We start from the raw sequence: 61,609 nt of genomic DNA, 5'->3' as shown, positions 1-61,609 counted from the left end.
TCCCCCCCCTTTCCTGTGCACCCACCCCTTGCCTGCTCCCCCATCATGCAGTAGCTATTCTCCCTTCCTTTTACCTCCCCCTGTCCAGCAGCACCCATTCCGTTCTCCCTGTCCTGCAGTAGCCCTTTTCCTTTCCTTTTACCTTCCCCCCATCCAGCAGCACCCCTTCCCTGCTCCCCCTGTCCTGTAGTAGGCCAGCCATCAGTAGCGTATCTCATACCCCCCTCTTATCCCAAGTCTCACATGATGTCGGCAATGGATAAAATCAGCACTGCAGGCTCCTCTTACGCACTGCAGATCAAACTGCAAAATCCACAGACTCCACCACCGCGCATGTGCCACACATAGAACACGGCCACGGAAGCAGAAATCACGGGGGAGGGATCACGCCGTTCCAACTACGCATGTGCGGGTAAGGGTTTTATTATATTATATTATTATTATTTATACTTTTATATATATACTTAAACCAGTATATATAAGGAAAAGAGAGGTTTTACATATCAGAAAAAGGAAAAGTGAATTAACCAATCAGGCCAAATAACATTCAATATAATATTATCAATCTCTCGTAAAGCCCACATTCTGGGAGAGACAATTCACATTATCATGGGATCTGATATTAAAAGGAAAATAAAAGAATGTTAGTGCAGTGTTACATCTTCTACATTAATCATTAGGACCTTACTTCACTGTGGAGGCACTGGAAAGTATTACTCCCTTTGCCTCAAGAAAAAATCGTAACTGTGGGGGATCAAAACAAAAAAATATGAATGTTGATCCAAAAGGACCAAACATTTACAGGGATATCTAAGCTGAAATTTAGCCCCCAAAGAAAGTACATATTGTCTCACTTCTAGGAACCCTTTCCTTCTGGTTTAAGTTAGTTTAGAAACATCTGGAAACGTGGAGATCTTAGAATCTATAAAGGTTACTATATATATAATTTTTCAAGATTTCTGGTTTCTGATGTTCCTTTTCACATGCAAAGGTCAGCAAAAATAAGCAACCCAAAAGAGCCACTGACCTGAAGCCCAGCAAATAATTAACAAGAACTAGCTGACCAGCACTCTTTAACTAAGAAGATTTGGAATCAGTTCTCATTTTTCCCTAGCAAGCGACAGCCATGGATATGAGAGCAGTAAACTCTCTGAACTACGAGGAATTTATTGATCTTTTCGGTAATGTCGTAGAAAAATGTCCACAGATAGCTGCAACAGTTTGGTCTAAAAGGCCATTTATGACCACTGTTGATCTGGAAACCAGCATATTTGAATTAATTGATTCTCAGCCCCAGTCAGGTAAGATCCTTTACTTAAAGTTATTGGACAGCAGACACACAGCCACATTTTAATTATTTATCTATTTTAAAAGTTTCTATACCGCCAAAAATCTCAGCGGTTTCCAAGATTGCATGCAGAAAAAATACGCATACACTATGAGCTCGTTTTTACTAAGGTGCGCTAGCATTTTTAGCGCACGCAGGAAATTACCGCGTGCTATGCTTCTAGAACTAACGCCAGCTCAATGCTGGCGTTAAGGCCTGGTGCGCGTGGCAACATAGCACGCACTGTTCTGCGCATTGGAGCCCTAACGCAGCTTAGTAAAAGGAGCCCTAAAACATAACAATCCAAGATCACCACAGAAAGTGCCATTTGAATTACTTTTAAAGAATAATGATCTGCTTTAAATTAGAGAATAAGACAGCTTCAGAAAAATTATCAGGCCATATTAGAAGTAGGCGTCAACAAATAACTTTGTCTTAAGCAATTTTTTTTAAAAGTGGAGTATTCTGCACATAGGGCTCCTTTTATCAAGCCGTGCTAGTGGGGTTAGCGCGTCAGACATTTCATCACGCGCTAACCCCCGCGGCCAGCTAAAAAACTAACGCCTGCTGTGGCCAGCGTGGCAGGCGGTTTATCGCGTGGTATTACGCGCATTAAACCCCCTACCGCAGCTTGATAAAAGGACCCCATAGTCTTATTTATTATTTAGCATTCTTGTTGCTTGGTTTTCAGGAAAAAGCACGTTTTCAGTAAGGTTTAAAATGCCTCCAGGTACGAGCTTCCTTAAAAGTGCATTCTCCTGTGTCCTTGCTTACACTTACTACCCCTTCCCTTTGATGCTATTTCCTTTGCTATTAAATTCTGGACCGCTTCCTGTTTCGTTCAGACCCAGATACTACTTCAGGCGTATAAATGGAATTAATTTTACACTGTATTCAACTCAGAACTGGAGGGATGGGCCAGTGGTTAGAGCAGCAGGCTAAAAGCAGGGAGACTGGGATTCCAATCCTGCCTCTTGCAATGATGCTTCTTGCGACTATGATCACGCGATGCCACTTCACCCTCCATTGCCTCCTGGATAAACTTAAGCCCCAGTGTAAACTTGATGTACTTAAAAAAAAAAAATGTGTTAATGCAATGCACTTACCCGAGGAGATGAAAATCGACTGTGAGGTAAAATAGTACAGAAAATTAAAAGGTGTATTAAAAATGACAGGAACCACAAATGCTACATTTGATCATTATTGTTGTCCTTCCCTGTTTTTGGACATTCCTGGGTGGAATATTTAAAGGCAGCTTCACCCAGCACCATTTATCAGTGTGGGTCTGTCAAGGACAGAGAGGGAAAATACCTAAGAGCACCTGATTACTATTCAATGTATTGTAAACAGATTTGGGTAAATCTCTTCAAGAAAAGGCAGTTAGTAAATCTCAATAAATAAATATTGGAAGAATTTGGCTTAGAGGAGAAGGGAGGTGCTTTGCGAATGTTGATTGCCCTTGAACTGATGTTCACTGTAGAGACCAAACCAAACTAGAGTTGAGTGGGCATTGGTTTCAGGTGAAATAGGGTCACTAGATTTCCAGGAAAACCCAGACATGTCCTCTTTTTAGAGGACTGACCAGGTGCCCGGCCATTTTTGGTTTTTAAAATGGGGAAGTCTGTACGGGTTTAGCCGGCCCTCCCAATTCTCCCATCTACCTCCTCCCAGACACTGGGATCTGCTTAAAGCCCACCACAGAAGAAGAAAAATCAGCTGTCTTGTTTAAGATAGGCATAAGTTAGGCATATGTTAGGCTTAAGTTAGGCATAATTTAGGCTTAAGTTAGGCATACGTTAGGCTTAAGTTAGGCTTAAGTTAGGCATACTTTAGCTTAAGTTTGGCATAAGTTAGGCATACGTTAGGCTTAAGTTAAGCTTAAAAAACCACCTAGGGACGTCTATCTGGCATCTATATGAGGTTTTTGGGCCAATCACACCTTAAGGTTAGTGGGAATGGGCAGACCCGCTATGCCTAAGGCCTGATTGGTTAGCAGGGATGGGCCGGGAAGGGGCGGGCCTGCCTCATTTCGATGAGGCGGGCCTGCCGGCTGGATGGCTGGATGGCAGCAAGATGGAAATTCAGAGGTTAGTTGTTGGGAGTTGGGGGTCATCGGGGGGGTCGTTAGCATGGGGGGTCCGGAGGAGGTCCGGCTTTCCGGCAGGAGGGGTTGGGCACCCGCCTGCTGGTGATCAAGAGTTTCGGGGGGCGGGGGCAGCATTTTGTCAGGAGGGGTTGGGCACCCTCCTGCCGGCGATTGGGAGTTTGGGGGGAGGGCATTCCGGCAGGAGGGGTTGGGCACCCTCCTGCCGGCGATCGGGAATTTCAGGGGGAGGGCGTTCCAGCAGGAGGGGTTGGGCACCCTCCTGCTGATGATCGGACAGGCGGCTTCGGCCGCTATACTTATTGCGGCAGGGAGATCCCTTGCCGCGACAAGTATAGTGGCCGCGTCTACTTACATTGTAGGCCAGCATTTTGCTGGCCTACATTTTAAGCGTCTCTTCCTCTAATAGGGAGACGGGTAGGGCTGCCTATGTTCGCCTAAGGCCCTTAGGCGAGCTTAGGTATCTTGCGGGCCTCCCTAGGCTCCCGGAGGCGCCTTCAATTTAGGCGGCCTGCTTGGGGAGCATTTTTTTAAAAAACGTGCATCCCGATTGGCTGATTAGACAGCTATAGGATACCTACAACTGCCTAAAATCAGGACGCACTTTGCAGAATCAGGGCCTCAGTGCATTAGAGATGTCTATACGATGCCTAAACAGTGCCTAAATAACTCTAATTGCCACTTGCGCTACAAGGACGTCTATAGCACATCTAAAGTTAGGCGCACTTTACAGAATCTAGGCCTCAATGTCTTATTAAAGAAATGACAATTTTGCATGAGGTAAAACTCTTTATAGTTTATAAATCTTTCCTTTTAGCTAAGTCTTAATAATAATATTGTAATTTATAGCTAAAGAGACATGATCAAGAATCTGTTTTATTTTACTTTTGTGATTATGATAAATATACCGAGGGCCTCAAAATAGTACCTGGCGGGCTGCGAGTTTGAGACCGTTGTGTTAGAGGGAGGGCTGGAGAAACAGCAGTGAAGAAGGGAGGGAGAAACAGCATGGAGAGGGGTTAGAGAAACAGCATGGAAGGATGGAGGGCTGCAGAAGCAGCATGGTGGAAGGGAGGAGGGCTGGAGAAAGCATGGAGGGTGGGGACTGGAGAAGCATTATGGAAAGGAGAGAGTGCTGGAGAAAATGGCTTGGAGAAGGGTAATGCTGGATGGGAAGGCAGATACAGATACAGCAGGGGAGGAAGTTGGAAGGAGAGGGTGGGGAACCCACGGTTGGGGCGGGGGAGGGTTGGAAGGAGAGAGAGAGAGAAGCACCTGTGGAGGAGGAAGGTTGAGGGAAAGGGGATGGAGAGAGAGAAGCAATAAAAGGGTACAGAGGATGGGAAAGGGAACCATGAAAATGGGTGGAGTGTAGGCGGGGCTGTGTGGGTGGGATCATGTGTCCTCTTTTTTGTCTTCACAAATATGGTAACCCCAAGCTAAAGATGAATCAGTGGCTGAAAATCACCACTTGGTTTCGGCCAGAACTGAATTTTTCCTCCTCTCCACAGAAAAGAGGTCCTCCTGGGCCAACCGCCCTCCTGACCTCTCATAGGCCATCCCCTACCTTAAAAAGCCCTGGTGGTTTAGTGGCCTCTGCGCTGGATCCAATATCAAAACAGCTATGGCAGTCTCGTGAGGCAGCTGTGGGAAGTTGCAGCAGCCATTTTTACTACGCAACCGGCATAGGCAAGTGCTTATTTTTTCCAGTGTCCAAATTCAGGCACCATTTACAGAATCTAGTCCACTACTTACAGTATTCTGTGTGTTATTCATATAAGTGGGAGCTTTATCTTTGTCCCAACCATACTCTGTCCCTGTGTATGTCCCCCTTGCAAATATGCACTAAGTATGGAGATGGGTATTTCCAAAACAGTGGCATGCAAACATATATGCATCAATGTGCACACATATGTGCACATAGGCTAGCATTCTAAGCATATGTGCACATAATGCATATGCCAATGTGAGCATCTAGATTATAGAATTATCCCCCCGTGGGCCCATACATCCTGCTGGTGCACGCTCAAAGCAATATGGAACCTAAAAGGTACAGACCTTCTCTTCTGCTACTACTTATCATTTTTAAAGTCCTACCAGGTGTATGCAGGGCTAGACAGGCACATATTAAAGTTAAAGCCCCACTCTCATAAACGCAAAATCTAACCTGATTGAGCCACAATGTTTGACAGTGGTAGGCATGTAAATGGTGGTAGGTGCAGAGGAAAGATGACAGCTGATGATCCTGCGGCATCTAGGCCCAGCAATAGCACTAGTGAGGCGGAACGGAAAGGATGGTCTTCAGTTTCAAGAAGTTCACAACAGTGGCATAGCCAGACCCAGCATTTTGGATGGGTCCACACACCCCCTCCCAGTAGGGCTACCATATTGGTGAAGTCAAAAGAGAGGGTCCCACCCCCACTTCACCCTGACCCCACCCCTGACCCCAACCTCACCATGGCCCCACCTTCACCCCACCCCTACCTCACCAGTCTTTCCCCTCTCCTGCCCCAACACTGCGCCCATCTCCCAGCTTTCACCCTTTAGTCCCCCTTCCCATCCTCTGTACCCTTCTGGTGTTTATCTCTCTCTCTCTCCCTCCAATCCTCCACCAACAGATGCTTCTCTCTCTCTCTCTCTCTCTTTCCAACAAACCTTCTGTAAGTGCTCCTCTCTCGCTCTCTTTCTCTCTCTATACCCCTCCCTCCAACATCCCATGAATGCTTCTCTCTCTCACTCTCACTCACTCCACCCCCTCCTCGGGGTGCTTCTCTGTCTCGCCCTCCCTCCCTCCGACCCCCCTATGTAGGGTTACCAGATGTCTGGGAAAACCTCTTTCTGTTCAGGTGCCTGGGTGGACTTTCCAAGGCCTGGCAGTTTGGCTGGGTTTTAGAAAGCCCAGAAGAGCTCTGGCAGCATCTGGAGGGCATCCAAGCCTGAGTAGATGACATCACACACATCCGGTATGCTTCAGACATGGCTGGAGCTCATCAGGGAAGAAGAGAGGAGGCTTTGTGAGGGTGGGGCTGGAGGCAGGGCTGGGGCTGAACAGGGCAGGGCCATGTGTCTGGGGTTTTGCAGTCCAAAATCTGGTAACCCTACACTTCTGGGTACTTCTCTTTCTGACTCTCTCTCTCCCTCCCTCCCTCCAATCCCCTTCCCACAGATTCTTGTCTCTTTCTCTCTGACTCTCTCCCTCCAACCCCCAACCCCCTCCAGCAGGATCTGGGGCATGGGCTCTCTCTCTCTTTCCAGCCCCAGACCACCCCAAATTGAGAATTGATCTCACATATCCCTCACCTACCTCCTCCGCTAAAATTAAATCTTCAGGCCAGCCAGCAGCATCAATGAGGTGAGTCCGCTACCATTGACCTGCCCAAAAGCCATCACTGTCAACCACTTCCTGTTCCCACATGGGCGGAACAACAGCTGAATGAAGGCTTCTGATGCAGGCCAACAGCAGCAGATCCATAATGCTGCCGGCTGGCCCGAATATTTAATTTCAGCGGCAGAGGTAGGGGGGGACAGGAAACCCTGGACAAACTCCTCAAATTTTAGAAAGACATCCGGACATGTGGACAGTCTTCTAAAAAGAGGACATGTCTGGGTAAATCCAGAAGTCTGATAACCCTACCTCCCAAAGATATAAAAAAAAACCCAAAATACAGTTTTTTTTGCACCCATATTCAGGTCAGAAGTGTGCTCTTAGTTACATGTCTAACTGCCTACTACTACTATTTAACATTTCTATAGCACTGATAGATATACGCAGTGCTGTACATCAACACATTTAGGAGACTGTCCATGCTCAATAGAGCTTATAGTCTAAATTAACAGACAAATAGGGGCTTAGGGAAACTACAGAACTGCAGATGTACACAAGTATTCTGTAATGGCAGGTAGATTACTTTCCTTTCCTTGCTGAATTGCTGGTCCTGGGGTCATTACCAGTTGGGGCACAGAATGGGACTTTACCCCATGGGATGGGGTAATATCTGGAGAGATCCCTTGACAGATGAGGAGAGCAGGCCTGGTCTTGAGAAGTTCTTCCTAAGATATATTGTTTTATTTGTAAGGAAGGGAGGCACTGCTCTGGAGACAGGGATCTACCAGGAAGGGGTCATATAGGGAGAAGGTTTGCATTCAGAGAAGGATCTGGAGGGATGGGGGGAGAGAAGGGCCCACCCTAACCCGCTGCGAAGGAGTTTCACCAGCCTGCTTACTTGTTCATGATATCGCTGTTTCCAGTTGTTATCCACAAGTTCCCCAGTATATGATATTCTTTATGGACCCCTGAGGAAGGAGTGTTACTTTGAAACATGGGTTGGGGCAGGACAGGGGAAAGACTGGTGAGGTAGGGGTGGGGTGAAGGTGGGGCCATGGTGAGGTGAGAGTGAGGGGTAGAGCAAGGGTGGGGTCAGGGTGAAGTGGGGGTGGGATCATGTGTCCTCTCTTTTGACTTCACCAATATGGTAGCCCTTCTGGGTTCACCAACCTACTTGGATACAAATTGTTTTATGTTCATACCAATGTATGTTTATTAAAGACTTGGCGTCTTGTACACCATTCCTGCAGTTTTATGTTTTTGTTCCTTGTTCGACATATCACTGCAGTTCTGTTGGATTTTTTGTTTGTGTTTGCATGGAAAGTGCTAACATAATACAAAGTGTTCAAGAGGGAACTCGAGGAAAGAGATTTTTTTTATATACAGGGTCTGCAACCATAATAAACTGTATGTGGTTTTTATTCAAAAAATGTAAATATATAAGAAATGGTTACATAGGAAAAGACCACATTAGGAAGGTTCAGAGATCAGTGTACTGTATTCCCATTTTAAGCATATTACTGTAGCTTTTATTCTTGTTCATGTGGACACAAGGTGGCGCTCTAAGACTAGACTTTCTTTCACTGTGGGCAGTAGGTAGAATTCATGATGCAACAAAGAAACAGAGGAGACCCAGCTGCCATATTTATTTAGTCAGTTTTCTATACTGTTCTCCCAAGGGAGCTCATAATGGTTGACATGAATTTATTCAGGTACTCAAGCATTTTTCCCTGTCTATCCTGGTGGGCTCATAATCTATCTAATAAACCTGGGACAATGGGGGGATTAAGTGGCTTGCCCAAGGTCACAAGGAGCAGCATAGGTTTGAATCTGCAACTTCACGGGGCTGAGGCTGAAACTTTAACCACTGTGCCCTATCATGGGGCTGCTTTACACAGTTCACATTGCTAAAGTCAAAATAGATCTCATTTTGAAATTCTGTTAAAATAATTCCCAGATAACATAGCTTTTCATTTTAGTTCTAATTGATAAGCTGTCCACTTGAAAATTCCCCCAATACTTTAATATCTTATAAATTGTTTAGAGTTATGTTCCTCTGATGGAGTGGTTAGTGCACTGGATTTTGATTCAGGAGAGGGCGCTAAATCTCTGAGTGACTGTGTACGAATCAGTTAGGGGCCCATAAACCAATGAACAGGTTAAATAAGAGCAACCAGTTTTTAATTTATTTAGTTAATTCATTTTCTATCCCATTTTCCCCAAAGAGCTCCGAACAGGTTACGATTTGAACTGGATTTGCCTTAATTACACAGTATAAGTTTACGATACAAGTTTTTATCCTAACTTGACACATACTAATATACATAATATACAGTTTACAGGTTACAATTTGCCATAGTTATCCTTGCAGTGCAAATTTTTCAATACAAGTTTTATCTTAACTTGACACACAGAGACAGTTTACAGGTTTGATTTGCCTTAGTTACAATGCAAGATTTTTCAGTACAAGTTTTTTCCTAACGTGACACATACAATATACATTTCTTTCTAATCCATCGGTCTTCGGCAGGGGAGTTAGGTGAAAAGATGTATTTTTATTGCTTTCCTAAAGCTTAGGAGTCCTTCAAGGGATCTGATCTGCAAGGCCAGTCGGTATGAAGTGGGAGTAGGTGGTTTGCAGTTGAAGGGCACGACCAGGGGTCATTTGGAGGTGTATTTCATCCTGGGAGTGGAGGGACCTGTTCGGCACATATATGGGAAGCTTAGCTTTTGTGGCATTTACTTAATAAGGGCGCCATTTATCAAGCAGTGGTAGAGCCTTTTACCGCAGACTGGGGAGGTAAATGCTCCAACGCTCATAGGAATTGAATGAGTATCAAACCATTTGCCTTGCCGGCCCTTGGTAAAAGTTTTTTTACTGCCCTAAATGATTTGTAAAGGATCCATGGTCAAAAGACTACATTCAAGTGTTCATAGTATTTTGTATGCAGGTGGTTTTTTTTTTTTACATATGAACGTTCTCTGGTAAATGGCCTAAAATTAAAAGGCTGAAGTCCTACTGTGGTGTTTATTTATTTATTTAAAAAATTTGTTCATTGCCTAAGGGCTAGATTCACTATACTTACCTTAGCGATCCGATCCACGGCCGATCTGTAGCCGAGTATTCCCGGGCGACCGATTCACCAACCTTCCTCGTGCAAATAGAGGCAATCGGAGGCTCGCCCCACAGCGACTGCATGGATTGCTGCGGAGTGATCCAGACACATGCGCAGATCATCTTCTTTGCAAGTAGATGGTCTGCGCATGCGCTTCTTCTCCTGACTGCCCACTCACCTGCTCCAGGGACCGAGCCCCACTGCCGCCTTCCCTCTCTCCTTCCCCAGCTCCAGTGCAGAAGTCCCGCCCGTGACCACCTCTCCGGGTTCCCCAGCTCCAGCGAGGAAGTCCTGCCTGTGATTGCTTCTCCCGGTTCCTCTGCAGTTTCTGCAGGGAAGGGTTACTCGCGAGCCGGTGGTTTTAACCCGTGGGTTTAAAGCGAGGCTGCACTACGGCGTGTTCTGTTCTGTTCTGTTCCAGAGCATGCCGCAGTGCAGCCCCGCTTTAAACCCGCGGGTTAAAACCATGGGCTAGTGAGTAAAAGTCAAAAGTTAATCCATCAGGCAAGCTCTCACCCAGACCCTGCCAAAAAGCTGCAGACGTGTTCATGAAATCTGTAGTACACACTTGTTGAAAAGCTCAAGTAAGAACATAAGCATTGCCTCTGCTGAGTCAGACCAGAAGTCCATCATGCCCAGCAGTCCGCTTACGCAACGGCCCATCAGGTCCAGGACCTGTATAGTATTCCTCTATCTATACCCTTCTATCCCATTTTCCTTCAGGAAATTATCCAATCCCTTCTTGAACCCTGTCCTATCACACCCTCTGGAAGCGCATTCCAGGTGTCCACCACCCTTTGGGTGAAGAAGAACTTCCTAGCATTGGTTCTGAATCTGTCCCCTTTTAATTTTTCCAAATGCCCTCTCGTTCTTGTAGTTTTCGAAAGTTTGAAGAATCTGTCCCTCTCCACTTTCTCTATGCCTTTCATGATCTTGTAAGTCTCTATCATGTCCCCTCTAAGTCTCCGCTTTTCCAGGGAAAAGAGACCCAGTTTCTCTAATCTTTCAGCATATGAAAGGTTTTCCATACCTTTTATCAATCGCGTTGCTCTTTTCTGAACCCTCTCGAGTATCGCCATATCCTTCTTAAGGTACGGCGACCAATATTGGATGCAGTACTCCAGATGCAGGCGCACCATTGCCCGATACAACAGCAGGATAACTTCTTTTGTTCTGGTTGTAATACCTTTCTTGATAATACCTAGCATTCTGTTCGCCTTCTTATAGGCCGCTGCGCACTGTGCCGACGGCTTCATTGTTTTGTCGCATCAGTGCTAGGTCAAGTTCATTTTAGATTTCTGCTCCTGACACTGTGCATGGATAGTGGCAGAGAGGCAGGGCGGCAGAAGCAGCAGAGAAGCAGAGAGCAGGGTGCTTTTGATGGGTTTTTTATTTTGGATACTGGTATTTCAGGGCTGCAGGGCTGGGATTTCAGGGCGGCAGAGAGCAGGACAGTCGGCAAGGACGTGAGCGACTGGTACTCAGCAGTCGCTTCTGTTTGGATCAGCCAGCTCAATCGGTGTTCCTCATTGGTTTAGTGAATCGCTGCCTTCCTACTTATGCATGCATTTCCCCTCATTTGCATGTGCGGATCGAATCGGGTGCAAAAAGGATCGGCCAGAAGTGAATCGTGTCAGGGTCACAAACTGGTTGGAAGAGGAGGCGTCTTGGTCAATCAATGTTCTGGCGTTGCTAGTGTTCCAGACGTTGTTGACGGGCAAGTCTGTTCTGGTTCTCTCGGACAATGCCACAGTGGTGGCCTATGTCAATCGTCGGGGGGGGGGGGGGGGAACCAGGAGTCTGGTGGCGCAGGAGGCTTCTCTGCTCATGGCCTGGGCAGAGACTCATCTTCTGGACATCTCGGCATCCCACATAGCAGGAGTGGAGAATGTCCAGGTGGACTTCCTCGGTCATGTGCTAGATCCCGGAGAGTGGTGTTTTGGTCCCGCGGCTTTTGAGTTCATTGTGCAGACTTGGGGTCAGCTGCGGGTGTCAACGCCAAAGCACCTCTTTGCCACCTCTTTGTGAATCTAGCCCTAAGACCTAGGCAGTTTATATAAATACATACATAATCAATTAAAACAATCAAGTTTCAAGTTCCTTCAAGTTTCTTAGGATTTGATATACCGCCTATCAAGGTTATCTAAGCGGTTTTTTACAATCAGATACTCAAGCATTTTCCCTCTCTGTCCCGGTGGGCTCACAATCTATCTAACGTACCTGGGGCTATGGGGGATTAAGTGACTTGCCCAGGGTCAAATAGTAAACAAACACTTAAAACAAGCCTCCCCTTACGCCATCAAATTAATGGTATCAGACAAAACCTCTGAGGAGAGAATAAACCTGAGTTCAGTAAAACTCCTGAAAAAGAAATGTGTTTTTTTGTTTGTTTGTTTATTTTCCAATTCTTTATTCATTTTCAAGTTTACAATAAGTGTAACAATATATTCAAACAAATTAACAATAATTATATCACTTAATAATCATCAATGGTACAAATGATATGTTCTTAACTCCCACCCTTCCCACCCTTTCTTATCATATAATCAATACCTTATACAATATGTAACATAAATTTTTAACCATTTTCTAAACCTCAAAATGTCAACACAGAATCTGAAAAAGGCAGATTTTACTGTGTCAACATAATGAACTCCATCCCATATTCCCTCATCTAACAACATCTTTTGTTCTGATCTGAACGTACGTCTCGGCTGATATACACATAAAATGTCCTTAAAATATCTTGGCACTCTGTATATATATTTAGGGCTCCTTTTAGCAAGCCGCGTTAGCGGGGTTAGCGCTTGCGACTTTTAATCACCCCAAAAAACTACCGCCTGCTCAAGGCAGGCGTTAGCAGCTAGCACGGCCGGCGGTTTAACGCACGCTATTACGTGCATTAAACCGCTAGCGCGGCTTCATAAAAGGGGCCCTTAGTTTACTAAATTGGTATAATACTTGAAATCATTTACCATACACCAACCGGTTCACCGATCCAGATGTGCTTTTTTCAAATTCAAACTTTCAGATTCTCAACTGTAGTATCATAATTTACTATCACTATCTGATCTGATTTACTATTTGATCTGGCAATGTCAGGAAATACAAGAATTCTCTGTCTACAAAATAAAATGGTTTTGTTGGAAAAATATGCCTTTTTTGAGTTTCCATCTGAAATGAAACTAGTAATGTAGCTCATTTTTTTTTTTTCTTTCTTTCTCTCTCTCTCCTTAGCCTGTTTCTGTATTTCTTTCTTTCTGTCTTTCTTTTTCCTCGGCTGTCCACCACCACCCCTTGCCTGCTCCCCCTGTCCATTCTCCCTTCCTTTATCTTCCCCTGTGTCCACCACCACCCCTTCACTGGTCCCCTTATCCAGCAGCAGCCCTTCTCCCTTTGTTTTAACTCCCCCCTGTCAAGCAGCACCTCTTTCCTGCTCCCCCTGTCCAGCAGTAGGCCTCCCTTCCTTTTTTTTACCCCCACCGTCCATCAGCATCTCTTCCCATGTCCAGCAGCAACCCTTACCTCCACCGACATCTGCCTAAAGCCGCCACGGCCTGTTCCCCCCCCTTCCCCCGGGAAGCTTTGTTTACGGCTTCGGCAGCCTCCTGTCTACAGGTCGCCCACCCGCCCGTGTTTCACTTGAAAGCCGACGCCGCAGCTCCTCTCTCGATTCCCGCCTGGTGCGGTTCGAGAGAGGAGCCGCGGTGGGCGGGTGAGGAGGGTGAGAAGATCCTGGCAGGTGCGCCTGTGCCCCCCCTCCCCCTCCAAATCAGCGGCAAACTCTGGCGGTGAGTGACGGCGAGGGGGAGTGTCTCCGTGTTCTGGCCTGCCTCCAAGTTTGAAAATCGAATTCGGCACGGAGGCACACCTCACGCCACCAGGAATCACGCTCTTTGAAAAGCGCATGACCTATTGGGCACCCCTGTTGTAAATAATACATATTTCTCACAACATTATCATCTGAATACTCAAGCACATCTTTCATTTACATTAAAAAAAAAAAATTATTCAGGTGATAAAAAGTGGTTAACAGGAAAATTCAACATTCATAATTTACATGCTCTGGCCCTGTTCAGATTTTTCAAGTTGTAAATGAACTAATTAACTATCCTTGGAGCTCTCTGCAATAGTTGAATGACAATCGGACATCTGATTTTCCATCTTCTTGCATCTTTGCTCAGCAGCCAAAATCCTGGCTTCTTGCTCACTACATTTTTGTGATGCTTCCTCAACATATTTATTGAACATTTTCAAAATTATCTTGCAAATATTTCTCAATTCTATTACTAGCTTGCATTACATTATTTAAAGAAGCAATCTGTAGACTGAGAAACCAGAATCGAGGAAGCTTGCTACAGAACTGAAGATGAATCTTAAAAGTATCTGAAGACTTACCGCAGTCATTTGATGAATTGGGAGTTGGAGTGGGAGCTGGCAGAAGTCCAGTTTGACCTTCAACGCACACCTGATTGGATGCATTGGCTTTCTCCCCTAAACAAGAGGGATGTGGAGGAGGAGTAGGACCTCCCAAGGAAAGAGATACTTCAGAACTAGAGATGTGACATTAATCTGCCAAACACGTTGATCCATTGGTCGTTTTACTATGGCAGGTTCATAACTTTATTTTTGCCAGCCTTTCATTTTCCTATAAGGAACAAAGTACTGCCTGCGCCTTGTGGCTCCAAAGGGGCTTCTGCCCTTTGGTCACATCCCTTCTGACACATGCCAATGGGCATGCACCGTGGGCTGTAGCAGAAATGCCTTCTTATGGCCAGTGGTAGGGGCCTCACACCTGGAGGATCACCAAGGAGGTATCTCTCTCAATGCCTTCAGCCAGATCCAATCAGCAGATGGTCCTCATGTTCCATTTTCTTAGAGGCAATTTATTTTTCTTGTGCTATGCAACTCCCTCCCATTGATGATGTTTTGTTCATATGCTCGCGCACGTTGTGGTAATTTTTTGTTTCTGTTCATTCTACTACTCATTGTTGCTTTTCTGCACTGCAATAATGCTCTATGAATGGCAATATACCAAATGCTCAAAATAAATAAAATAAATAAATAGTCTCTGTAAATCAGTGGTCTCAAATTCAAACTCTTTGCAGGGCCACATTTTGGATTTGTAGGTACTAGGAGGGCCTCAGAAAAAATGTTAATGTCTTATTAAAGAAATGACAATTTTGCATGAGGCAAAACTCTTTATAGTTTATAAATCTTTCCTTTTGGCCAAATCTTAATAATAATATTGTAATTTATAGCTAAAGAGACATATGATCAAGAAACTGTTTTATTTTACTTTTGTGATTATGATAAACATACCGAGGGCCTCAAAATAGTACCTGGCGGGCCACATGTGACCCCCAGGCCATGAGATTGAGACCACTGCTGTAAATTAACAGGTTGAGTGCTATTTAAGCAAATTTCACCAGATGGCAGTATGTACAAGTGCAAGCCTGAGAGAGCCAAATCCTTTCTGTGTTTATATCAAACCAGGCATCAGAGGTCAATGTTTTTCTGCATTGCAAATTGACTAACTGTTTATATCTCACACTCATGTGGTTCCTTGTGGCTACGAGAATGTCTCTTAACCCTTAGATTGGGGACCCACTAGGGGCAGAGAAAGTACCTGTATATAACAATAAAAAAAATAAGTTGTAAAACTGCTTTGGTTGTACCAAAGAAAAGCAGTACATCAAATTCCTAGCCTTTACCTTTGACCGTGTGTCAATATCCTTTGGAAGTTTAATGCAGTGGAGGTTGAGGAACCTTAACTTCCACAATATAGCAGATTCTTAAAGACCTCCAATGCATAGTAATTAAAAACATAAGAGTCGATATTCAGCTTGTGAAGGTCAGAATTAGTCTCAGATATTCAATGCCAGGCCAGAATTGAATATCCAGGGCTAATTCTTAAGTTGCTAGCTGTCAGACGCTTATGTGAGTCTTGCCTGGACCTGCATAAGACACTTAGGTGCACCCCAGGACCCACATAAGAGATGCAGATGCTCTCTGCTCTCCAGATCCTCCCGCTGTCTCACCTCCCAGAAGCAGAGCAGTAGACTCTCCTTTCAACCCCGTCCTTCCACCCCTTGGAGGCAGAGAAGCAGGTCCCCTTTTGATCTCCTCCCCTCCCTTCCAACTTCATCGGAAGTACACCCATGCAAATGAAATTTAAAGCCAGTTCCTCTGACTTATTTTCCTGAAGGTTGTATATAAAAGTTCAATATGTCAGGCAACAGCCCTGACCCCTGGGACATCGTAAATCTCAAGTTCCAGAAAGAAGAAAAAAAATCACCTGCTTTTACCTGAAGACTTTGCAATGCAGAAGCATAGCAGTTGATATTCAAGAGTTTAGCCAAGCAAGAAAGGTTCCTGGGTAGTTCCCTAACTGGCTAAGTTAGGGGCAGTCTAGTGGCGGAGCTTGGGTGAAGCCAGAACTTAGCTGGTTACTGGGTCAGACCAATGGTCCATAAAGCCCAGTAGCCCATTATCACAGTGGCCAATCCAGGTCACTAGAACCTGGCAAAATCCCCAAAAGTAGCAACATTCCAAGCAGTGGTTTCCCTCATGTCTTTCTCAGGAAATTATCCAACTTTTCAGACTTCAATCACGTCTCCCCTCAGCCATCTCTTTTCCAAACTGAAGAGCTCTAATCTTTCTAGTCTTTCCTCATACGAGAAGAGTTTCATCCCCTTTATCATCTTGGTCGCTCTTCTTTGAACCTTTTCTAGTACCACTATATCTTTCTTGAGATAAGGAGACCAGAATTGAACCCAGTACTCCAGGTGAGGCCGCACCATGGAGCGATACAGAGGCATTATAACATTCTTAGTCTTGTTAACCATCCCTTTTAAAAATAATTCCTAGCATCTTGTTTGCTTATTTGGACGCCTCCACACATTGGGCAGAAGGTTTCATCGGATTGTCCACGATGACACCCAGATCCTTTTCTTGGACGCTAACCCCCAAGATGGATCTTAGTATCTGGTAACTGTGATTTGGGTTATTCTTCCCAATGGTCAGCGACACTATTCAGTCCACTAACCAGCTAAGTAAGTGCATAAAGTTAGGACAGCAAAAATACTGTCTTAACCTTCCATGTCAAGTTAACCAGGCACCTATCTAAATATCAGCCGGTAACCAATTAACTTCCAAATCAGCACACATGCCCAGATATTCAATGTCAGGAGCTGTGCATGCTCTTGCATTAAATACCTGGGGTTAGTTCAGTCCATGTCTAGAAATGGCTTGCAAATTGCTTATCACTGTGTCTGAATATTATTGTCATACTATGAAGTAACTAGGGATACCAGATGTCCAGGTTTCCCCCCGACATGTCCTCTTTTTGAGGGATCTGTCAGGCATCTGGGTGACTTTTTTATTTTTCTGCGTTTGTCTGGATTTTGGCGGCATAAAGAAATATTTCGAGGGGCCGCTCTGCTGGTGCACATACTGTGATTGTCAGATATGCCGGTCCTCTGTCCTGGAATATGAATTGACTTCAGAGGGGACAGCAAACTGACAAAGCCAACAGCAGAGCGGTCCTGCGTCGGAAGCAGAACAGGAGGGAAAAGAAGCCAAGGAGGTAACACAGGAAGGGGAAGAGGAAAGGGGGTGATAAGCACAACTGGATTGAAGAGTAGGGAGAACGTGGAGTCACTGGCTGGAAGGATAGTGAGAGAGAGAGAGAGAGAGAGGTGGTCATGCTAAACGAAAGGATAGGATAGGAAAAGGAGACCCTGGATGGAAAAGGGGTAGAGTGGGGATGCTGGATGGAAGGATGGGCATTGAAGAGAAATGCTGGATGAAAGGATGTGCTAAATGGAAAGGTGAGGAGAGAAAAAGGTGACATACTGGATAGAAATTGGGCAGAGAAGATACTGGATAGAAGGATAGTGAGAGAAGGGAGAAACTTGATGGAAAGATAGAGGAGGGGCATGCTAAATGGAAGGATAAGGAGAACAAAAGGTGATATGCTGGATGGAAAAGCCATAGAGAGATGCTAGATGGAAGGGTGGGGGAGACCTGAGATAGAGAGGGGCGACACACTGGATGGAAGTTGGAAGAAAGAGAGAATTATGCTTAATGGAGAAAAAGGAAAAATGTCAATGGAAGGGAGTAGAGGACAGAGTTATTCAGAGACTGGGGAATGAGAGGTGAGGTGTGAGAGAAAAGAGAGACATAAAAAGAGGGATGTTGAAGACTATATAGATCGAATGAATGAAGAGAGGGAGAAAAGGAGATTGAAGAATGCTGAGAGGGAAAAAAATAAGGTTAAAGATGACTATAGTAGTGAAGGAGATGAAGAAGACAGGAGGTGAGAGAAAAATGACAAATATACACAAAAAACTAGCATGAGCATTGAGAAGACAGAGGAAAGCAGAGATTAGACAGCTAGACAACTAAGGTAGAGAGAAGAATTGTATTTTTAATTCTGAATAAATTACAAAACTCAGAACTGAAAAGTCTGATATATCATGGGGGAGAGCAGCACAAGAAAGGAGGGGGGCATGGAGGGCAAGTCGCTCAGGGCACAATTATAGCTTCCTATGGTCCTGGCTGCATGCAGCCAGTAGGAAAGAGGTAGGGCTGGGGTGGGACCACGTGTCCTCTTTTTTTTATCGTCACAAACATGATACCCCTAATACTATATGATGGTAGGTGACTAGGGTTGTACCTGACACTGTGCAAGTTACTCCCTCAGTCTATGCTTTGTTTAGGCTCGTAGTTGCTACTCTGTGCTGCTTCCCGTAGGGAGGACCTTCAATCATTCACTGGTCAATACAGTATGCCAGTGGCCACTCATCTATCTGACACTTAATCACCTGTATCCTCTCCTCCCCCCTCCATCACTCTCCCTCCCCTCCTCCTACCCTCCTCTTCTCTTCTCCCACCTTTCCTCCTTCCTCACCCCCCTCTTTAAGTCGCCTTGAGCCTACCTAGGTATGAGTGACACAGAAACAGAAGATTAGATTAGATTAGATTAGCAAGAAAATATTCACGGTGATGACAAAAGCTAATGAGATACAAATTCAAAGTGCATAGAACTTGCATGCTAATCAGGGAAAACCAGTGCACAAGGATTCTGTGGTAAAGGCGGCTTCACTGCATGATTGTCTGGAGAAAATGAAATGGCCAGCACATCTGCATATAAATATATCAGCCTCGCAAAAACCTTTTGCGGGCAGAATTTTTGCAAGGCTAATATTTATGCAGAGAACAGCATGCACAGAGGTGTGCTGATTTTCTCCGGGCAAGCACATAATGAAGTCACTGTTACCTCCTTGCACAGCTGTTCCTTCGGTTTAGTCTTTTAAAAAGTTGCAGGCACCTGTCATTGTCACAGAAAAAGAAAAAAAACAACAACAACTGGCAATACATTCCAAAAAGTGGTCAAACATCTCTCGACTAATCCTTCTACACTGCCTTGGATCTGATGATGAATTTCCCACATTGTACACAAGTTAAAATCTCCTGTTCACACCTGTGCATTGAGGTGGTATATATAATGCCTCATTATTATCCATTTTAATTTATGTGTACTGAGCAAGTTAACTCCTGCGTTTCACCCCTTCCTTCATTCTGTGCAGTGACATCGCTATGGATGGGTCTGGGTGGGCCCAGGCCTACCCATTCTTGGTTTAGATCCACCAAGCAACAATACCACACTTCCCATTCCTCTTGTTAAATCTGTGGCCTCTCAGCATTTACTCTCCTATCTCTAAGCCCTGTCCCGCCCCGATGTACCTTACAGGCGTTCCCAGTGCCAGCAACGATTCATTTTTGCTGCCCGTGCTGGCTCCCCCAGGCTTCCCTCTTTTGCATATCATCCTCACTGATTTCACTTCCCATTTCTTGTCCAGCAGGGGGTGGCAGAGGGAATCCTGAAGCATCTTCACTAGCAGCAAAAATGAATCGCTGTAAGGTGCACCAGCCTGTAAGGTGCGCCAGCGAGGATCAGGGTTTATAGATAGGAGAGCAGATTTTGGGAAGCTGCGGAGACCCTGAGAGGAGGAGAGATGTAGGTGTAGGCATAAAAACCTGTATTTCTTTTTTTATATTTCCGTGCGGCGGCGGTGGGGAGGTGAAGGGCCCATCCAAGTTAACTGTGAGCCCATCCAAAATACATCACTGATTCTGCACCCATTTATATCTGTGTATACCTCATGGTCAGTGCAAAATTTCTGCACATGGTGGCTTTAGGAATCAGTCCCTCGGTCAAAACTGTGATGTCCACGATATCAAAGACCATGGGAAAAACTCCAGTAAAATCAGCACTGATTCAATTTCCCTGTCAAGACTTTTGTTGTAGGTCTTCCGCAAGAGTCAAAAGAGATGAGTCTGGGTTGACATGTTTATGGACAGTCAGTTGAAATATGTCCAGGAAATGCAGTTCTTTGAGAAGGGTGCTAAACTGTGAAGTGGAGTCCTCTTTATCTGCTTACTTAGAAATGTCAGATTAGATACCAGGTGGCTATACTCTACCTGAAAGGGATCTATGTGTGCTTTTGTCAAGAAAGACAGATCACAGTCACCTTTTCATCTTTCCAAGGAAGTACTAGAAGGCTCGGGAACATCTTCATGGCATGCCTTTGGGCCATGGGATGGAGAAAGAGGAGTAGATGTCGACAGAGGTGGGGGTGAAGTTTTTAAGGGGCCAAAAGTAAATTTTCCGCATTAATTGGATTATGTGGGGATATTAAAGGTTTCAGAAATACTAAAACTGTGAAGAACATGCTGACAAAATGAACTGTGAAAAAAGACGGCAGTGGATTTCATTGGATATATAAATAAAATAAAAATGTATGTTATCATATGTATTTTATATACTGCCATCATTGTACATTGCTTTGGCTTGCTTTGCAATCACAAATTTAATACAGGAAAGGAACTCCAAAATCATAATAGGAGAGCTATAAGTGACCAAGTGAGACACACAGTGTAATAAGAACAAATCTTCAACAGGTAGAGACATTGATCCCCAATGGCCTACTGGGTTTTCAGTGATTGGACTGGACAGTTAGAAACATAGAAAATGATGATAGATAAAGGCCAAAGGCTCTTCCTCTCTCTAAGAGATCCCACGTGCCTATCCCAGATTTTCTTGAATTTAGACACAGTCTCTGTCTCCACCAAAGTTCCATGTTACATTACCCATGATGCAATTCTCTATCAGCGGGTAACATGGAACTGGCAATTTGAAGGGGGAATTCCTTGAAACAGCCTGTGGTGAAACATAGTCCGCATTTAAAAAGATGAGTATCTTTTCAAAAGATAAAAGATATTGATTGAATAGAAAGCACTAATAAGCACTTTTTTTTGTAATTCTTTATTAATTTTGAAATAAACACAAAGTGCAATAGAATATACAAACAAATGGTACAATAAAACAGCACTTTTATCTCACAAAAATGATATATTTTCCCCACCCTCCCTAGATGTATGTGAACTTCCTTTTAGAAATTAAAGGCTTATTAGACTAGTGATCAGTTTTTACAAATGTCACCAATGGCCCCCAAGTCTCATTAAATTTTTTGTAATGACCCAGTTGTTCCGAATTCATTCGCTCAAATCTATAAAATTGACACAGGGATTCCCACCAGAAATTAAAATTCAGTCTATCCCAGTTTTTCCAATTTTTTGTAATTAACTGCATCGCAATCCCTGTCATAATTAGAAGTAATCTGTTCTGGCGTGCACTAATTGGACTCTTACGGCCTCTTTTACAAAGCTGCACTAGCGGCTGCTGCACGGCAACAGCCCCGAAGCCCTTTAAATCTTTCTGAGCTTTGGGGCCATTAAAGCAGCGCAGCCGCTAGCGCAGCTTTGTAAAAGAGGCCGTCAGTTTGCAACAAGGTCCCGAATAAAACAATGTCATATGACAATGGGATAGAAGTTTCCAGTATTCTATTAATTTCCCCCCAGATAGACTTCCAGAAGTTGGGTATCAAGGGACAATAGATGATAGCGCCAGCATCTATTAGATTTTGAACTGTCTAACTTTTGCAAACAAACAGGGTCCAAAAAATTTGATATAACAGAATAAAACCAGATTTGTCTCATAGATGCTGACGTTGTACATCTCATCCTCCAAGTCCAAATCTGTGGCTATTGAGTAGCAGAAATTTGGTCCAAAAAGCGGCAAATGAAAAATGGTCCAAAAAGTGGCAAATGAGCTTTAACATAGGGAAATGCAAAGTCATGCATATAGGGAAAAAGAACCCGATGTTCACTTACAAAATGGGGGGGATCACCGTTAGGGGTGAGCAACCTTGAAAGAGACCTGGGAGTGATGGTAGACACAACATTAAAGGCGTCGGCGCAGTGCGCCACAGCCTCAAGGAAAGCAAACAAAATGTTGGGTATCATTAAGAAGGGTATCACGACCAGGACGAAGGAAGTCATCCTGCCACTGTGTCGTGCAATGGTGCGCCCGCACCTGGAGTACTGTGTTCAGTACTGGTCGCCGTACCTCAAGAAGGACATGGCGGTACTTGAGAAAGTCCAGAGAAGAGCAACTAAGCTAATAAAGGGCATGGAGGACCTCTCATATACTGACAGACTAAAAAAGCTGGGGCTTTTCTCCCTGGAAAAGCGGAGACTTAGAGGAGACATGATAGAAACCTTCAAGATCATGAAGGGCATAGAAAAAGTAGACAGGGACAGATTTTTCAAATTAAGGGGAACCACAAGTACAAGGGGGCACTCAGAGAAATTGAAAGGGGAGAGGTTTAGAACAAACGCCAGGAAGTTCTTTTTCACACAGAGGGTAGTGGATACATGGAACGCACTGCCGGAGGATGTGATAAATAGGAGCACGCTACAGGGCTTCAAAGAAGCTTTGGATAGGTACTTGGAGGACAAAGGGATTGAGGGGTACAGATAAGAGTAGAGGTAGATTATAGGGATGGGATTAGAGGTAAATTATCAGGTATATAGTCAGGGACCACTGTTCAGGCACTAGGCCTGATGGGCCGCCGCGGGAGCGGACCGCTGAGCAGGATGGACCTCTGGTCTGACTCAGCGGGGCAACTTCTTATGTTCTTATGCTCCAAATGTCTTTTAAGCTTGTTTTTGGTTTTCTATTCAAATATTCAGATATTAATTTATACCACTTGGCGGCCTGATGCCCTAGCAAATCTGTCTGGAAACATGGGCCCGGCAAGATATACTGATTTTTTAAGTTACGTCATTCAGGGAACCCCTTCTGAATGGCCTGTTTCAACTGCAACCATTCATATGCTTGAGACCACTAATAAACACTTTAAAATAATATTTTAAATATTTAAAAAAATAGACTGATGAAGTTGGTGTTTTTGATCTGTGTGTGTAAAATGCTATTCTACACACAGTAGCACCGCTGAGGTCTGTGAGTGGAATATTTAAGGTATAATAGATAATCTACTTTTCAAGATATAGACCTTAAATTAAACACTTGGAAAGTTTGAAGCCTTTGTGTGCTCCCTTGATTGTTCCCCTCGACCATGAAGAAAATTTTTGTTTGAAACATGCATGTTGGAAGAAGTGGCATTGATGAAATTTGAGAGCTAACCTCAAAGCTAAGTAGCTAATCAAATGTGGTCAAACTAATGACTAAGAAATGCAATGATATGAAATATAATTAAAGTGAAAGATAAAGTATATGAAGTTTTAATGAACACCAGTATGAATCATTGAAGCTAAGGGCTGATTTTAGAGTTTTGGATAGAAATAAACAATAAAGTGGACTGACGAAGACGTGAGGTAGCTGGGTACAATATATAGTCCAGTTACTCTCTGAAGGTCCATACAAAAGAAAAAAGGAAAAACATGAAAAATATGATAAATAATATATATTTTTTTTAATTCTTTATTCATTTTTAAACTTATAAGTGTGATAATATATCCAAACAAATAACCACAAATATAACACTTAATCATCAACAATGATACATATGATATTCTCTTATCTCCACCCTCCCCACCCTTATCTATCATATAATCAATATTTATACAACATGTAACAATAAAAATTCCCTCCCTCCCCATAATTGAACTTGTAAATTTAAGGGAAACAAGATAAATAATAATTAAAAAAACGTACGTATAAAAAATTTTTGTAACTACATTTACAGAAATATTCTATCTCTATATATGATGCCGCAAAAGGTGAACGGACATTATATGGCTTTATAATAACATTGATATGAAAAGATTGTAGTAGATAGTTAGTGATATATATATGTTGAAGTCACTAACACTAACATTTTGGTAATACATTTGTGTATTTAACTTCTGGCATTAGGCACCATAAAGCACCTATGGAGGCAGTGGCATAGCGGAGGCGAGCAATGCCCCTCTCCTGCCTCCCTGCCGCGCCCGCCCCTCCCTGTACCTATTTTTCGGCGGGAGCTGCTTGCCTCAGCTTCAGCACTCGCTGATGCCACTTCCTAGGTGCGGGTCCCAGAAGTGACATCAGAGAGTGCCAAAACCAAAACAAGCAGCAACTTCATGGCTGCTTACACCGACGACGAAAAAGTACGAGGAAAGGGGCAGGCACGCATGTGGCAGGGGGAACTGAGAGCAGGAGGGGCGCCGTCGCCCCGAGGAAGACTGCGCCTGGGGCGGACCACACACCCCTTACTACATCACTGTATGGAGGCAAGATTCCAGCCCCGTTTTTATAGGCGCTGGTATGCTCCTTGAAAATCAGATTAAAACTCTGTTTAAACAGCATTTTTCACTTAACTTGGGTGCCTACCAGGACCTAAAAAACTGGCACCGTTTAGAGAATCTGGGCCTCTCCTACAAATGAGAGTGTATGTTTTTTTTTCATATAGATCTGCTATTTCTGTCCCATTTTCTGTTAGAATGCTTTTCTGCGACACAATTTCAGCACAAAAGTAGCACCTAATGTTCAGACCATATATAAAATTTCCCCCTTAACTCGGAGGCCATGCTGTTAGCACATGCTTCTGCCATATCAACAGCTGAATAGGCTCCTAACTATTTTAAAACAATCCTGTGATCATTTCATTTTATTTCACATTTTTATTGGTTTTAAAACAATTCTATCATGCCTTGCTCCCCTCCCAGCAAGGAAACTTCTTTGGAGGATCATCATGGGAACCTTAGCAGAACAGTAATTTATCCACCCAATTTTCCTTTAACCACCTAAGTAGAGAATGACACGGTGACAAAATTCATCACCATTCCCGTTCCCGTGGATAACCACGGGAAACTATCTTCATGTCATATGAAGTATGAATGACCACAACCACTGACCCTCAAGCTTTGCTTTGAAGAATGCTGGTGTAGAAGGATTGAAGTTGAGATAGAGAATGACAGTCTCTGTTATCCAGAGCAGATATTGTGATGTCATAATGCCTCATTCCACCAGTACCTAAGAGCCAATCACATCAGTGATGTCACAATGGCTTCATTATCCTTGGCCCACATACGAATCAGAGTACGAATGGCCACAACCACTGACCCTCAAGCTTTGCTTTGAAGAATGCTGGTGTAGAAGGACAGGTTGAAATAGACACTAAAAAATGACATGGGATTATTTCCCACGGTTATCCGCGGGGACGGGAACAGTGATGAATTTTGTCACCGTGTCATTCTCTATACCTAAGCAGAAGGATTCCCAGCACCAAGAAAGATTCATAGGGCTAGATTCACTAACCTGCCCGATCGTGTCCAATCCTGGCAGGTCCGATGGATTCAGAAAGCAGTAATATTCTAATGGGGGCGATTGGAGGAACGCCCCCCCCCCCCCATCCGCCGACATGGATCACTAGTGTGCGATCCTGACGCATGCACAGACCATCTGCTTTCCCTGTAGATGGTCTGGGCATGCGTTTCTGTTTGTTTTTGCTGTGTTTTTTTGGGGCGGGCCCCAACTCTCCTGTCTCTTCCGGACGATCCCCGGCGGCAGCAGCCTCGGCTAAAACTCCCCCCTCTTCAAACTCGGGCTCTCTGTTGATCAAAAAGTTTGCAACAGTTTGGGGATGAGAGTCAGGCACTCTCCATGCACAAGGAAGCTCAGCTAAAACTCACTAGCCCTGAATCTCCTGCTCTCTGCCGCCTTCCTTGCAGTGCGAGCCCGCGTGTTTGTTTGTTGTTTTTTTGTATTTGTTTATAAAATTTTACAATATTTCCAAGCATATATATCTTGTACAGTAAAGTGAGATCAAACAACATATTAAACTAAAATTCCATAATTAATATTACTACAAGGAAATACTAATCTAGCTGATCTCACACTAGTCCTCAATATTATTGGATCCATAATTAAAGAGTAGAACATATATAATTCAAATTAATTAAATAAGAAAAATCCTTATCTGACTAAAGTGCAGGGAACTAACTTTCCTATGTTGTTATTCCTTTTTCTAGACGTTTCATTGAGAGAAAACTAATCAGTTGAGATGGCTCTGTGAATATATACTTCAATGATGAATATCTAACTACACATTTACATGGATATCTCAAAAAGAAAATACCCCCTATTTGAGTCACTCCAGGTTTTAGAATTAAAAATTCTTTCCTTCTTTTCTGAGTCTCTCTAGAGACATCAGGAAAAATCTGAATATGTTGCCCCAGGAAGTCTTTGGATCTATTTTTAAAGAAAAGTTTTAATATCCAATCTTTATCTGGAGCCAAAGCAACAGACAACAAGAGAGTAGCTGGAACAGCCAGTTCTCTATCTGATTGTTCCAGTATTACCGAAATGTCCAATGACCTCTCCCGGAGTTCCTCAATTTTTTCTTCTTCTTTGGATTGGGGCTTAGCAGGTAAGTAATACACTCTTGTAAGAGGAGGCAAAGAGTTTTCAGGAATTTCCAAAATTTCCATGCCCGCGTGTTTAAAGCGGGGCTGCACTGCGTAGTGCAGCCCCGCTTTAAACATGCAGGCTCGCACTGCAGGGAAGGCAGCAGAGAGCGGGAAAGTCGGGGCAGCAGAGATCAGTCTGGGCGGCAGAGAGCATGGGCAGTTTGGGGCGGCAAGGCCGAAAGTCGGGGCTGAAAGGCAGGAGAAGGGCAGAGAGCGGGGCGGCAATGGAGAGTGGGAAAGGACGTTTGCGACTGGCTCCCAGCAGTCGCTTCGTCGGTTGATCTCCGGCACAGTTGGTTTGCGAAATTGGTGTCGTGAATCGCTTCCCTGCCTACTTTGCATGCTGTTCTCCTCATTTGCATGCGTGGATCGGAATCGGATTGGCAGAGAGGTAAGTTAATCGGGCTGGAGTAAAATCGGGTCGCAAACCGATCAGTACACGATCGGTTTGCTTTGTGAATCTAGCCCATACTGAAGGGGGGGAAGTTGTCAAGCTTCGCTAAGGCTCTAAGTCACATTATTTGCCCCCCATGCAACTGAAAGTACCATAATGGAGGGATAACTAAAGCACTGCGGGCTACATAGTAATGAGATTCAAAACTTAATTTGGGTGCCTACCAGCATGAACCAACAGGAATATTCTGCGAATGCGTTTAAATTGCTCTCCCAGCGATTGATTGGATGACATTAGGGCAAGCCTCTGCTCAAATCATTTGCATGTCAACTCGGATGTGCATCGATCGCTGGTCCACAGTCGTCCAACAATGATCCAGTCGGTATTAGCGATTATCTTTAGTGCAGCCAGGCCTTAGTCCAGTGATTTTCCACTTTTTTTGTTTCCTCAGAAAAATACGAAATGAAAAAAGTGGAAAATTGCTCGACTAAGTGTATAGCCCCCCCCCATGAGAGACTGCCCCAATTTTGTTGGTTGGGCTGAGATCTTTTCAGTGGACTCTCGTAATGTTTATTTCTTTATTCACCAAATAGGCCCATATTTGAGGAGAGATCCCAGATTCGTGTGTAAACTAATTAGTTAATTAAGTGTTAACAATCAATTAGTGGCGTTAACAAGCCCTTAATTGGAAATAATTAGGAGTTACATGCAGACCTGACCTACACCCTATTCTATAATGTGTGCAACTCCACTATGCAATACAATCTTACTGGGCGTTCTGAAGTACATGATCAGGCAGATTCTATTTATTTAGTTATTTAGTTTTCTATACCATTCTCCCAGGGGAGCTCAGAATGGTTTACATTAATTTATTCAGGTATTCAAGCATTTTTCCCTGTCTGTTCCGGCAGGCTCACAATCTATCTAATGTACCTGGGGCAATGAGGGGATTAAGTGACTTGCCCAGGGTCACAAGGAGCAACACGGATTTGAACCCACAACTCCAGGGTGCTGAGGCTGTAGCTTTAACTACTGCACCACAGAAATCAAAATGTAGAAAAAGTGAGCCAAGTACAGGACAATCAAGCCATTGTGACATCACTGATGAGGTTGGCTCTAAGAGCACTGGTGGAATGAGGCATTATGATGTCACAATACCAGCTCTGGTTATCAGAGACTGAAGCTTTTCACACTATTTATTCAATTTTCTATACTGTTCTCCCAGGGGAGCTCAGAACAGTTTTCATTAATTTATTCAGGTACTCAAGCATTTTTCCCTGTCTGTCTCGGTGGGCTCACAATCTATCTAATGTACCTGGGGCAATGGGGGGATTAAGTGACTTGCCCAGGATCACAAGGAGCAGCACAGGGTTTGAACCCACAACCCCAGGGAGCTGAGGCTGTAGCTTTAACCACTGCACCGCCGCCTTAACCTTTATTGCATGCTCATCTTTAGCGTGCACTAAATCGGTTAGCACACCTTAACAAAAGGACCCCAGAGCAACATAAAGGAGATAGCTGGCTAATCCCAATTAGGAACACAACATAAAACATGATACAGTTATTATGTGTGCATATAAGTAGGATTTAGTATGAACACAGTACACGATACTAGTATTATATGTGTATATATGTAGGATGATTGACTATGGTATAAATGTGTCTGTATTGAAAACGCTAATTCTGTATTATAACACCTTTACAGAAGCTCATGTAAACCACTCTGAATTGACTCCCCAGTCATTAGTAGTGGTATAGAGGCTTTCAATAAACAATAAAACAATAAATCATATGTGTCCAGCACTGGGCATGTGGAAGCAGATATGAAACAAACATGAAAGAAGCAAAGAGGACTCCGACTGCCAAAGAACAAACAGGCACAGAAAGCTGCCGGATCCAACTTGAAATATAGTGTTGAGCAAATACTACACCTTACAGACTCCAGGGGGGGGGGGGGCAGACTCCAGGAGGACCCTCCCCCCCTCTCCCCAGAATGGAAGCATAGGGTTAGCCTACAAGCTAATCTCTAGCAGAGCCTTGGGCAACCCAGTTTGAAGCCTTACCTTCTTATCATGTCTTTGCTCAGGGGGAGCCATAAATACCACAGCTCTGATCCAACGTTTTGTGTCACGCAATTAAAGGTTGCTAAGGGTTCTCTTCCCTCCCTAAAATGATCTAAAATAAATACGTTCTGTCCAAAGCTGACCTAGGGATGAAACACGCTGGAAAGCAGCTGGGTAAACGGAGTTCTTCTTTCGGAGACCTTTCCCCCATTGAGACTCGGATTTTTTTTTTTTTTTTAAGGCGATCGCTATCTGTGAGCTCATTAGACACACGCAAAAGCGGGAGAGGAAGTGCTCAGTGGAGAAGGCTTTGAATGGGGGGCTGTAAAAAGGGGATCGCTGCTATTATTGCCCACCTGTTAGGAAGTGGCAAATGAGGGGAGTGTTTGTAGAAAAGTTGGCATGCTGTTTGGGTCTGCATACCAAAATACAATAGCATTCGAGCCTCTGTTGTCTGGAGGATGATCCGGTATATAAACTGAAAGATTGGATTTATTTCTGCTGTCCTCTTGTTTTTTAACTTTCCTTTCATTGGAGTCAGTAGTAATGGATGGGTCATAATTCACATACTGTATTTATTTTATTTTCAGTATTTATATACCACTTATAGCCTACCTGGTGTACATTCAGGTACTCAAAGTATTTTTCCCTATCTGTCCTGACAGGCTCACACTCTATCTAATGGACCTGGGGCAATGGGGGATTAAGTGACTTGGCACACAATCTATACAAACCCAAAAAAACACTGTGGAAAGACGATGATCCTGATATGGACTTTAATGAAAGAGTCAAAGTTCCAAATATACACTGAAAAAACAATTTCCAAATTAGCACGTTTGATTTTCCACTTTTTCCACATATTCATCATCATCGGACTCTTTTGGACCCCTGAGGAAAACATCCTGTCAAAACGCAGACCGTGTTGGGTCCTGCTCCATTAGCGGACATTAGCGGACTTTCAATTTGTATGTGGATTTCCATTTTTGATGTGGATTATTTTGTTTATTTGGAAATTGGTTTTTCAATGTATATCTGGAACTTTGACTCTTTCATTAAAATCCATATCAGGATCATCGTCTTTCCAGTGTTTGTTTGTTTTTTTTTTTGTTTATCTTGGACTTTCTTCTCTGTGAATTTCTTAGGGTCAATTTTCTTTGGTTTGTACACAATCTATACAGACATTTCAAGAGAAAAAAAAACCTACACTTCCCCCTCCGAATCCACGGTTTCAGCATCTGCGGATTCGGTTATTTGCAGTTTTAAACCCAAAAACCCATTTTAATTTTTCAGGCTATTATAAGCCCTGTAAGCCCCCTCTTAAGCCTTATCTGGTGGTCTAGTGGGTTTTCGGGGCAGGAGAGATCTTCCCATGCTCCTGCCCCGTGCAGATCGCTCACAGGAAATGGTTCGAGAGACTACAGGAACTCAAGGCAGCCATTTCCTGTGAGCAATCTGCATAGGAAGATCGCTCCTACCCCGAAAATCTTCCAGTGGTTCCCAACCCTGTCCTGGAGGAACACCAGGCCAATTGGGTTTTCAGGCTAGCCCTAATGAATATGCATGAAGCAAATTTGCATGCCTATCACTTCCATCATATGCAAATCTCTGTCATGCATATTCATTAGGGCTAGCCTGAAAACCCGATTGGCCTGGTGTTCCTCCAGGACAGGGTTGGGAATCACTGACCACCAGGTAAGGCTTAAGTAGGCGGGGGCCTTACAGGGCTTAAAATAGCCAGGGGGAAGCGGGGCTTAGGGGTAGAACCGGCCCAAATATTATTTGCGGTTTTTAATATTCGCGGGCCGGCTCTGCCCCTAACCCCCATGGATACAGAGGAAGAAGTCTCTGATTACTAAAATACTGTCTCTTTTTATTCACTCTTCTTCTTGCAATGTAGTCCTAATGCAGGTGAAAAACTTTCTTTTACCAGAGCTAGCAATCTTCATCAGCTCAGGGCAAATAGAAGGGAAAAAATCCTCAGATCCCTGTTTACCGCCAGCTGTTAAACTTAGCCTGCAAACTTGAAAGGGAAAATCCTCATTGGTTAAAAAAATAACAACCCTCCAGCCTCCTAACTGCTGATTCAAATTTCTCTTATTTTTTTAAACTTTCCTTATCCTTTTGAGCCATTTGTGAGCAGGGAGAAGTAGCTGCCAATTAAATTTGTTTGATATTTGTCCAATGCCCTGACGCAGCAAAAGCGAAACATGGGTGAGCCTTTGTTGGCAATGGACAGTGGATTGCATTGAACATTCAGCATTTTCAGTACAAGCTAAATACTTTTGAAAAATTGTTGATAAATTGTTTAAATCAAATGACTGACATTTTTGATATGGAAAGTTAAAAATAAGAGAAATTTGAATCAGCAGATAGGAGGTTGGAGGGTTGTTTTTTTTTTAACCAATGAAGATTTTCCCTTTCAAGTTTGCAGGCTAAGTTTAACAGCTGGTGGCAAATGGGGATCTGAGATTTTTTTTTCCTCCTATTTGCCCTGAGCAGATGAAGATTGCTAGCTCTGGTAAAAGAAAGTGATCGCGTTTTTCACCTGCATTAAGACTACATTAAAAGCAAGAGGAGTGAATAAAGAGAGAGAGTATTTAATTGGATTAAGTGACTTGCCCAGGGTCACAAGGAACAGCATGGGATTTGAACCCACAACCTCAGGGTGCTGAGACTGTAGCTCTAACCACCGTGCCACACACTCCCCAAATATTGTTGTGATTCAAGATATCAAGGCTCATAGATATCACTGCACAAAGGGCAGGATTCACTAAAGTCCCGAAATCTATCCTATTCGTGTCCTATCCGTTTCCGAGTCACTGTAGCCGATTGATTCAGTATAGCTTGTCCATGCGAATGATCCAATCGTAAACACGCCGCTATTAGCGCTGAAACATCGATCGACGCCCGTGCGCACTGTATCCTTGTTGGTTTTGAAGCTCATAACGCATGCGCTAGCTCTTTAGGACATCACTGCTTAGAAATGGGGCGTGGTTTAATCGCGGACATCTTTAGCGGGCTCCGAATGCTTTGTTGTCGTAAAAAAGGCAATATAAGGAAGTCTTCTTGCCAACCGTTATTTTTCTGAAGTGCTGTTGCAAACGTAAAGTCAGATGAGGTTATCCTATTAAAGCATACATTTTAGCTTGCTGGTTCATATCTAAACTTCAATGGCTTTAACAGCGGTACCTGGAGTGACCCGCTTCTGTTAAACACGACACCCCCCTCCTCCCGTCCGGAGGACCAAACCGTTTAGGTCCTCCGAGCACGCCTCCTTTTATCCCCTCCCACCCACAATCCACCACGGCTGCGACAACCCGATAGAGGGGAAGCAGCGATCCCAAGACCATGGACCGCCCCCCCCCGCCCCCCCCCCCCCCCTCCTAGCTCTCTCTCTCTCATTTTCCTATCCCTGCCCCGGCTAGCCAGCCCGACGAGCGACTCAGCGGGCCACCCAGTCCCGCGTTAGGGTCGCCCGTCGAGACCAGCTCTCGGGCTTGCTTAATCCGTACTAAAGCCATTTCTGTGTTTGCCAGTTTTATTAAGGAACGGCACCACTAAGTATAACGTTCATTATGGAAAATTTTCGTGTCCTGATTAGTTCAGTGAATACAAATAAACTTTTCTGAAAGTGACCACAATGAGAGGGAACGGGATTGAGACTTGTATACCAGACTTTTTGTAGTTTTACAATCACACTCAAAGTGGTTGAAGCATTTTCCCTATCTGTCCTGGTGGGCACACACAGTCTTATCTAAAGTACCTGGGGCAGTGGAAGATTAAATGACTTGCCCAGGCTCACAGGGAGCAGAATGGGGTTTGAACCCATAACCTCAGGATGCTGAGGCTCTAGCTCCAACCACTAAGCCACACTTCTACAACATTCTGGGCCTGGTTTTCTAAGGCTTTTTTTTTTTAAATTATTTTCTCGCTGTTATGTGGAGAGGCATTTTAAAAAGGACAGTCCAATCAAACATTAGGGGCTCCTTCTATCAAGCCGCGCTAGCGGTTTAAAGCGCGTAATAGCGCGCGCTAAACCGCCGGCCACGCTAGCCGCTAACGCCTCCCTCGAGCAGGCGGTAGATTTTAGGCCAGCGCGGGGGTTAACGCGTGATGAAAAGTTACGCGCGTTAACCCCGCTAGCGTGGCTCGATAAAAGGAGCCCTAGAGGTCCACATCAGAACATTCAAAGTTCTAGTAGTATTTAAGAAGTCTTGTTCTGATCTACACAGCAAAATGGACATCTGTAGCCAGCTATGTGGAGCAGGAACAGCCATTTTAGGAAAAAAACCAACATGTCCACTATGTGGACGGGACACAAGCAGACACATAAACATCCATTTGACAGTACATGACTATGTATGTTGTGAAGTAGCAACAAAGGCATCCATGTTGTCCTAAACTGTCACAGATCCTGGTTTGACAGCTAGCACACAGATTTCTACTTTGAGCTAGCTCTCATGACTAATAATAGCGCTGCTGCACTGCCATGAGAAGGCAATAGGTGAAGTAGTAGCATAAGCAGTCTGTTAGCATGGCTCCTCCCAACCCAAACCCCATCCTGCAAAGTGCAAATCCTCATCCACCTATCCCTTCCAGGTCCAAATCCTCTTCCAATCCCCCATGAGTTCTGATCCTTCTGCATCCCCCCCCCCCCCCCCATTAATTCCATTAACTCTGACGGGTCTAAGACAATTGGTAGGATCTTCCTACCAAATGTCATCCTACCAATTGTTGTCTCCAATTGTCATACCCAACTGTCCTTACCAATTATCCTACTGCATAGGCCCCAACTTCCCCCTGATCCCCCAATCTCCCCAGGCCCCCTGAAATCCCCACACCCCACCTGAGATCCCCACACCCCTCCTGAAATCCAACATACCCTCTGACACCCCTCTGACATTCACACCCCCAACACGCCTCTGACATCCCCACACACACCCCTCCAGACATCCCACATACTCCCTGAAACCCCTCTGACATCAGCACGCACACACACATACACCCCGACACCACTCTGACATCCTTTACAATTGGTAAGAGCAATTGGATACAACAATTGGTAGGACGGCATTTGGTAGGAAGATCCTACCAATTGTCGGGATCCCATTTTAGCACAGGGTCCCATTTTATCCAATGAGACCTTGTGCTAAAATAAACCATCTTAACAGTAGCACACATTGATGAATCCCTCCTTAAGTGCCAGTGGGAAGGGGTAAAACGCGGACCTCATGAACCTTACGGACCTCGCGGATCTAAACCCGTACGGCCTTAAAAATCTGAGGTCCGTGTCGGTCCGTGTCCGTGGCGCTTGTAGTTTCTGTCGCTGACAGACCTTGATGAGATTTTAGCGCTGACGGATCCTAACACTTTTCCCTCCCTATGCTGAGACGGATCCGTCAGCGCTCTCTTCGAGGTCTGTCAGAGCCAGAGACTAGTGCTGGAGCGGCAGGGCAGAAGCAAGAGAGCGGGGACATAGGTTTCGAACGTGCGTTATGGAAAAGAAGTCTCCAAACTCCAGCACTAGTCTCTGGCTCTGACAGACCTCGAAGAGAGCGCTGACGGATCCGTCTCAGCATAGGGAGGGAAAAGTGTTAGGATCCGTCAGCGCTAAAATCTCATCAAGGTCTGTCAGCGACAGAAACTACAAGCGCCACGGACACGGACCAACACAGACCTCAGATTTTTAAGGCCGTACGGGTTTAGATCCGCGAGGTCCGTCCGTGTTTTACCCCTTCCCAGTGCCAGTTTGTGAATGTCTAAAATAAACACCTTAGTGAATCAGGCTTTTTGAAAAGATAACTAATGAAGATTTAATAAATGAATGGTGAAAGCAAAAATGTCTGTGTCCATCCTCTCTTCTAACTTCCATAGCCAGTGCCCAGTCAAAACTCTGCATATTGAATGGCTCCAGTGTATTATTTCTCAGCTATGTTACAAAATGTCTTGTCTCTGACAGGTAAGAAAGGGATCCTGAGGTGCATTCCTGACTTGGCTGGTAGGGAGCTGCAGAAAGGCACCCTCACAGCAGAATCCATGCAAGAGCAAAGCCAAGCTGGCCTTACCTCCCTCAGTCCTGAGGAGCGGGTAAACCTCCAGCACCTGAACTCTCTCTACAAGCTGAAGTTTGGCTTTCCTTTCGTGATCTGTGCCAGACTGAACGACAAAAGCAAAATCGCCCAGGAGTTGGCTGCTAGGATCCAGAATCAGCCAGAGCAAGAGCTGCACAATGCCATTGAAGAAGTTAAAAAGATCTGTCACCTTAGACTGCAAAACATCCATTTCGCATCTACAGTCAGGCCTTCAAACCAGTAATGGACAAACTCTGCAGGAAATCAGTACTCTGATGCTACAGGATGGTTAATTCTATTAAATGATGGTTATTTGTCATTAAAGACCCAGTTTATAAAACTGTTTCAAGCCGTTGAAAAGAAATATTCCCTAGACAGATAGTGCTATATAATAAATAATGAAAGCAATTTAAAGGTGTGATGTTTTTCCATTAAAGACCTACAGAATTTATCCTAGTTTGAAACAGGTCTCCTATTTAGGAGAAAAGGCCTATATATTTCCAGAGGTTTCCAAATGGACACAATCTCAGCGGAAAGAATTTCTAACATACCGCCAAAAAGTGATTTCTTTAGGGACGGTTTTCCAATTAAGAATTCCTTGTCAGTGTTTTGTTTCTTACCAAGGAAACAAATACATTTTTTTTAACCTGCCCAATTGGGTTTTTTTTCTAGAGAGTTAAGGGGGTAACTACTATGGACCAGACTGAACCAGTATAAATGTGGACTTGAAATAAATAGGAAGGATGTTTATTGCTTGTATTTGCTTTGATATTGTATTACCCTGTTTCCCCGATGATAAGGCAGGGCCATCAAATAAGACAGCCCCCCCTTTTTAGAAAAAAATGTAAAATAAGGCACCCCCCCGCAAATAAGCCACCCACCGATACCTGCGCTTACCCGAATCGGGTGGTACGGTGGGTGACTCCGTGTGGTCCCTCCGTCTACCGTATTTGCCTCCATGGCTGCGTGCCGCGCCTCGTCATGAAGTGAAGAGGAGGAAGTGACAGGACTGCAGCGCGCGCACGTGACTCCGCGCAAGGAAACACAGGCAGCTTCCCTCATCCCTCCCTAACGGAGACTGCAGGAGTTTGTTCACGGCCAGAACATCCAAAAGTGAGACACGCAGACAGGTTTCTTTTGCTGTGAGCAATACCACTTACTGTATATAAAGCCTGTTTAAAATGCATACGGTATATAAACAATGGTTTCACATTGTCAAGTCCCCTCTGATGCTGCACTACAGAATAATCTCTTTACTGTGTTTCCCTGATGGAGAACATTGGGGACATTAAATGGTACAATATATGGTATGATGGATAAAGCTGGCCATACACGGTACGATTTTTCAGCCGACCGATTCTTCAGCTGTCAAATAAGACAGCCCCCCCTTTTTAGAAAAAAATGTAAATAAGGCATCCCCCCGAAAATAAGCCCTAGAGCATATTTTGGCCTTCCAAAAAAAATAAGACAGTGTCTTACCATCGGGGAAACAGGGTAGTAGTATCCTCTTATTCCCCAAGGGGGGTTTCTTTTGGAAACTTTTCCTCCCCTTTAGGTGGACTATGTTAGATTACATTTTTCTTCTTTAAATTTTGTTCAAAATTGTATTGGACTGATTGACGTCTGTATTTCAGTATTTCCTTCACTGTGGTGTATGTTAAAATTGAAAAGATGAATTAAAAAAAAGAATTTCTCCTAATTTTCCAGATCAATGTATTTAAGCAGCTATAAAGGGCTCCTTTTATCACGCCGCACTAGCGGTTTAACGCGCGTAATAGCGCACGCTAAACCACCGGCCGCGCTAGCCGCTACCGCCTCCTCTTGAGCAGGCGGTAGTTTTTGGCCAGCGCAGGGGTTAACGCGTGATGAAGAGTCGCGCGCGTTAACCCCGCTAGCGCGGCTTGATAAAAAGGAGCCCAAAGTCATTTGAAGCTCAATTCTGTACGGATTGGAAAAGGGACATTCAAGTTGGGACATTCATTATTTGGAGATTGTTTTACAAAAGATTCCGTGGATAGGGAGTCTTTTGCAAAATATATATAAGGCTGCATGTAAAATGTATGTTTTTCATAGCACATACAGTAGGAACAGGCATTTCATACATAAAGAAAACATGTTTCTAATAAACAGCATCATAACTTGGAGTTCGGTACATATGATGTGTAGGGCAAAGAATGTTGTCTTGTTTCATTTCCATATTGTTTATGAGCAACCAAGATGGTCAAGGGAATGGAGCTCCTCTCGTATGAGGAAAGACTAAAGAAGTTGGGGTTCTTCAGCTTGGAAAAGAGATGGCTGATTGAAGTCTACAAAATCCGGAGTGGGGTAGAACGGGTACAAATGGATCGATTTTCACTCCGTCAAACATGACAAAGACTAGGGGGACACTCAACGAAGTTACAGGGAAATACTTTATAAAACCAATAGGAGAAACTATTTTTTCACTCAGAGAATAGTTAAGCTCTGGAACGCGTTGCCAGAGGATGTGGTAAGAGCGGTTAATAAAGCCGGTTTTAAAAAAGGTTTGGATAAGTTCCTGGAGGAAAAGCCCATAGTCTGCTGTTGAGACAGACATGGGAGAAGCCACTGCTTGCTACTATTTGGGTTTTTGCCAGGTACTTATGACATAGACGGGATACTGGGCTACAAGGACCATTGGTCTGACCCATTAAGGCTATTTTTTATGTTCTTAAATAGTGCTCACTAATGCAAAATAGTGCACTCTTTTGCTCAGCGCTTACGATTGCAAAGCATAGTGTTCATTATTGATGACATAGAAAAAATGTGGCTGTGCTTTTCCATTTCAGGCTAAAATCGACATGAAACGACATAGGAAATGCTGCTGGCATCTCCTATGTTCGTTCAAATGAATGCACATCCCTAGATTTCAGAACAGGTCCATCCACTTTGAGCACAGGCCCAACCAGCAGTAATGGGGATCCTCAAGTCCCACTGGCTGAAGACTCCCAGCATCACTCCCTCCACTCCCCTGCAGATGGCCCAGCATCTCCTCAATCTTCTCTCTGCTGGAGCCTTCTAACATGCCAAACTGTCACCTGCCATTGACACACAGTACTCTGCTAATTCAGACTATTCTTACATTGATAATGTTTTGTACCACCAGGACTTACCTCGTGGAGGATGCAGTTCTTCGACATACACAAATATTCTTCAGCTTAGGGAAGATCATTTCCAAAGCCATTTCACCTAGCAACACAGTGCATTACATTAGAAAATGAGCTTGTAGAACATTTGCTGGGGAATGTAAAAAAAAAAACCAAACAACAAAACCCAAGTAGTCCACAATCTCTGAAATACAGGGATTGTTTTTAACTTTCTCACATTTTTGCCATTTTAGTAACTTATTGTCACCCTTTGGAGACTTCTTTAGTCTTGCTTGAAGCACGTTATAGTGTTTAGCTCAAATCTAATCATTAGATTTGTATACTGGGTCATCTTCTAATTTAGTTATTTTATTATTTATATACCACTTATATCCTATGTGGTTTACATTCAGGTACTTTATCATGTCACCCTATCTGTCCTGGTGGGCTCAAACTCTATGTACCTGGGGCAATGAGGGGATTAAGTGACTTGCCCAGGGTCACAAGGAGCAGTGAGGGATTTGAACCCACAACCTCAGGGTGCTAAGGTGTAGCTCTAACCACTGCACCACACACTCCCACAGGTAACTTGGTTTACACAAAGAACTTGAAGGAGTAGAAGACAAAATCCAAAATTTAACTAAAACCTAACACTTCTTCCATACGTGAGAACAACTAATCCGCAATAAGAATAATTATTTAAAATGTAGAAAGTTGAATTTAATGAGTTTCAGAATGTAGAAAAAAAAAAGTGTTTTTAATAATTTTCTGAAGATTTGTTGGGGTAAATATTCAGCCTTCAACAGTCAGCATTTTTGTAACCATTGGCAGCATTAAGCCCGGATATTCAATGCTAGGCCATGCCCAGACACCAGCATTGAACAGCCAGGTATGTGAGAGCGGCTATCACTTAACCACATAAGCAAAACTGGATAAGGAAAGGACTGAGTCCAAAGTGGTCCGATTTATCTGGTTAATTTAGGTGATTAAGTGCTGAATTTTGGCACTTAACTACAAGTGCTGACTCTGTTATTATGTTTTGCTTTTTACCTGATTTTCAGGAAGAGATTCACCCAAGGCAGTTTACAAAGCATTAAATAGTGATCAGGTACTCAAGTATTTTTCCCTATCTGTCCTGAGCAGGCTCACAATCTTACTGTGATACCTGGAACAATGGAGAGCTAGGTGACCTGCCTAGGGTCACAGGGAAAAGACTGGAATTGAGCTCACAACCTCAGGCTGCTGAGACAGCAACTCTGACCACAAGGCCGCTCCTCCCCTGCCCCTCAGACCACCCACCAAACAGCTGGCTTTCACCTTAGCATTTATTGCTGATATTCAGTAATACTAGCTGCTTACATGTAACTAACTCTCAGCAGATAGCCCTGAAGCAACAATTAAATCAGCTGGGAGCATCTCCTGCCTGGTTAAACCGCTTTGAATATTGACCCCAATTAGTTCAGTGTCCATGGTCAATTTCATTGTATTAGTTTTCCTGCTATTCCTAGAAATGCATCCTCTTTGATTTTTGGAACCATGTACTGGTGTACTTAAGTGTTTCTAGTACCTATTTTTCCAGGTACAAGGAACAATCAAGTCCACTAGTAACTGGTTCCAAAAATCCAAACAGGAGGAGTGCATAGTGATTACTGATATATATTTACCGTATTTCCTTTTATTACATCTCCTCTCTTCTCATTATGAAAGCTACTTCACCTAATTTCCTATATTTTCAATGTATCTTTGTAAAACTTGGCTGAGTTTGTTAAAACTGTAATTTCTTGATTCTGCTTATTGGAATTAAAATGAATATAAAAGAAAACAGGGAAAAAATGCATACATTGTAACATCTGACAATAATTAAACAAATGAAAAGATTGGATTTACAGCACTTCATTGTTTATTTTTAAGGATAATAAGAAATAGGTTAGGATAGTGTGATAGCACCATGGATAGTTCCACGTTGTTTAAAATCTGCTGAAATACTGTGAGGCTGCCACTAGAGATCAGGGCAGCCATTTTGGAAAGGCAGCTGCTAGGGGCAGGAATGAATAATAGGCTTTGTTGTTACCCTACTGCCCCCGCAGGACTACCAGGGATTGCAGATACAAAAACTCTACCACTCTAGTACATAAAACTGTACTACTCGGACTCATCAGCCAGAGACTTCCCGCAATTTTCCAAGGAGTGTGTGGTGTAGTGGTTAGAGCTACAGCACCCTGAGGTTGTGGGTTCAAACCCTGTGACTCTGTGCAAGTCACTTAATCCTCCACTGCCTCAGGTACATTAGATAGATTGTGAGCCCACCGGGACAGATAGGGAAAATGCTTGAAGTACCTGTATATAAAACTGCTTTAAGTGAGATTATATAACTACAAAAAGGTGGTATACAAGTCCCAATCCCATTCAGAAAACATTGGGCCAAACATTAATCTCTTTGTTCTTGATCTTAAGATCACTACAAATCTGGGATATACCACAGGCCAAATTACTAAGATTTGATTTGCTCCAGATGAATCATTTATGGAGTTAGTTACGCAGAAGTTTATGTCTGCATAACAGCTTCTGCAATGTTGATTATATTACAAAATCACCAATTTCATAGAAACAGAGAAAAATGAAGGCAAATAAAGACAATGGGCCGGATTCTGTAAATGGTGCCTAAATTGGCCAGCACCTAGAAAAATAGTGCTGGCTGTGTGTCAATCACACTTGGATGCCATTTACAGAATCACATCTAATGGCACCGAACCCAAAAACTTGGGCACCGGTAATGTAGGTCAGAGTTTTATCGGCTTGCATTACAGGTGCCTAAGTTTATTGGAGTATCGTGCCTAGCGGCATCTGTCTGTCTCTGCCGCAAAACACGCCCATTTAGGCTTTAGGCGCCGCTAGGCACTTTGCAATAGGTTCTTAAAGCTCATATTTGAAGCTATTAAGGCCATTTTTACCAATTAAATTAGACACCAAAATTGTTGATTTAGGCGCCTATCTTTAGGTGCACCTTAGAGAATCTGACCCAATGTCTGCCTATCCATACCATCTACTATCCCTTCTTCTCGCTTAGACTCTTTGAGATCCAATGTACTTATCTAAAGCTTTCTTGAATTCAGGTACATTTTTCATTTGTACCACCTTCACCAGGAGGCCATTCCATGCATTCACCATGCTTAACATGAAAAAGTATTTTCTAGGGTTTCTATCCCCTTTCACCTTCATCCTATGCTCCCGCATTCCAGAGTTTCTTTTCATGTGCATTTATGCCACATAGATATTTAAACGTCAAGTTAGCTGCAGAAATTGTTTGCCCTCCTCTGTCACCAGGGGGGCAAGTCTCATGGTTTGAATTGAGCTGACACTATAGTTTCCTACTGGTTTGGATTAGAACCTCAATGGAAGAGGATGCAGACTGAAACTAGTGGGAAATTCAGGGGGAAAAGGAGAGTTCCTGCACATGCTGGGTGAAGAGAAGTGTGGTTTGATAGTTGAGGAGGGAAGGGGAAAGGTAAGATTCAGGAAGGGAAAGGGAAGGATCATGAGGAGGCAGGTTATGGGGAAGAGGATTTTGCAGGTGGAAAGAGGATCATGAAGAGAGAGACGGCTTAGTTGATGGAGGAGCAAAGCTAGAGGAGGAACAAAGAAGGAAGAAAAGAAGGGGGAAAGAAAAGAGTGTTGGGTAAAAAGGCCAGGAAAGAAAGGGAAAACCCCCAGAGGATGGCAGGGAGCATAAAGAAGAAAAAGATCTGTGAGAAAAAGCATAATGTAGGGATGTATAAAGCATACTATAGGGATGTATGAAGAGGTGAGAGATGGAAAGAAAAAAAATGGAAAAAGGGAATTAAATAGACTTCTCAAAAAGAAGGGTAAAGACATTATGGACCACAAATGACACACAACAAGTGAGGAAAGTTCTATTGTTTTAGTTTTCCAAAGTAAACATAATATTTCATTAAAATTTTAATGTTTGCCTATATGGAAAGCTACATTTCATCTAACTTTATGCTAATGTGCCTGTGTGCAGAATCTTAAAAACTACCATGGAAATGTCTAGCATCTGTCCCACAATCTGCAGAAGATGATGTGGGGGGGGGGGGGAGGGGGGGCCGGAGCTTTGCATGTAAGATGGAACCACTGCTATTATTTGGTAATTTCCCACCAAAACCTTTTTATGCTTATTCCTCTCCTTTATGTGAAAAATTCCAAACAGCCTTTCCAAGAGTGAGGCTCAAAACCTACAGGCTTTATACTGAGAGATCATGGGACAAGGTGTCAGCGGCAAGCCATTGCAACCAACAACCAGGTTGGGCAGACTACATGGACCATTCGGGTCTTTATCTGCTGTCATCTACTATGTTACTATGTCTGTGACCCAATAATATCACAGAGAGGGTAAATATTGAGCAGACTGGATAGACCATTCAGGTCTTTATCTGCCGTCATCTACTATGTCTGTGACCCAATAGTATCAAAGAGAGGGTAAATATTGGGCAGACTGGATGGACCATTCAGGTCTTTATCTGCCGTCATCTACTATGTCTGTGACCCAATAGTATCAAAGAGAGGGTAAATATTGGGCAGACTGGATGGACCATTCGGGTCTTTATCTGCCATCATCTACTATGTTACTATGTTAATCAGACTGCTGATATGCCATAAATGCATTCGAAATCAGATTCTGTCTTGTCCCCAGGCTGATAGCATCAGCTTTCATTTTGTTAAACTTTCATGAGTGTTCATTGCCAAGAAGGTTTCAGTGGAAAATTTTTAGCAAGCATTCCTGCAAAATACCAAATGCATTTCATTGTTACTAACTCTTTCTTTTACAAAGCTGCGCTAGCATTTTTAGCACCAGCCACCGCGGTAACAGCTCTGACGCTCACAGAATTCCTATGAGCGGCCAAGCTGTCACCGCCGCGGCTAGCGCGGCTTTGTAAAAGAGGGGGTAAATTTGTTAATCGATATGTATGCTGCACTTCTCCCTCCGTATTCACTGTGATAGGGGATTAACAGACCCGCGAATACAGAAAAACCGCAAATAACTTTTTCATATGTTATTGGTTGTTTTCTATTAAAAACCATCGTGAATATGGTGAAACCGCAAATAACATGGTGGGAGACCTGGCCTGTTCCTGAAGGAGAGGTAAAACACGGTGAAGTAAGTGCTGGGAATCAGCGATTTCTCTATGCAAGCTGATGTAATTTGGGGGGAGGAGCCAGCAAACTAAAAACCGCAAATAATCGAAACCGCGATTGCTGAAACCACGAATACGGAGGGAACAGTGTATAGACAAAAAAAAAATATGAATCTATAGTGAACTCAGATATTTATTTCTCCTGCTCACTAAAAATTATATGCAAATTAAAGTCTATGAACAAGCTGTAGGCAATATCTATATAACAAAGAAAGTTAGTTGGTATAGTCTAATGCAGTGGTCTCAAACTCGCGGCCCGGGGGGCCACATGCGGCCCACCAGGGACTATTTTGAAGCCCTCGGTATGTTTATCACAAAAGTAAAATAAAACAGTTTCTTGATCATATGTCTCTTTAGCTATAAATTACCATATTATTAATAAGACTTAGCCAAAAGCAAAAATTTATAAATTATAAAGAGTTTTACCTCATGCAAAATTGTCATTTCTTTAATAAGACATTAACTATTTTTTTCTGAGGCCCTCCAAGTACATACAAATCCAAAATGTGGCCCTGCAAAGGGTTTGAGTTTGAGACCACTGGTCTAATGATTAGAACAGTGGACTACTCACAAAGAACCAAAAAAAGGAGGGTCAAATCAATTAATTCTGCTATGCCTCGGGTACAAACTCTCCAGAGACAGAAAATTACCATGTACAATGTACTGTACCGTGTACATTCCTTGAGCTAAATCCCTTACACTCTGGCCCTCTTTTGCTAAGCCACAGTAGAGGTTTCTACCACAGCCTGGGGCACTCAATGCTCCGATCTACCCTGATGCTTAGAGCACTTAGCACTCTGGGCCACAGGGGAAACCTCTACCGTGGCTTAGTAAGAGGGAGTTTATCAGATACACCTACAGAAATTATACAAATGCGTCATATAGGCATATGTGGAATAGCAGGTAGAATATCCCTATTTTTTAAATGAGCAGAAAGTTTATAATGGGGGATGTGAGACCAGCGCCCCCTCTGGTCACTTACCCAAATATTCAATAACCAGAATTATCATAATAAGCAAACAATTATTTTGTATAAAATGGGTCACAGCTTCATGTATTGGCGAGGTAAATCAATAAACCTGAGCAAAATAAAGATATGGGACTCCTTTTACATAAGCCGCAGTAAAGGTTTTTACCAGGGCTGAATTTATATGCTTAAGGCCCCATAAATTGAAGCCTATTCATAGGATCTCTTTGAACACTCTTGCTTAGGTACGGGTACCCCCCTCCCTTGTGACAACAAACTATAAAAAATAGCAATAACATTCCCAAATTTGAACTTTGGGTGGGTTGGTAAATTGGACGCCTCCAAGGAGCAGGGAGGAAAATTCCTAACCTTGGAGTACAACATAAAATCCCCCACCTTGGCCCCTCCTAAAGCACTCAAAGGAAGATTCCATTGGAAGAGGCCTCCTCATTCAAAAATTTTCCCCACTCTTGTACAAACTGCTAGAGCCCTACACTAACACACGGGGAGCCCCCCTCTCAAAAAGCAAGGCCCCCATGAATCAGTACTACATGGCTGAGCACCTCAACAACCCCTCCCCCCAGTTAACAACAGCTCCGGATGAGCCTGTCATCCTATTAACTTAGAACAGGGCATCTTAATTAGTCTTTGCTTCCAAATGCTGTATTTGTCAATTTGTTTTCAGTGAAAACCTGTCAGCAGAAACAATGGACTACAGTACAGCAAGAATTAGCTGCAATGGCGGATCCATAATCCAGGGCCCATGAACCGTGATTTCGCTGGGCCTCAACCCCAAGCATCTCATCCAGGACAATAAACAGAATTCTTTCCCACTGATATATGTTGCTTATAGCTGCGCAATGAAAATCACCACTCGTTTTATGCCATTTTTAATTGCTGTTTAATTATTCTATTACTCTTAAACTAAGGGCTCCTTTTACTAAGCTACAATAGCGTTTTTAGCTCGCACTTAGCGCATGCTGATTTGCCCCATGCGCTAGACGCTAACGCCAGCATTGAGCTGGCGTTAATTCTAGCCACGTAGCGTGGGTTTAGCAAGCATGGCAATTCAGCACGCGCTAAAAACGCTATTGTAGCTTAGTAAAAGGAGCCCTAAGTGTTTTGATGGATGTGATTAGAAGGGCATACGGTTTCGTGTTGGGCACCGACACCGCAAAAGAAATCAAAAGCCACATAAAATTACAAAGCAGCCATTAAATAGTCAAAACAGCTGCAATAAATGTGACGCTATCAACTAATTTACTTCTCATTTGTCAAAATGTTGATTCAGAAACGTTCTTACTGGCAAATCACATTTACATGTACCAAACCTGTTTATACGCTATAGGCTGACCTCATTTTCCCTTTATTGTTGCATCAAATTCCCATGTTCAGATGAGATAAGCTACCCTGTAAACTGTATACGCAACTCTATTACAGATTCCAAGACTGGGCTTATCTATTCCCTGATATGCAAACCACTCAAAAGGTTAATATCCAGCTCAATACGGGACTGGTCACTCAAAAATCTAATATAGAGGAAAGAAACAGTGAGTTAATGTCCTTGACTGACTTATCCTGGAGGAAAAATGGATGCTAAATTTAATGCATTTAAATGACATCGTCACACCTACATTATTTATTCTTTTATTCTTTTTTTTTATTCTTTTATTCTTTATTAATTTTCAATTTAATTCAAGCTAACCACTTGTACAGAAAGCAATAGTCATAATAACAGATAATCATAAAGTAATTTAACATCCAATAAAGAAACATTATTTAACTATTTATGCTCAAGTCCTCTTACTGGATCCAAGTTTTAAATTTAGCGAAAAATTAGAAATAACAGAAATTTTTTAGCAAGATGCTAAAAGCAGAAGCACTGAAAATGAGGTCTCTTAATTATATTAGGGTTCAAGATATTCCTCCATCCAGACGAGACATTGCTACAAAAGTTGTCAATTGAGATGGTTCAAAGAATACATATTTAACAGAACGGTAACACACTATACATTTACATGGGTGTCTCAAATAAAAGGTGGCCCCCAGAGAAGTAACCCCAGGTTTCAAAAGGAGAAATTCACGGCGACGCTTCTGTGTCTCCCTTGTAAGATCAGGAAACATCTGTACTTTACAACCAAGAAAATATTCTTTTATTTAGCCCGCCTTCCCAAAGGAGCCCAGCCCCAGAACAGGTTACAGGAGTACATTCATAGTATGGGTAGGACTAACTTTAGTGAGAAATACAGACTTTACAGCATTTACAGTATAGACAAGGGGGTTTAGGTTTCATCAATTACAGTAAAGACATAACATACAGACTTAGTAGACATAGGGTGGATTAAATTGCAGCGTTTACAGTAATTTACATCTTTCATTTATATTATGTGAAAAGAATTACTTATCATCATCTTTCTTGCTTTTTACAGTTTAAGCATAAATTAGAATTCCAAGACACTAAATCAAAAAGGAAGCAGTAAATAGTGAAATATATGCTATGCTCATATTATCGTGACTATAATTGTATAAATGGCTATTAATCATGCGTCTTTTCCTGTTATAAAGGGACCAACAAAAGAGCAAAAAGTCATATTTATCACTGCCTTTGGAAATAACAATATCCACCTGAATGTACTGTACTTTAATTCTCCAGATATAAAAAGCGCATCCGGAAGCGGCCCTTTGCCCAAAGCCACCCAGGTAGGCAGGGGCCTTGTTAGCCTGCAGGTACCGCGGAGCCATCCATGGGTGCCCAATCCGGACAATCCTACAGATATGCTAAACTCTTGGGGTACACCAACAATGGTTCAGCCAGCTGAACAGTTTCAATGTTGTGGCTCTCCCCCCCCCCCCTTCCTCTCCCCCATCCGTTCTCTTCGGGATCTGCCCACTCAGAGGGGCCAGTAGAGATAGCTGGAGTAAGAGCATAGCCTTGAGCTTGTTGAGGTTTGTGCGACTCACAAATGGAAGATTAGATTATGTGCAGTCGAGAGAGTGGCTCCGAAGTCTGGGTCCTACAGTTAAATGTTGTGGTTTTCTGCTAGTTCGGATTTATTAACCGCCTTTTCATGATGAAGACATTCACCCAAAGTGGTTTACAATACATTGAATATGGTATATGGATTATGGCTATGGTTTATTAGTCATGTTATACTGCTCGTTCATTTTACTGGTCCAAGCGGTTTACATGATACAATCAAATAAAAAAAAAATAAAAAAAAAAAGAACTCCAATGGTAGATAGAATAGACCTAACTCACACAACAACAAACATACAGGAAAACATTCACTCCTAAATAAAGGGCTCCTTTTACAAAGCCGCGCTAGGGCCTTAACGCGCGGAACAGCACGCGCTAACTTGCCGCGCGCGCTAGCCACTACCGCCTCCTTTTGAGCAGGCGGTAGATTTCCGGCTAGCATGTGCTAATCCGGTGCGTGCGATAAAACCACTAGCGTGGCTTTGTAAAAGGAGGCAAAATGGCGTTTAGCCATTCGTTAACTACGAACCAGCTTTTATGAGATAAGTGCAATGTCTAAGTAAAAAATTTTTTGATACATATTTTTCATATACGTTTTAAATATTTATTACACGTTGCACTTTATAGGAGCTGTATAGTTGGTTGCAGTAATATGCACAAAAAAATATACAATATATACATACCGGCTCAATGAATGATACCTATCACCTGTCAAAGTGGTTTTAGAACACAGCTGTGTTTAACCTTCACAGGTCTCTGAGAGCGGTATTGCGATATGAGCAAGAACTCTGCTTTATATTAGTCTTCAGTTTTGACTGTTGTGCTTGTTTTTGTAAAAGGAGCCCAAAATAATATTTTCCCTAGCTGTCCAGGTGGGCTCACAATCTAACTTGATAGGCTAATACTTTTCCGTCATCTTCTGTTGGGCAAAATATACATTCCTAGGAGGTTCCACAGTTAGAATGTGAGCTTGTCGGACAAATAGGTAAAATACTTGAATACTTCAATGCATTTGTAAACTGCTTTGGATGAATCTTTGCATGAAAAGGCAGTTAATAATTCCAAATAGATATAAGTAAAAAAAAAAAAAAGAGCATAATATCTAGAAAATAATTAGGTAGAGTGTTTTAAAGAAATCCTTGGTAAGAATGTGTTTGCATTGGGGTTGTTGTTGTTTTTTGTTTTTTTTTAATTCAATCATCTTTATTAAAGTTTTTCAAACATACAAAAAGTCATTGAAGAAATGCAAATACAGATACATAACATAATGCAATTAAATGTGGTCACGAACTTACAGAGAAGAACAAAGTCGTCTGAATAAATCCCAGAAACAAACAACCTTGTCAGTCGTATGTAATAATATATAATAAAGTAGAGTATCTTAAGCTAGTTTTATATTAGTTTGCATTGGTTTTAGTTTTTACGGTCATGTTTTAGACTAATGTCGATAAAAGCCAATCCCCCAAGAATGAACCCCACCCCCACCCCAGAAAACCACAGCAGGACTTCCGGGAAATCTCTTCCCTCTTTTGATTATAATAAAAGGGACCCTAAATCTTAATTGCATGAGGGTTAAGACCTGCTAATAGCCTAACACTTTCTGCACCAAAGCTTCACTGTGTCATTGACAGAATATTGGCTATTTATATCTCTGATTGACAGACTGCTCACAAATTCCAGACTTCTGCTCCTTTAACACCTTTAATTAAATAATTATACAATAATTTAATTAAACTATAATGGATTTTATTAGCAGTGTATTGTGTGCGGAGCTTTTTTTTTTTTAATCTCTACAAAATAATGTACAAAAGTAAGGTTTAACAAAGCACTGTTTGAATATCATAGATAAGCATTTCAATCGTTGTTTAAGACAAGCAAAATAAACATTTTTTTTCTCATCGTTCAGTTTTGGATTTTTCTTTAAAAAATAAGTTTTAAATTGGATAACATGTGTCTGTGATGTCTAGCGCTCTGCAAGGAAGCCAAAGCGTGAGACGATGAATCTCTTCATAAAACCAGTTCAAAAATCATAATAAGTATATAAATATAACAAGTTTATTTTTTTAATGTTCAATAATTTTTATTGAGTTTAAAAATAAAATATACATAACAAAAATCTTACAAAGAATATCATCTCAACTCAGTTAATACATTGTAGATATATAAATTCAAAGAAATCAACAATCAATTATCATCACAATACAAACACGATAAAGTACCTCCGAACACTCCCTCCTCCCTTCCCATCCCCCTTCTCCCCTCCACCTATCCCATTTCCAAATATTACTAATAAATAGCACTTCACATTATGATTACAAATGTAATGAGTTCACTACAAAACTGCCTGCTCTGATTGATAATTGCTGTATATAAGATTCCCAGGTCATCCAAAATTTACTCTGTTTTTTATAAGATGGGGAGGTCGCCCTAGCTTCCATAATCATAAGAGCTTGAAACAAGTTTATTTTAAACTAAACTAAACCTTAAGTTTGTATACCGCATCATCTCCATAAAGATAGAGCTCGGCACGGTTTACAAGTAATTCAATAAATGAGGGAAGGACATAAGAAATTAGAGGTTATGAAGAGGATAGCTAGCTTTACATTTTAAATAGATAGCTTTATGTTTTGGAGAAAAGCCAGGTTTTCAGATGCTTTCAGAATAATTGGAATGAGCCTAGGTTCCGCAGCGGGGCAAGGAGGTTATTCCAAAGCTCAGTGAATTTGAAGAAAATGGATTTCCCTAATTTACCTGCATACATGACACCTTTTAATGAAAAAGAGAAAGAGAGAAAAAAAGAAGAGAGAGAGAGAGAGAAGAAAGAAGAGAGAGAGAGAAAAAAAGGAGAGAAAGAGAGAGAGAAAAAAGAGAGAGAGGAAGAGAGAGAGAGAAGAGAAAGAGAGGAAGAGAGAGAAAAAGAGAGAGAGAGGGAGGGAAAAGAGAGAGAAAAAAGAGAGAGAGGAAGAGAGAGAGAAAAGAGAGAGAGAGAGAGGAAGAGAGAGAAAAAAAGAGAGGAAGAGAGAGAGAGAAAAGAGAGAAAAGAGAGAGAGAAAAAAAGAGAGTTAGAGAGAGAAAAGAAAGAGAGGAAGAGACAAAATGAGAGAGAGAGAAAAGAAAGAGAAGAAGAGACAAAATGAGAGAGAGAGAAAAGGAGAGAGAGGAAGAGAAACTAAACTATACCTTAAGTTTGTATACCGCATCATCTCCATAAAGATAGAGCTCAGCACAGTTTACAAGTAAATTCAATAAATGAGGGAAGGACATAATAAGAAATTAGAGGTTATGAAGAGGATAGCTAGCTTTACATTTTAAATAGATACCTTTACCCTTTGGAGAAAAGCCAGGTTTTCAGATGCTTTCGGAATAATTGGAATGAGCCTAGGTTCCGCAGCGGGGCAGGGAGGTTATTTCAAAGCTCTGTGAATTTGAAGAAAAGGGATTTCCCTAGTTCAGTTTGGTTAATATATATGCGTTATTTTTAGCTTTAGTAATCATTTGTAAATGTCCCACTCTGACAGTTTAAAGTGGGCTCCTTAGCACCCTGTGTAAATGAACCTATATCTCAATGTATAAACCTGTCACACTTTTAGAATCGGTGCAGAGCTAGCAACCACCAAAGTTTAGCTTAAAAGCCTCTCAAGTCCTGCTAGACCTGCTCTGTAAACCTCTGTCCTGCTGTTGAGCATGAATCTATAGTCGAAAAGAATGACGAAAGATTCAAAAGGAGAAACATCCCAGATGCCAAATTAGTTCTCCCAAAGTTTCACAAAAATCTAAGAAAAGCAGCTTATTTGCTTTGATCACACCTCATCAGAGCATGCTTAGGCGCTAAATTCAAAAATAATTTTAAAACTCCCTTAGGAAAAGTAACTTTGCTCACTTTTTATTCGTCCAGTTAAATACTACAGTAATTTTTCCATTGATCTGTGCATAAGATTCAACTGTGACGCAAGATTTTCTCTCAATCCTTGCCCAGAACCCAAGTTACTTCAAAGATACTAGAAACCACATGGAAGATACATAAATTGTTTCAAAGTTTAAATCATGCAGAACAAATAATCATCAATAAACTTCTTATTTTTGTGCTACTTTCCATTAATTATTTAACCCATCCGATCACATCCCGGAATTCAGCTCCAGGCATCAATTTCAAATCGTAAACATTTGTAACTTTATTTTTACTTTCAAAAGATAGAGAGATGGGGATGAAAGGTTTCTACCCATAAAGGTGAAACTTTTTTTGTGGTGGTACTTCAAATACATACTTTAGATCGATTCCACCTCCCCCACTCAGAGGCAGAATTGGGGGGTTGGGGAGAAATCTCAATGAATCAGACCCTTAATCTGGACAACATTCCACATAGATTTTCTTTTTCCTGAAAATATTCCACCGATTTTATTTTATTTTTTCTATCTAACCAGATATATTTCGCTCCACATTATGCTGTACGAGGCACCACCGGGCCTGTTAAACGGTGTCACAATGCTCTAGTCCAGGGGTGTCCAACCTGCGGCCCAAGGACCACATGCAGCCCAGTGAAGTATTTTGTGCGGCCCTGGTCAAGGGCATGCAGTGTTTTCCTCTGCTGCTCCTGGGTATTTACCGTCTTGCTGCAGCGTTTGTGCAGCCCCAGAAACATTTTTTTCAGCCAATGCGGCCCAGGGAAGCCAAAAGGTTGGACACCCCTGCTCTAGTCTCAAGACTACAGGATTGCTGACTTTTTAAGCCAGCTCAAATTTGAATAAAGTGTTGAAATGCAGTCACTTGTGCTCCTTGCCAAGGTAAATCTGAAAGGCAACCAAAGAGAAGAAGATATACTGTTGTAAAGCACACAATCCTTAGCTTGAATTGGCAAAACACAAAAAAAACAAAAAACCCTCTGGATCCACCCTTTTATAAGGGGGTGATGCTTACAAAAAGGGTAAGTGCGAACATGTCCTGCTGCTGGTCCCGAAAGAAGTCATACCCCCCCCCCCCCCCCCGGTTCCTTTTTTTAAGGGACAGGATCTAGGCCTCTCGATTTGCTTAATTCTTTGAACCCGTGATTGGAGGTCAAAGTGCAACAGTGGTAATAGAAGGAGGAAGCTCTGGGACACGAAAGGCTTTGCCTATGCCGCTGTGATCAGGTCGCCTTATCTCGGTGGAAATGCAAATCTTCTTTGGGGGGGGGGGGTGACTGTGCCCGGCCACCTGACGTCACCCGCCAGCAGTGTGCCATTACTAATAGAGGCTTCCAAGCGGTCGTTAATCATGTAAGTGGCGGCCAATGAACTGGGATCGCTGGTGAGGGAAGTGGCCCTGCCGGAGAGAGAGAGAGCGAGCGAGCTAGGCCGGGGATCCGGGAGCGTCGGCGGTCGCCAGCAGCCCGGCGGGCCGCTGCAGCATGCTGCTGGCTGGCCCACCCTGGCCGGCACCATGTACGTGAGCTACCTGCTGGAGAAGGACGTCGGCATGTACCCGGGCTCCGTGCGCCCCCACCCCTCCCTGCAGGGCTACCCCGGCGCCGCCCAGTACCCCGACTACGGAGGCTACCACAGCCTGGGCTTGGAGCCCGCCGCCCCCGCCTCGGTGTCCCCGGCCTGGCTCTCCCCCTATAGCGCTCCCCGGGAGGAGTGGGGCCACCCGAACTATAGCGCGGGAGCGGCCGCTCTCAACCCGTCCCCCGGGCCCACCCTGGGTTACAGCCCAGTAGCCGAGTACCCGACGGGCCCGCCCTGCTCGGGGGTCCTCGCGGGCGGGCATCACCAGCAGCAGCAGCAGCAGCTTCCGCCACAGCAGTCGCTCTCCCCCGGGGCCGGAGGGGGGTTTCGGAGGACGCACTATGACTGGATGAGAAAGCCCGCGGTCCCGGGAGGCTCCGGTAAGAGTGGCACCAAGAAGCAAGAGTCACCCTGGCTGGCACTGCCCCTCGCTAACCCTACACAGACGTTTGATCTTTTAAACTTCATACTATGGAGGAGCATTAAGAGCTGAGAAAGATTACATTGAAAGGAGCCGGGATGGTGATTATCCATCGGAGCGATTGTGATTTATGATTTTTCTCAAGTTTGCTGCTACCTTTACAGATTCGATTTTGGCCCCTCCGTTGCGCCGTAATATTGCAACAGCTGATCGCTTAAAGACATACAGCCGAGAAAAGAATATTGGTTTAGCATTTTATATTACATCGTTGTTGGGTTTTTCTGCTTCCTCCAGCTCGTAATTTAAAAAAAAAAATATTAATAGCAGGCTGTATGTAATTCGGATTATACATTTTACAATTCCAATGTATGCCTTATTTTTCTTTTCTTTTTATTAAGAACACAGCGGCACAATTCGCTTGCGCCACTTTTCCGTTCACTCCTTGCTCCAGAAGCCGTCTCTCTTCTTTTCACATTGCTGTAATAATCCTTGTGGCGCTGGTTATAGCCACTTAAAGGATTTTTTATAACCAATTAACGTCATATAAATCATAGGGGCTGTGCCGCTTTGCGTTTAGTTTCTGATTCATTGAGTAGATGTTTCTATTAACATCTGATGGGCTTCAGCCTGGCTACTGATTCTCATGTTTATACAAGGGGAATTTCTCTCGGAAAACACAAACTTTGGAGAGAGTTTGGATGCTATAGGCTAATTCTGCCACTTTTTTGTTTTTCCTACCTTGGCTTTGCTGTACCTTTTCTTAATCAGAATTTATGGGAAAATTGGTTTAAATAAGGCATTCATATGACAATAATATGTACCTATAATGCCACTGCTTTTAATTGTGTCAACTACTAAGGTGAATATTACTACCTACAATTAAACTACTGCTCATAATTTAAAATAATATTATTATTACGCTCAGTCACCTCCACCAAGGTCATTATCTGAAGCAGATATGAAGACCAAGGCTTTGCTGTACCTTTGTCAAATTCTACTGAGCAGAATCAACTCTTTAAGCATTAATCCCCTAAGTCTCTCCTTTTAAGGGACACATGTTGGACCATAGACTAGATTAGTAGTCGGGATTGAGTTTATTTTCCCCGTTCCCCTGATTTCTTTCACTCTGAGAAAAGCAACTGGACTTTAGTGGAGGTGGGGGGGGGGGGTTTAAAAAGGGACTCTTAAGGGGGTTTTCATTGCAGGATGAGAAAGGGCTGTGAGGGTCCTGCACCGAGGTGGCAACCTGGTCAGGCGCCGTTCTCACTTGTGATGTTAATGTTTCTTGGAGCCTGCAGACTTTAGCCGAGATCTTCCCTTTCTGCCACCCTCATCTGTCATAGGCCTTTAAACACATGTCGCTTTGATATCCACCTTCTATGCTATTGTCTCCATATTGACTGGGGAAAGGGTGGCGACTTTCGCAGTAAATAAAGAGTTCTGACATTCCTTCTAGCATCCTGAGTTCCCAGAGACCCCGAGGCAGGTTCTGAACAGATGATTTAAACAGAAAATGTCAAATACTTACAAGAATGCCTTAACTGGCAGTTACCATGCCCATAGTAAGTGCCTGCAGCAACATTTCTGCTGTATGGGTCTTCTTATGGAGCTGTGAGAGTAGCTGAAAGTTAAGCCCAGCTTTAAAACTGCTGGCAATTTGTCTACGCCTTTCAAAGACAGTGCTCGGAGAATTTATGAAAATACATCCAGCGTGGCTTGTTATCATTTTAATTTCTGAACTAGCTTACCGGCTCAAGGGGCCCTGCGTTCAAATTCTGCCTTTGGAGTCAATGGTCTTCTTATGGAGCTGTGAGAGTAGCTGAAAGTTAAGCCCAGCTTTAAAACTGCTGGCGATTTGTCTACGCCTTTCAAAGACAGTGCTCGGAGAATTTATGAAAATACATCCAGCGTGGCTTGTTATCATTTTAATTTCTGAACTAGCTTACCGGCTCAAGGGGCCCTGCGTTCAAATTCTGCCTTTGGAGTCAATGGTCTTCTTATGGAGCTGTGAGAGTAGCTGAAAGTTAAGCCCAGCTTTAAAACTGCTGGCGATTTGTCTACGCCTTTCAAAGACAGTGCTTGGAGAATTTATGAAAATACATCCAGCGTGGCTTGTTATCATTTTAATTTCTGAACTAGCTTACCGGCTCAAGGGGCCCTGCGTTCAAATTCTGCCTTTGGAGTCAATGGTCTTCTTATGGAGCTGTGAGAGTAGCTGAAAGTTAAGCCCAGCTTTAAAACTGCTGGCGATTTGTCTACGCCTTTCAAAGACAGTGCTTGGAGAATTTATGAAAATACATCCAGCGTGGCTTATCATTTTAATTTCTCAACTAGTTTACCGGCTCGAGGGGCCCTGCATTCAAATTCTGCCTTTGGAAGTCAATGTGTATGTTAATGTCCTCTGCTAAGAGATGAAAGGACTCGCCGCCATTTGTTCAGTAGTGGTAATTCAAACTGAATGTGGCTGCTATTAAAGGCATTGAAAGGGCTTTCTTTGATAAGATCTCCTTGTACTGCATTGTTTGCGGCTATGTTCCCCATTCAACAGCCCCGTGGAGTTCTCTCTGATCCGATGTGTATCTTCCTAGGGCGCTTTTATTGTGGTTTGCAAAGCATACCTGAACAAAAGTCAGCCCGCCGGGCATTACACACCTAAAGAGCAGAAAAAGAAACACACACTCAAGCCACCCTTGTAAGGCAGGGGAGAGGGAAAGAAAGTCCAGCAAAGGCCTTGCCCGCTGTTGTTCTTCAATGTGCGAGGGGCCGCTGAAAAGTTCTCAGCCCAACCAAAAGTCCTGAAGCTTAGAAGTTATTCCACACTTTTTGTTTCGTTCCATATCGTTCTCTTCTCGTTTGGGCTGAGAACTTTGCAACCGGCCCCTCGTAGTCTTTGTTTGTTTGGCTACTTTGACCTCGCTTTCATGCGGTTCTAAACTGTTTGCAGTCAACTTCAGTAAAACAATTTAATCTTAGATTTATAGGCTAAATCAACAAGTTGATGAAGTTTAATGACCTTGTGATAAAATGCCAGAGATCTACCCACATTAAAAAGAAAGGATGATATGCCTTTAAAAAAATAAAAAATTAATTTTTGCATCAAATACCCAACTTTACTATTCAAGTTGCTTCTAACTAAACAGAATTATTTTTATGGGACTTTTCCTTATTCTTTGTTCATAGAAAAAGGCCCTATGAAAGCAGGGTCTCTATACACCTTTCTAATTTTCAACACACAATTGAAACCAGAAATTTAATGGAATCCTTTTCTATTTGGAGTACAACATTTTTGATGGAGGTTTTTCATTGTGCACTCCAAACAGAAAAGGGTTCCATTAAATTTCTGTTTCCAATTGTGTAGATGAAGTAAAAAATTAAATTAAATATTTCCAGTTTTATGTAGGTTTTGCCTCATAATAATTTATTGCCAATTTGAAGAAAGAAAAAAAAAAACCCTAGATGAAGTAAAAAAAAAATAAATAAATAAATAAAATGTTTCTACTGGAAACTTCATCTAGGTTGTTATTTTTTGTTTTTATTTTTTTCTTTCTTCAAATTAGCAATAAATTATTTTGAGGCAAAACCTACATAAAACAGGAGGTGATAGTGGGGGAGAGCAGGGCCCTCAGAAGCAAAGAAAGCTAGGGTTCAGTTCCCACTTTTGTCACCACCATTTCTTGAATTTGGGGCACTTTTGGGATTACTCTTCAACCTTATGCTGGTTCCCCTCAGTTATCCTTCAGGACCCCCAAGACATCAAGCTTTTAATGGAACTTTGGTGTGCCTTTGTATAACATGCGCCTGCCCTGCACATCCCCCCCCCCAAAATGAGGACAATTTCCAAAAGTAATTTACCCTGATAAATGTGTATTTGAAAACTTTCCATCATTCCTGCAGATAAAATTTTGTATGAATGGCTCTTAAAGAGTTTGCGTTTAGCCTAGTGTTTTATTTTAACTGCTCCTTCCTCTTTGCTGCCCCTCCCCCAAGGCAACTACCTAGTCTTGTCTAATGGTTGGGCCTGCCCTGCTCCCAAATGAACCCTCTTAGATTGTAAGCTGTTTAAAGGTAGGGATATATTTACTTAAATACTTATTACCACTGTACATCGCTACTGTGGGTCCAACAGTGCTTTACAAATGATAAATGGTACCAGGAAAAAAATCTGAATTATGTGTGTAATTCAGCAAACAGATAGTCATAGGAATGGAGGGTAAGGAATTGGTTGCTTTACTGTGTCATAACTTCATACTGGTATTTCCCCCCCCCCCTGCAGCTAAAACAAGAACAAAAGACAAGTATCGGGTGGTGTATACGGACCACCAGAGGTTGGAGCTGGAGAAAGAATTTCATTACAGCCGCTACATAACGATCAGAAGAAAAGCAGAGCTGGCAGTTAGCCTCGGGCTCTCGGAGAGACAGGTCTGTTGATGTACATTCATTCTTTCTTTGCGGGCTTTTATTTCCATGCATATGTATTGGTGCATTCCTTTGCTAAAAAAAAAAAAAAAGAATAATAATCTAGATGATTTCTTTATTGGGATTGCCTCCTGTGCTTTTATTTTGATGTTATTGGTGCCCCGAATTCTGCCATCGGAACAGAAAAAAGAACTTCAAATCATTTTGCTGGACCTTCATGTATTAAGCTCTAAAGTTCCCACCGTGTTTGTTTGTTATCATGAACTAATTGCTCCGTGTCAGAAAAGAGGGACGAGTTTTCACGTGGGACCCGAGAGGGATACTAATCTGCCCTAGCCTTACCATCTGGTCTGGCCTACACTGTTACCTTGTGTTCATGTGTGAAAAATGCAAGAGACTAGCAAATTTAGTCCTGATATTTTGCCAATGCAAAAAAATCAAACTTGAGCCCCGATTCTGGCAGAGGCGATTAGACTAGTTTAAGTCAGAAAACCACAGGTGCCTTTGCTTAATCTCTCAACTTTCCTTTCAGGTGAAAATCTGGTTTCAGAACAGAAGAGCCAAAGAAAGAAAGATCAGTAAGAAGAGGTTACAGCAGTCTGAGCCTGGCACAGCGCAGAATGGCTCCGGGTCCGACCCGCTCAGCCCCGCAGTGTCTTCCCTCACCTCTGTGCTCCCAGTAACCAACAGCAATGGTGCAATACTGGGCCCCAATGGCACAATCTTGGAAATTCCAGTGGCCCAGTAAACCCCGTATCCACCATTTGTGATAGCCGGCTATGATGTGTTGGAGAAGCGATACTTGTTGTTCAATAGATTTTTGGCTTCCTATAAGGGAATGGAGGATGCGGACCTCTGTTTAGAGTTGGGAAGAACCACATGGACTAATTTGTCGAACTTCTCAGGGACGAAGAGATCGTTCTGTGCACTGGAGGGATCGCTGGAAGTAGCCATCCGTGTCGGGAACTTTGCTATAAACAAATACTTCTAAAACAAAATTTAAGAATTTGTCATGCAGGTACTGTTTTGTTTTGTTTTTTTTGTTTTTACACTGGATCTTAAAAATATGGATTTGTAAGTTTGTTCAATATATGCGTATGTTGAATGAAAAAGAAAACCACTCATTACATTCGCAGACATTGTATCTCAGGGTTCTTTATATATGGAATTGCATTTAAAAAATATAATTCTCTCCTAAGCTGAGGCCAAGATTAAAATTGTAAGTTTAGATATGTTAGAAACCGTTTAGTAGGCAATCAAAGAAATTCTTGCCGTGCTCGGCTCACTCCTGTGATGCAAGATTGTGATAAACTTGCCTAATGCACCGCAAACCTATCTCTTTGCTTTACAAGAAAATCCAGCTGTAAAGTTTGAATGATGGCCATGCGAAGGGAAGACGGACTATTCCAACGCACCAGACTCCAAGCAATTACTGCTTTTTGCACTGAGCCACCGCACATAGCCCAGTAAGTTATTGCAGACGGCAAGAAATACCGTGAAGTTCAGAAAAAAAAAAAAAAGTAGCATTTCTAGTAATATATTTTCAAATTCAGTTTTTGATACTTTGCCTGGCCACTTATTCAGGAAAGGATGATTTGAACTTTTATTGCTGCTAGAATATAGCAAGAGATAATCTAAAGATGCTATTTACCAGAAAGCTATCAGGGTAGACTGTTTTGAGATTTTCAATCAGAATTCTGCAATCTGGTTGTACGTATTCCATGTAAAACTGCCGGGTTGTTTACACTGAATGGAGAGCATTTGCTGCATGCCAAAAGTTTCTTTATAAAGAATGTCTTCAGACATGTCACCGTAGCCGGAGAAACACTGCACTGCCACTGGCTGATGTCTTGTATGTGATTTATAATGACATTATTAAAAATTATTCCTACACATGTGCGTACTGACACGCAGACCTGGACATTCACCATTAATCCTTCAAACTCTTTCTGAAATGCAATGTGAAAGCAAGGTACAATTCTGAATGGGCTGTTTTAAAACATGGTTTCAAAATTATATAAGTTAACTAGCTGATTACCCGGCGTTGCCTGGATATTTATTTATCCCAATTATCTGTTTTCGATAATTTTTACATGTCACCCCCTTCCTACCCCTACAGTATTTTTTCCCAGATAGTAAGTCATATGTATACCAAGTTTGGTTGAAATCTGTCCATGCGTTTCAGAGTTATGCTGGAACATACATACACACATACATCTGATTTTATATTTAGATATATATGATGATGCTGAAGGCTACAAAATAGTCTCCTTCCATTTTGAAGGATGCCTGATAATTGATTTTAATAACTAAATAGTAAAGTCTGAATAACATAACTGTCACTCAGTAAAGATCAAAATAAAAATCAAACAAAAAAGATGGAAAAGATAAACTAGCCCTGGCAAGGCAGGTCATGAGTTGCTCACTTTTAATTATGGTAAGATCCCCAAATCGAAAAGAAGAGTGAGAAAATACAGACTGGTCAGACCTGCCCTCTGCCAACAATTCTGGACCAGAACTCATTCACTTCCACTCCTTTCAAAGTCAGGCAAACATGATGGGTGGCAGCAAAGGGGACCTCCAGCATATGAATATGATTCTGACCATTCTCATCCTGAGAAGAACTACATGTAAATCAAGTTTGGTAGACTCATGTGCACCTGAATGAGTTTTCCTTAAGAAGTAGGAAGGGAAAGGGACTTGAAAAAGTTTCTTTTTTTTTTCTGTGTGGTTATAATCAAAGCAGTTTACATATTTTAGACAGGTACCAGGTGCAAGGAAGTGTTATGTGACTTCCCGTTCACACGACGCTACACATGATAATGGTGGCTCTGTAAAAGTGTGTCCCAAATGTATGATATATGCTCAGAGACCACCTGGGAAATCTTTCCAGAATCAGTCTCACCACCCATCATTACATATTCAGTATACACATGAAAAAAATTATTGTATGGAAAGTCTTCGAGCACTCAACAGATTTTTTTTTTAAATGTAAAAAACAAACTTATCTCAAATAGACTTGAGATAAGTTTGGGGTTTTGTGTGTGTGGGGGGGGGGTTTACATTTTTTGAGTCTCTTGAGTGCTTGAAGATTTTCCATACAGAATTTTTTTTAATGTGAAGGTTTCCCAGGTGGTCTGTGAGCATATATCATACATTTGGGACACACTTTCACAGAGTCACCATTATCATGTGCAGCTTCTTGTGAATGGGATTATGTAAATTTTGTTTTTTTGTTTTGTTTTAAAATTTCCCTTCACTTTGTATGAAGAGAGTTTTCCCTTTGTGATATTTGTGTTATGTGACTTGCCAGAGTCACAAGCAGCTGCAATGGGAATTGAGCTCACAACCTCAAGTTGTTGAGTTAGTTGCTCCAACCACTGAGCCACTCTTCCACTCAGAACATGTATCATACCAAATAAGTAAAAGAAATGAAAACCTAGGGAAAGAGAGGAAAGAGGACCCCAAAGAGGTTGCCCTAAACTCTTAAGGTAACTGCTCCCCCCTAATCTGAGCAGAAGTCTTTCGCTTCCAGTCCTGCCAGTGAGGGGTGCTGTTTCACTATCACATTTTCAATAGTGAGAGGAACAGCTAAGTTCTGCAGGATCTGCCTGTCCCTAGCGATTGAAAACTCAGTATTGAAGCACCATCCCCCACTGGCAGAAATGCAGTTGAAAGACTCCCGCTCAGCTTAAATGGAACAGTGCTTAAGATATGAGCCCAAGTTTTGTGGCGGGCAGGAACATAGGTGCCAACATTTCAAAATAATTGAGAATGCCAAAGGCAATAAAAACATAAGAATAGCCTTACTGGGTCAGACCAATGGTCCA

The 61,609-nt window shown here is 42.7% G+C and overlaps 2 protein-coding genes across 3 annotated transcripts; both read left to right on the top strand.

Moving 5' to 3' along the window:
* Positions 1-1,117: 1,117 nt before the first annotated feature.
* On the top strand, positions 1,118-36,109 carry URAD (ureidoimidazoline (2-oxo-4-hydroxy-4-carboxy-5-) decarboxylase). Its single transcript, XM_033947564.1, has 2 exons — positions 1,118-1,301; positions 35,110-36,109. Exons 1-2 carry the CDS (start codon positions 1,127-1,129, stop codon positions 35,463-35,465), a joined length of 531 nt encoding a protein of 176 aa, XP_033803455.1. The 5' UTR covers positions 1,118-1,126; the 3' UTR covers positions 35,466-36,109.
* Positions 36,110-52,594: 16,485 nt separating this feature from the next.
* Positions 52,595-59,672, top strand: CDX2 (caudal type homeobox 2). Of its 2 annotated transcripts, XR_004539789.1 has the most exons (4): positions 52,595-53,322; positions 57,637-57,782; positions 58,312-58,797; positions 59,132-59,672. XR_004539789.1 is itself a non-coding variant. In XM_033947787.1 (3 exons), exons 1-3 carry the CDS (start codon positions 52,878-52,880, stop codon positions 58,525-58,527), a joined length of 807 nt encoding a protein of 268 aa, XP_033803678.1. In that variant the 5' UTR covers positions 52,595-52,877; the 3' UTR covers positions 58,528-59,672. The 2 variants fall into 2 exon arrangements, 1 of the variants encoding a protein (XP_033803678.1); XM_033947787.1 differs by having other exon boundaries at positions 58,312-59,672.
* The last annotated feature ends 1,937 nt before the right edge of the window (positions 59,673-61,609 follow it).

The sequence above is a fragment of the Geotrypetes seraphini genome, chromosome 6 (genome assembly GCF_902459505.1).
Source record: "Geotrypetes seraphini chromosome 6, aGeoSer1.1, whole genome shotgun sequence".
NCBI lineage: Eukaryota > Metazoa > Chordata > Amphibia > Gymnophiona > Dermophiidae > Geotrypetes > Geotrypetes seraphini.
Note: the sequence above shows the minus strand (reverse complement) of the source record. Positions and strands in the feature narration are given on the sequence as shown.

Excerpts from the sequence above, each read along its gene's own strand:
- URAD (XM_033947564.1), top strand. The coding sequence starts at position 1,127 with ATGGATATGAGAGCAGTAAACTCTCTGAACTACGAGGAATTTATTGAT. Across the intron at positions 1,302-35,109 it reads TGATTCTCAGCCCCAGTCAG|GTAAGAAAGGGATCCTGAGG; the intron begins GTAAGATCCTTT and ends TGTCTCTGACAG.
- CDX2 (XM_033947787.1), top strand. The coding sequence starts at position 52,878 with ATGTACGTGAGCTACCTGCTGGAGAAGGACGTCGGCATGTACCCGGGC. Across the intron at positions 53,323-57,636 it reads CGCGGTCCCGGGAGGCTCCG|CTAAAACAAGAACAAAAGAC; the intron begins GTAAGAGTGGCA and ends CCCCCCCTGCAG. Across the intron at positions 57,783-58,311 it reads TCGGGCTCTCGGAGAGACAG|GTGAAAATCTGGTTTCAGAA; the intron begins GTCTGTTGATGT and ends CTTTCCTTTCAG.